Source organism: Triturus cristatus, chromosome 2_1, assembly GCF_964204655.1.
Source record: "Triturus cristatus chromosome 2_1, aTriCri1.1, whole genome shotgun sequence".
Classification (NCBI taxonomy): domain Eukaryota; kingdom Metazoa; phylum Chordata; class Amphibia; order Caudata; family Salamandridae; genus Triturus; species Triturus cristatus.
In genome coordinates, this window is record NC_140581.1 from 1150106489 (window position 1) to 1150178577 (window position 72089).

Consider the following 72089-nt stretch of genomic DNA (forward strand, 5'->3'; position numbering starts at 1 on the left):
TGATCCATTGTATACGTGACAGTGTTTTCGCTGCGCAACTAGCATGAATTCACTGGAAAATAGGGCATGCTCTCGTAAACGCCATGGCATCCATTTTAGTTACGGCATCCATCTTGTTTCTTGCCCTCACATAGTCAATGAACGGACGATGACCCCGGCAAGATCACCTTGTTAAGGACACGTAAGCTCGAGCCCGAGAAAGGCTGATGCTGCATGACTCGACAGAATCAAGCTGCCTCCCTTGCCTGAGGCCAGCCCTGCTATACTGGCTCTCATGTCCGTTGTCCTGACTGAAAGGCCGAAGACGACTGCCCTGCCCGTTTATGATCCATAAACACCTCTTATCCTACATTTCAATCCTTTGCACCTGGCACTGCTCCTTTCCTTCTGGGCTTTTACAATGGGGAGGTTACGATTTTTATGGTGGGGAGGATCGGGCGAAGAATGAAAAACTGTCGAGAGGACCTGATCGAATACCGAAAACCTACAACTAATCATTGTTTGATATTTATTTATTGTCTGTTTGGGATACCGGGTTGGGCATGAGAAATATTTGTGTAATGTTGCCCCGAGACATTTTTCTTGTATTTAAGAAGCGACCCACTTAATGCAATTTGAACAGTCTCGTAGATTCTGCCTCTGTGTGGTTCCTATGATTTCTGTATCCCTGCAGTAATAAACCTTGGTCTTTGACGCCGCCATCGAGAAGCCCGTGTCTCTGTTTATTTGTGCACCGAGACAGGAGGAACTCAGGGGTCTTCGGGTGTTGTTTCCCTGACACCTCTGGACTCTTAAAAGTCCAGAACCTCAAGTTCCCTCTCTTTTCTGTGTGTGTAAATTTATCTTCCATGTTCTCCAACAGGTACTTCAGATGTACATCTTGCAAGGAAGATTTCCTTATTGTTAAGAGTTTTAACTTTTAATCCTGTACACACCAACTCTTGAGGAACATATTTAATCGTAGCTAAGTCATGTGTAAGCTTCTCTTAGTATTGACCTCAGACAGCTCCTTCTCAAAAATCGATAAATAGAAATAGCATGTTGTTCAACAGTTTCCAGACACTATTCCCAAAATAGACGGGCAGCACAAGCTCAAGTGCTTCAAAAAGTACTGATTTTTATTAGACAGAAACCAGCCACACTCCAAAACGTATACTCACCCACTTTAATTCAACAATAAAAGATAATCTGATAACAAATGGAAACAAACAGAACACAATAGGAACAATTTTTATTTTGAATGAAATTGAAGGCAAGTGCTTTAAACTGAAGTAAACTGAGGTACACTTCAACTCTTTATTCTCTTCAAAATGTTCACTGGGACCTATGATGATGACATGCTTCAGTCTACGGTAAAGTCAAGAAATGGAGAGTAACTTTTATCTGCTAGGTCGTATAAAGCTTTGTGCACCGGTAGGTAATATTGGTGTAAAAGAAGGAAATAGAACTTGATCAACATTTTAGGATGTGAAATATGGAATACTGTTGTACAACAATGGTAAAAAAAACTAGGCACATTTATACCCCAAGCCACATTGTAGCGACAGTAGGAGTTTAGGAATTCTTCTGGGGTATCTTGATGGTCACAGTCTTCACTTCTGTGTAGGCTTTAAGCCCATCCTCTCCGAGCTCTCGCCCATTGCCAGATTCCTTGAACCCGCCGAAGGGAGTTTGGGCTGTGACAAGGTTATATGTGTTTACCCAGACTGTGCCAGCCTGCAAAGCTTGTATGAGAGTTAGAGCTTTGTCGATATCCTTTGTGAAGATACCGGCTGCCAAACCGTATCGGGTATTGTTGGCTCTTTCAATAACTTCCTCAATCTTCTTAAATGTGAATATTGGTTGCACTGGGCCAAACACCTCCTCCTTTGCAATCTTCATGTCGTCTTTTACATCGCCAAACACTGTTGGTTTAATGAAGAAACCCTTTTCTCCAAAACGCTCACCGCCATACATTAGTTTAGCACCTTCTTTTTGTCCACTTTTAATGTAACCAAGAATTTTCTCAAACTGTTCTTTGTCAACTTGAGGCCCTTGTTTAGTGTCCAATTCAAAGGGATTGCCCACTTTTCTCTCTTTAGCCTTCTCCACGGACCGCTCTAAGAATTCATTGTAGATGGACTCTTCTACAAAGGTTCGGGACCCAGCACAGCAACACTGTCCCATGTTAAAGAACAATGCTTCGTGACACTGCTCAACTGCATGCTCCATGTCCGCATCTGCAAGGACAATACTTGGGCTCTTGCCGCCAAGTTCTAAAGTAACCCTCTTCAGATTGGTCTCACCAGATGCCTGCTGAATTAAATGACCGATTTCGGTAGAACCAGTGAACGCAACCTTGTTGATATCCATGTGCCGTGCTATGGCAGCACCAGCTGTCGGCCCATATCCGGAGAGGATGTTCACCACCCCAGGTGGAAACCCAGCTTCCTTGATTAGGGAGGCAAAGTACAAACCTGTGAGAGGAGTTTGCTCTGCAACCTTCATCACTATAGTGTTACCAGTAGCCAGAGCAGGGGCAAGCTTCCATCCCTGCATTACCAAAGGAAAATTCCATGGAATAATTTGTCCACAGACGCCTACTGGCTCATGTCGAGTAAAACAGAAGTGGTCACCATCCATGGGGATGGTCTTCCCATGCCATTTGTCTGCATAACCTCCAAAATATCTGAATACCTTTATGACTTCATCAAGATCCAAGCCATAGGATTCCATGAATGGTTTCCCATTGTCTAGGGTCTCCAAAGAGGCCAAGTAGACCCGATCTCTTTCCACAAGGTCAGCCAGGCGATTTAGGAGACGGCCACGTTCAGAGGCATCCATGCGCCGCCAAGGCGATCCCAGCCTAAAAGCTTCTCTTGCTGCATTCACTGCTAAGTCGACATCAGCTTTGTCTCCTTCAGCTACATGGGCAATTACCTCTCCAGTTGCGGGGTTAATGGTCGGAAAGGTTTTCCCACTCATGGCATCCCTCCACTCATTATTTATGAAGAGTTTGTTGTAATGGACATCAGGCTTAGTCTGTGGATTCGGAATTGCGGCTGTGGAATATTGTGCTATTGTAGGGCGTAGGCTGGCAGCTCGTGGAAGCAGAAGACGAAGCATGTTCCTTAAAAGGAAAAAAAAGATTGCTTCAGAAACAAGCATAACTATCTTATTCATTCAGGTCTCCTTCAAAATGAGCACTATTTTGCATTACTAGGAATCAATTTCCCAACCCACAGTCTTAATTTGATATGGCACACAAAAATCACATTGGACTCAAATTAGGTATTGATGCGATACTGTGGTATCCTGACACAATCTCTGCTACTCTTGGTGCCTTAGATCATAAAAATAGCGGGAGAGAAACCCGTCCTTGGCACTCTTGGGGTATTTTAAGCGACTACCTAAGGCAGTCCGCACGCTGGTTGATATGGGTCTACTGGTGGCCAAGCGATGAGTGGCAATGAGTGGTTGAAGGGCCCCGTACCCACAATGCTGTATTGCAGCACTCAGATTGAGACCTTTAGTGAATTACTACCTCCCAGGAGCAGACCCAAGAACTTCTGGGGACTATATACTACGTACCTGCTTACTAAAGAGGTTACCCCAGATGAGACCGCCCCCACCACCCCGGACACGAACACTCATGACCCTGGAGTATGAGACTCTACATATGGGACATAACAAGTGACACCCCCCTGGACACATTACTGTTGGTACGGGTCCACATCTGCTGGTTGGATAGCATCTGCGGAGGGGGCGGACGGGTTAGGACTTACTAAACCGACACGGGGACTCACTTGCTGGAATCACTGTGGGGTGCTGGCCTTGGGGCGATATGGGTACTTACCTGCTTAAGGATGCCCAAAGTATATTAGATTGCTGTATTTGGATGGTGGGTTTGGTGCAACAAGTGTTTTTCTTCTAGCGACAGACATCCTGGTGCCTGCAACTGATGATCGCTGCCTGCCCCTTGGGTTGTTGGCTGAAAAGCTGTGTCCACTGCTGGGAATTATTGAGCCGCCATCCCACAGGGTTGTAGGAGAGAGGCTGTGTTAATTTGAGACTTTGTTTCAATAAAGGTTTTAAAAAACGTTTAAAAAAAATAGCGGTAGGGACAGAAAGTAAACAAGCACTGGCAAGGCAATTAGGTCTCCCTTTGGCACCCATTTGCCATTTATCGTAAGCCATGCTGCATAGCATCCCCAGTGCTAAAAAAAACAAAACACATGCCTTTGACATGCGTCATTTTGTATATGCATGCACCATGCATGCGTGGAACTACAAAATTATGCAGCTGTTTAGTTACCAATCCAAGCTGGGTCAGTAACTTAGAAAAAACACGTGAATTAATTATTATTAAAAAGCGGGTGTGGAGGAAGCAAGGGGATTGCAGAAACAGAGCGCGCGAGGGAGGGGGGGAAGGTGAAGCAGGGGTCTAAGAGCGATGTGTTACAGGCATGGGAGAGGCGGACAGGAGAGAATGCAAGGGGTGGTACAGGAGGGTGACCGCAACATGGAGCGGGGTGGGATGCAGCATAGCAGAGTGTAGTGGGAGAGGAATACACAAGGGAGGCAACTAGAAAAACATGCACTGATGAGAGCACTTAACTGAAAAGAAAAAAAAGTAGTCTTTAAAAGCAAGCAGTGTAAGCATAGAAGACACCAATCACAACAGATTGTATGGAGGCAATGCTCCAAGGGAGCAACAGACAAAACTAACAGGCTGAAACACTAATAAGCAGTCAAATTGGGGTGAAATGAAAGCCAGCCAATGGTAAGTAAAGGGTCAGCTCCAAGACCCTATATGTTCGTGATAAGCCCACAATATGTCTCACAACAGACAGTGCATGCGCCATCTAGTGGGCTCTACCGAAAAAGGCTTTCATAGTGTACTTAATTTCTGTTGTTAACACTTTTGCCCTTACCCCAGTCCCTCTTCTGCCTTCATGAGGGTGTTGAGGGGCATAGGGTAGGCTAAAAGGAGGGGTGGGGGCAACCCTGTCACGTCATTGGACGCAAAGTTTAATGTCACTTACAGTACCAGTCATGTCTGTAAAGCATCCCTATCAAAGCTCCTAAGCCACTGGAGACTCAATGACTTTGGTTCTCGATGGAACCTAACTTTCATGCAGAAGATCTGTCCATGCTCAGCGAAGGCAGATCAAACAAACATTCGCTTGAGGGCCTGCAGTGCCTATTAGAAATTTAACAATTAAGTTTTTGTTTTTTTTAGCAGAGGAGGCGGTGTTGAATCAAGGATAAGATTAACAGGAAGCCTCATGCTCAAAAGGAAACAAGCATTGGCATAGCCAATAGGTCTCGCCTTTGGGACCTTATAAGTGTTTAGCCATGCAACAGTTGCATAACTAAACACTTATAAGGTCCCAAAAGCGAGACCTATTGGCTATGCCAATGCTTGTTTTAAGTGCTGCAATCTATTGAAGCCTCACGGAGAACATCAAAGCGGCTGCACGGCCGCGAAAGTGAAAGTAATCGCGGTAAAGCGCGAAGCGCACATGCACTGTAGCTTTAGGCTGACCTGGTAGCACTTTTTGGAGCCCTCACAAAATGTCTCGCCAGACCAGCGCATGCGCTGGGTCAGGCGAGACCTAAAAAGGGAAAGGAGCCAAAATAAATACAGGATTATCGTGGAATGCAGTAAATATTCTTGCTTTAAAAGAGGATTTTTCAGGGTTGCACGCCCACAAGTAGCAGTGTGCCGCCTGACCTTACCTCTAGAGTAAGGGTGGCCCAGAAGACATGCTTCAGCAGATACTTTTGTAAGCGATTTCATGGTCTGCATGAGACAAGCTATTCTGCTGTATTAAGATGTGGTACATGATACCATTGCCAGTACATTTCCCCTCTTTGCTAGCACCCTCGCTCCCCAAATATCCTCTTACAGAAGCCAACTCGCCAAGGTCATGAACCAGCTCATAATGCACTTTCTACCTGAAATGAAGCACACAAATGGTGTCAAAAAGGCAACGTGAAGTGATCAGCCCAAGCAGCCAGGACTGCAACTATAAAACACAGAATTAGGAAAGAAACGTTCGCTCACTCATATTAGCAAAGTAAACTCGACTCATTGGCGTCCAAGTTAGTCCGGTGCAACCGAGGCCGATGAACGCTCCCCCACAGCTGTCCTGGTATCTACCTACGCCCCAGTTCTGCAGGGCTTTAAATCGGACAGTCAAACTAGTTAGTTACAACACTGTCACGAGGCCTCTGAGTGGGTGAAGCAGTAAGAGTGCCTAAGGTAAAGCAAGCCATCATCAAGGTCACAGATTTACCAACAAGTCAGAAGTAGCAGAAGGGACATCGCACATCTGTGACGACTAATACACAACAGGAAGAGACATGTAAACTTTGATTCTGCTGCCATCAAAGCAAGTGACACGCGACCCATGAAAAGGCATTTATAGGTGTTTCTTTACCAGGTGCCTTATTGTTTTTCTTTTGTATAGGCACAATTATTCAGGTATGACCACTGCCTTCCTCCACTTGAGACCCTGATCAATCTGGTCTTGTGCCTCAAGTCAGGCAGTACTTCAATATCGTGATGAATGCATTTTAAACAGGCCAGTTCAGTATTTGGTGCAGTAAGACATTTCTGAAGAGAATAGTTGCGCCTATTGAAGTCTTACCAGAATCTGATAGATGTGTGTAGTAGAAAAGGGAGTTTTATTAAGGACTGCATTGCCAATCATTACTAATAAAGCTTTAGACAGCTACTATCATTGATTGATTCCAGCCGAATGGCCATTATGTTCAGTTATGTTCGATTTATTTCCATTACATTCTCATAAGTTAAATGAGAATTTCTACAGTAATTTTCGTCTTTCTGGTCAAAAGCTTGAAAACAGCACTGCCACCCAAACAAAACTGAAAGCCCAACAAGCAGTGGCAGAGCTAGTAGGCCTTGCCATTTGGCTTTGCAAAAAAGTTACCAGCATGGGAGCACAGCCTTTACAACGCAGGCATTACCATGCAATGCCTTTACCACACATCCCTTACCTACACAATGCCTTTACCAGGCATGTTTTTGCCACCCATACCTTACAACGTAGTGGTAATGAGATACAAGGTAAGTGTGTATCACAAGGAGTGTGCAGTTCCTAGGGGAGGGGAAAAAAGGTCTTTTTAAGAAGTGCCCTCACACACCCGAAGGATGTCATGCTTCATCATTGGGCCTCCTCTTCGTCGGGCTGGCACTGCAATGCCCGACAGGCACCCGCACAGAGATCTTTTGATGAAGCCGTAGGGTGTGTGGACTGGGTAGTGCAGTGAAAGAGTGAATTAAAATAAGTCTAGGGCAGTACAACTAATGTGTTTATTCTTTGGGAGCGCTAGCCTAATTAAAAGTAATGGGCCCCAATTGGATATTGTTGGACTTGGCCCTTTTTGCAGGGTCATCCCTAAACCTTTTGCCTTCCTCCTGTATTTTTTCTGACCTGTTGTTGGCTGTTTTATTACTCTGGGCACCTTACCACTGCTGATCATTGCTAAGGTGCATATGCTCTCCCTATGGTAAAATGTTGATGTTCATTGGTTTCCATGTTTGGCTTATTTGGTTTACTATCAGCCCCTAGTAAACTGCACCAGGAGTGCCAGGGCTTGTAAATACAAATGCTGCTGGTGGGCTTGCAGCACTGGTTGTGCCACCCACAGAAGCGGCTTAGTAAAATGTGTCTAGGGTCTGCCATTGCAGAACCCGCGTGCAGTCTGGTACGGTCATGCTGACTGCGCAAGTGCACCTACTTGCCAGTCCCTAAACCTTCCCTTAACTGCATATTAGTCACCCCTATGGTAGGCCCCAGGGCAGGGAGCATTGTAGGCATAAGGTAGGACATGCCCTGATGTGTGTGGCATGTCCTAATAGTGAATTAGTCATTTTCGTTTTTCACTATTGAAGGCTACCTGCTCTCCGTAGGCCAGAATGGGCTGCTGGAATTATTACACTCTATAATCCCAGTGGACTCAGAGAGCATGGTAGAAAGTCAAGTTTAGTATGCCTGAACTCAGAATAATAAAATACTTATTTTAGTAAAGTTTATTTTAATATCCTGTGTTTGTAAATACTACTTTTAGAAAGTTAGTATTTACTTGCCTAGCCATTTCAGTCCGCCTCTGCTTTGTGTGTGTGTGTGCTGCCTAGTTTCAGTGAGGGGCAGGGCTGGGGAATTCCAGGAGACAGGCTGGCTGCCAGGTGGTGGGTAGAGAGATTACACCAGGATGGGTGGGAGGAGTACACCTTGACTCTGAATAGACCTGTGCTCTGCCACCACAATGCTGGCTCCGCCCCCTGTGGAGCAGCTGATGTCTCTGCCCTGTGCACTGAAAGGAAAGAGCAGAGTCACCACAACAAAGTGCTCCAAAACCGGACTGACCCAGGCACAGGCCCCCTGGCGACAAAGAACAAAAGAAACTGTGCATAAAAGAAGGAGCCCTGCTCCTAAGAAATCAGATCCTGTTTACGCCAAGAAGAAACTCTGCCTGAAGAGGAGGACCTGGGAAAGTTACATGGAGGACTACTGTCTCTAAGCCTGAGAGACTGGCCTGTGGTGGTTGCCTTGCTGCAAGAAGGAGAGGAAAAGCCTAAGAAAGACTTTTGAATCTACTTGTGCTTCTTGAACAATCCCCAAGGGCTTGCTTGTGAACTTGCCCCCTGAACTGCGCCCCAGGAACAGTGGGCACTACCCCTCCCTGGAAGAAAGGAAGCTGCTGCTGGTGATTTGCAAACGTTGACCCCAGAGAACTTGTGTGCCCCCATCTCGCCGAGCAACGTGACCTCTGCCCGACTGTGCTGCTGTGAGCACCGTGACGGCCTGCCCCGCCTGGCCTGAACAAAGTGAACTGCTGCCCCCTCGAGCCGGAGCTCGCAACGCAAAGAGAGACTGTTGAATTCCAAGCCCCGAGCCTCTGTGGCTCCGAGCCGTAGAGATCACCGTGAGGATCGACGTCACGCAAGTTCGCCACATCTGGACGATGCCGACAGCGCTGCGCCGCTGAAATCACCCCCGAGCCGCCCCTCCTTCCACCTCGAAGTGTGCCGTGACGTCCTGAGGCACCCCACGAAGCATCGCCGTCCTCTGACCAAGTGGGACTGCAACGCGACGCGGGACGCCCTTCTGAGGACTGCCGAGGCCGCCGCGAACTCTCCCCCAAGGAATAAGGTACTGTGCTCTCCAAGCGCCCCTGTACGACGCGTACTCTCCTTGGTACAGTCCGTACTGCGCTACTGTCCCGGTACGCTGCTCACGCGGAAGTGTGAGGCTTAGCGAGACTTGTCCCAAGCCTGTACGATGCGTACTCTCCTTGGTACGGTCCGTACTGCGCTACCGTCCCGGTACGCTGCACACGCGGGAAGCGTGAGGCTCAGCGAGACTCGTCCCAAGCCCGGACGGCGCGTACTTGCGACTGTACGGCCCGTACGGGTTGAATATCCATACGCTTGCCCACGTGGGAAGCGTGAGGCGAAGAAGGAATCGTACGGGTGGTGTACGACGCGTACCGACGCCGGTACGACGCGTACAAACAGCGCTACGGTGCGCACAGACCCCAAAGAAGAGAAATTACATCCCAAATTGCCTTTTGAGAACTGTGGCCTCATGGAACATTGAGTACAAGTAACTGGAACCCTCTTGAAAATTGAAACACTGTATTTTGAAGCCTGCTTGAAGAGTCTATCTATAAAGAGCTTTATTTTTTATAAAATACAGTCTTGAGTCTCTGTGTGGTGGGTTGGTGGTTATTGTGGGGCACCCTAAATGCTTAACCTCATGCCCTCTGGAATCTAGCCTGACTGCTCACGCCACGTTACCTAGAGGGTGAGCAGGGGTTATTTTTCACGAGTAATCCTTTGCCCTGACTTAGAGGAAAGGGTCCCTGCTTGTCGCAAGTGCATACCTGCGCCAACCAGAGACCCCGGATTCTAACAGATTTGATGGTCCTATAGGGCTAATGTGGTGCTATGGGTTGACATGTTTCCTGCCAATTGAGCCCCTAACGGGTCTGGTGGCACTTCATCATGACCAAAAGTGTACTAAAAGTCTGTTTTTTTTTAGCACTACCGCAGGCTTGGTTCAGTTATTCGTTACTGATAACCAGTAGCAGTAGGACACCACAGGTTGAGTCATACCAAGGTGAAAGACTCAAGGGCAGGGGACGGAAACAATAAAAGAAGGAGAAACCAAGGTCTGGTTAAAACCAATACATAATGGTGCGACCACTCATATGTCGTCAAGACTGGAGAATAGCAATAATGCTTGGTGTGACAATAGTGGCTGCGGGTAGAAGTGCAGCGGTGCTGCGTGCGATGCCCTCAGGTCGCAGTGCAGCAGCGGCTCAATGTCGGTGTCATATGGCGTCATCAGTAAAACCAGGGTTGCGGTGTGAAGTGATGCGGTGCTCGTCGCGGTGCTGGCAGGTCACGGTGCAAGCAGCGGCGTGGTCATTGCTGAAGCGCTGTAGTTGGTTGACGAACTGGAGTCCATGGCGCAGGTGTCGGTAGGCCAAGGCTGCGGTGCAGGATGAGGGCGGTGCGTCATGTAGCTTTACGAGCGGTGCCCTCGAACCACGGTGCAGGCAGCGGCGTCTATGTCGGCGTGAAGCGGTGTTGTCGGGGATTCCAGAGCAGAGTTATGAAGCGAAGTGGTGCACAGTGTGGTGCCCACAGGTCACAGTGCGAGCAGTGGCTCGGTGGTTATGTCGTCAGATGGCATCGTCGGTGAGACCAGGGTCGCAGTGTGGTGGTGCCCTCTGAGGTGCCTTCAGGACACTGAGTCAGCAGCGGCATCTGGTTGCTTTTTCTTCTGTTGCAGCACAAAACCCAGTCCCCAGTGCTGGGGGCAGCAGAACTTGAAGTCTTTGCTGTTCCTGAGACTTCTTGAACAGGGGGCAAGCTCTACCTCAATCCCTTGGAGATACTCAAAGATAGAAGTTGTAGAAAGTTCAGTCCAGTCCTTCCACTGCCCAAGACAGAAGCAGCCACTGCAGGCCAACACAGCAAAGCACTCAGCAAAGTGGTAGTTCCTCCTCACAACTTCTCCAGCTCTTCTTCTTGGTAGTCTTCTTGGTCCAAAAGACTTCTAAAGTTCAGGGGTTTGGGCCCCACTTTTTATAGCCCAAAATCCTTTGTCCTCTCAGGGAGGGAGTGTCTGTGCCCAGCCAGAACCAGTTCTGACCTCTCTGGTATGGCTTCCAGGCAGGAGGTGGAGACGGCATTGTCAGAGGCAGGCCAGGCCCATTCAGGTGAAAGGAAATCTCCTCCCCCTACTCCAAATGCAGCCCAGGTCTATTCAGCCATTTCCTGACCCACCTAGACTATGTGGAGCCACTGCTCCTTCTCAGCCCCTGTCATCCAAAACCCAGACAGTCAATCCAGAATCCCAACAGAGGCCTACTGGATGGCTGAGCAAGAAAATATCTACTTTCTAAGAGAGATATTTTCAAACAGAATGTAAAAATCACCTTCACTAAAAGATGCATCTTTAGATTCTGAGTCAGGCATACTAAACTTAATTTTTTACCTCATTCCTAGGGCCAGTTATGTTTATAAGATGTTATAAACAAACTCCCCATTCTGTCCTATGAGAACCGGTAGCCTTGCAATAGTGAAAAACGAAATTGGCAGTAATTCACTATCAGGACATGCCACACACACCAGGGCATATCCTACCTTTCACATACATTACACCCTGCCCACAGGGGTACCTTTAGGGGTGACTGACATGTAAGAAAATAGAAGGTTACGGCCTGGTGAGTGAGTACACCTGCCAAGTCGACATGGCAGTCCCAGACTGCACACAAGCTCTGCAATAGCGGCCAGAGTTACATTTACAGGCTGTTTGCGTGGGTGGCACAACAATCCAGTGCTGCAGCCTACTAACAGCATTTGATTTACAGGCCCTGGCACACTCAGTGCACTTTACTAGGGACTGACAAGTAAATCAAATATGCCAATCATGGAAACACCAATCCATAACAGTTTACAACAGGAACACTTGCACTTTAACACTGATCAGCAGTGAGAAAGCGCGCAGAAACACTAAACCAGCAAAAACAGAGTCAAACCCGGGAAGTCAGAAGGCAAAAACTCTGGGGAGACGCGCCAAAAGATGCCCAGTCTAACACAAGGTACGGACACTGGTGATAGCGTCTTTAGGGTCTGCTCCCCTTTTTAATAAAATTTGGCCCTGGGGAATAGGGTCCCCGGGGCTGACGAAGACTTGGGTTGGAGGAATCATGCCCCCTCCACTTTTTAATTGAATTTCACCCCAGGTTTGGGGTCCTTGGGGTTAATGAGGCTTGGGGAGGCGGCCCATGGGGCCATTTCCCTTTTTAATGGAATTTGGTCCCAGTGTTGGAATTCTTGGGGCCTATTAAATCTTGGGGAGAGGGCTCCATGTCTCCTCCCCTTAATAACTATGTTGTGGCCCCTGGGAAAGGGGTCCCGGGGGCCCAAACGTCAAACCCTATACTGTGCATGCCAATGGCTGTGCACAGTGATGAGTTGGCAGCCTGCAAGGGGGTTAGCCACAGGGCAGGCCCTGCGTCCAACCCATCATCATGCACAGCCAAAGGCCATGTGCAGTTGGCTGCCTCCGAGTGGGTTGGTCAAGGCTAGGCCCTGTGACCGCCCCTCTACTGCACAAGGCCGATGGCTGTGCCCAGTGTGGGGTTGGCTGCCTGTGTTAGAGGGGAGGGGTTGGCCACAGTCCTAGCCCCATGCTAAGCACTGTGGCCAACCTCGCAGCATGGAGTTGACTGCCTGTCAGGGGTTGGAAGCAGGGCATGGCCTCGTGCCCTTGCAATGCACTACCAATTACCCCACATATTACATCACACATGACATTTTTTATGACATTGATCATTTCATTGCAAATGTTTCAGTGATATTATTGAGGAGAACACTGTGCATGGTGGGGGCATGAGTTATAGTTACATTAGGGCACGAGTGACTTACTTTAGATAGCTATAACTGGTGAATTTCTGTAATTTGAGTTTAAAAAGTTAAGTTGCAACTGAACGTTTTATCTAACTAAAACATTATTGTAGCATTTGTTTTTTTTGTGTGTATATTATATTACCTACTGGCGGTCGGCAGTAGGTAGTTATAGTTAGGACCTGGTTTCTATTTAAAAAGCGTTTTTCTTTTTGCAAATATCTTTGGCGCCATTTGACGAATCTTCGCGAAATTTTCAAAACTAATTGCCCACTCACGTCAGCTGTTGTGTTGAATATTTCGGTATGATTCATCAAGTGAGGGCTGAGAAAAAGGGAGTGTCCCAATACGCATTTTCTCCATGTTAATTTCCATAGGAAACTTCAGGCACTGCTACAGTGCGAACTGCTGAACGGAATTACACCAAATTTGGCAAAAAAATTACTCTTTGTTAAATGGTGTAAATCAGTTCAGTAGTTCCCAAGAAATATAAACACTTCTCAGATATACAAATACGGCCGTGGAGGATCCACAGTCCCTCCCGATCTCGTGCCTGAGGCATTTAATAAATATTTACTGAATTGCACCGAGAACCTTGGGTCTGCTCTTCGTCTTTCTATAGAGGAGTTGGAGCAGCTGTTCCTGAGGCGAACCCTGCGATATTATATATACTTATATACTTTAAAAGTAGGGGTTTCATTTACCTTATATATACACTTTCCATTTTGTTATAAAGGCATGCTTGGTAAAAGTGTATTCGTGGTAAACGTGTCCATAGTAAAGGCATGGTGTGGAAACTAACAGAAAGAGCAATAAACACCCCAGCACAATGATGTACATGCCTGCATTTGTCATCATGTACTGCTAAGGCAGCTCCAGCAGGATGGTGAGTCATCACATGTACTGGCAATGGTCATTTGAGCTCCACCATGACTTGTGCATGTGTCACGACGCTTGCACATACGTCATAAAACTTGGACACTTTTTGTACATTTATTTTTCCAAGACAGTTTACGTCCTTCTTGGAAAGTAAATTAAAAAAAAATTAAGAAAAACACATTAGGCACACAAATGCACATTTAGGAAACTGAACAACTAGCTAGCAAATTGCAGCGGCTAGACCTTCTTTATAAGTTACATTTTGACTGAAAAAGTGGAAACGGGAAGGGAGTGGAATGCAACGTAGGAGCTCCTTTGGGACTAATAAGCAGTAAAAGGTTGGATAAAAACAATATGAGCTTGGGGTGGCGGCGGCTGCGGTCCGTGTAGGTAAGAGGGGTGGGGCCAGGTTAGGGGGGGGTTTCGAGGGACGATGCTGAGGGAAAATGAAATAAATATAATTTCCCTCTGCATCGTCCCTCGAAATCCCCCCTAACCCGGCCCCACCGCGGTTACCTGCACGGACCGCGGCTGGGTGGAGGAGTTAGTGATATAATGTGAAGAGGAAAGATGCACACAGAGGAAGGGGAAATAGCAGAAAACAAATGCACCCCCATAGACTGCTGAAACCAAAAAACAAGCATTTGCAATGCAACAGGTCTTTGCCAGAGTTATAGCTATTGGCTTTGTAAATGACAAAGCCTTTTATATATGTGTTTTGGTTTGGAGTGTAGTTAATGTATGAACAGAGACACAGCCGCAGCACTGCAAAGAGGACTTAGAATGAGGACTTACGATTAAACCAAAGATGCAGCTAGCAGCGATGTCTAGAGGAAGTAGAATGAGGAATTACCGATGAGACAGAAGCAGGTAGCAGCACTGTGAAGAGGACTTAGAATGAGGTATTACCACTGGGACAAGAGACACTGCTGCAGCACTGCCCAGACAACTTGCAATGATGAATTACTGATGGGACCAGAGTAGCAGCTAGCAGCACGGTCTAGAGGACTCAGAATAAAGGAAATACTAACAGGAAGAGCAAAGATGCTGCTGTAGCACTTCCTAGAGGACTTTGAATGAGGAATTACAAATGGAACCGGAGTGGCAGCACTGCCTAGAGGACTTAGAATGATAACTCACAGACGGGACCAGAGAAGCAGCTAGCAGCACTGGCTGGAGTACTGAGAATGAGGAATTATTGCTGGGAACAGAGATGCAACTGCAGCACTGTCTAGAGAACTAAGAATGAGGAATTTCCACTGGGAGCATAGACAGTTGCAGCTCTGTCTAGAGGACTAAGAATGAGGAATTGTCAACGGGATCAGAGAAGCAGTTAGCAGCACTGCCTAGAGGACTAAGAATGAGGAATTACCACTGGAAACAGACACAGCTGCCACATTTGGGGCCAAATAGTGAAGAAGATTTACAACCTGTATACAGAAATGGAGCAGCAGAGCTCCGAGTCAGTCAAACATAATGAATACTAAAAACAAAAGACTGGGTGAAAGGGAGCTAGCGAGTAAAGTCTAATTTCTAACATTCTAACTTTGTGACTGCTCAACTCCATCTTCAGTGACCCAGACTCTGCAGATCATAAGTGAAAGCTAAGGTGTGATGGGGAGAACACACTGAGAAATGGTGGGTTGGAGGGTAAAGCAGTAAGACTGGTCAGCAGCTATAGTTTGCAACATTTCCAGAACACAAGACAGGCAATCGGTAAAAAGTGTGCAAAACAAACTGAAATGGACAGAAGCGAAATGACCCCTGTAACAGGGCCAACTGCAATGGAAGGGAAAGACAGACCAAAAGGAGGGACAAATGAGCACGATTTAGCATTCAAAAGTAAGGAATTTAGAAAGGCACCCGAAATAACCAATGACAAGAGATGGGCCGGCTTGAAGCCCATGTTCTGACTACACCATGCCTCGCAGAGCAGCGCATGTGTGCTGCTAGGCTAGATCTAATGATGTTTGGCCCGAGCACTTCAGGGCAACTCAGTCCAGCCCTCTGAACAAGTTTAAGCATCTTTAAATAAGAATTACGAAAAGAGATTATATTGGAAGTGCAGAACACATCTACTTTACACACAGTCACCTCCTGCTCTTAGTACTTAATTTGAGTTGCAGGTGGTGGTCACCTGAACTCCTATTTGGCCTTGAATTTAGAGCATGGACCCAGATTAAAAGACACACAAAAAATGAAAGAAAGAAGCTAGAGAAATGCAGGGAATGCAGGGAAGAGAGAAAGCAGTGATGAGAAAAAACCCAGAAGGGTGAGAGAAAGAAACAAGACATTTAAGGTGTTAGAAGAAAGGTGAAGAAGGTAGAATCAAGAATGGGGACACCTGCCTGCTATTAGGAAACCCAGGCAATGGACTCCTAGAAATAAATGTTTGGCCCAAGCACTTCTATGTTATTCTTTATATAAAGAGCAGATGCACTGGCTGCAATTAGCTGGTAAAGTTTTCTTTCAAGCTTTTAATACAGTGACAGCAGCTCCAGTAGGGCGTTGGAGTGCCGCCCCACTGCTTTCTCGCAGTGCGAGAAGCAGAAAATAAAATGGTATTTTAAATACCATTTTATTTTCTGCTTCTCATGCGGCGAAAAAGCAGACGGCAGGTGTATGCCTGGTTGGGGGAAGGCGGGAGCGTATGCCTGGTTGGAGGCGGGTGGGTCAGGGAGGAGTGGCTTGCACCACTCTGAGTGCCCGGACTGCGTGGGGGCCCTGGGGCCAACCAAAGCAGTCATGCACACTCTACATTGTCTCTATGTAGGCTGCTTGCAGCCTACATAGAGAAAATGGCCTCCCTACTTGTGCCCGGCTGGGCTCCACCAGGGACTCCGCACCAATCACTACACTGCCATTGCAGTGTTGTGATTGGCTAACAGAAGGGGAGGGAGCTGCAGCATGCCTGTTCAGAACGCGGGACCCCGGCCCAGGACTAGAGGCGGTGCGAACCCGCCTGCGAGTATGGAGAGCCGCAACTGGAGTGAGAACTTGCCTGTTGAGTTGTGAGACTGTCATGCCGAGACTTTTCCATGGCATACCTTAAGTCTTTTCTTCTGGGACATTTGCATGATGACATGTTCTGAATATGTGTACAGTTTCATACTCCGTGTTTTGAGTGACTATGTTTACTTCTGCATTTGATATTTTTGTGTACTTTTGTTTTATGTGACTGATTGCTTCTGCATGGGATCCTGCACCAGTTCACTCACAGTCATGGAGCTGAAAATGTTAATGCAGTGCACTACTTATTATTATTCCTGTTTCGAACCTCTGTATTTGATGTACACAACTACAGAGTTATGCAGATACTTGGTAATTCATCTGAGTCAGGGGAGACACCGGTTTCAGGGTACAGACGTCATCATGGAGTTCAGGAGAGGTCAGGATCGCTGAGGAGACTTCACTGGACAGGCGAGCCACTCGGACTCTGGGCATGGGCATTGGGTGCAGAGTGGGCAGGAGTCACAGTTCCAGCTGGATTCAGAGCCCTTAGACTTGGATTCTTCTGGACAGGGCTGCTGCCCTTGGGAGATCTGGTCTTTGTTGAAGAGTGGGCAGTCTGCCTCCGGTTTCTGGAAGTCGCTAGCCACAGAACAGACATCAGCCTCTTCGCGGAGTCTTAAGCTGGTGACAGGCCGGTAGGACTGGGACCAAGTCAGTAGTTGTCTTCAGGCTTTTCTGCATGGTGTCTTCTTCATAGGTTGCAGGAATCTCCTTTCTTGGTCTGGTAGAGACATCTAAATACTACATTTAGGGGGTGTTTTAGGGGAGTAGTAGATAGGGCCAATGTGCATTTTACCGAGTGTGACTACACCCAATATTATGGCACCCTCCTGTGGGAGGGGGCATAGACCTAGCCATGATTGGAGGAGTCCCCTAATCTTCAAGTTAGAGGGGACTGAAAGGTGTGCTTAACTTCAACTTCTCCACCTAAGCTTTCCTCCCCAAAGTGGGGGTGTAAATCAGGGGCTGCCATCTGCAACTAGCAGCTGGTGGTCACATTACAAAGGCAGCAGACCTTTGAAGCTTCCCCTTCAAGCCCTGGCCCATCCTGGGGTGCATATGTGACACCTCTGCCCAGGATGTTTCAGGAATGCCTCAAAGACACATGATGGTCACATTTGGAACAAGAGTATGGTGGCTGTTATAAGGCAGCCACATGCGTTTTCTGACAACACAACCTTTACCTCACAATCGTGTGGGAGTAGGGTCATTGATTCAGGTGTACAAGGATCTTGTAGGAGTACTCCAACAGTTTACAGGGGGAGAGTTAGAGAGAGCAGGAAACATGCATATCTCAAGGATTTTGTTGTGTAAGATTATCTTTGGTCTCATAAATGTTGTTGTTAAGTCTTGAGAAAGGTCACACTTTTCTTAGTTTTTACCTTTACCCTTGTTCTACTGTGCTTCTATGCAAAACCTTGTATATTTCTTATGTGTCACTATTTTGGTGTTTGGCTTTGTCATTATGTTCGGGATTGGGTGTTTCCATTTTGTTTATTATGTATCAATGTGCATTTTATTGTATGAGAGGGAGAAGTGTGGCATGGAACTTCATGCCTGATGAGGTCAGTGTCAGAACTCTGGCAGAGTATTCTGCCAAGAGAGATTTTGAAGAATTGACAGTTACTGTGCCATCGCCGTTGGGTGAGGTGTTAACAATAAACCTTCTCTTACCTGAAGAAGCAACGTATTGTCTTTTGTCACTACACTACACAGCCTCCCTGGGATATGTCTTCACATGCAGGGCTGTGAGTGGGATGAAAACAGTGGGGTGGGGTGGCTCTCCAACAGGGGTGTGACCTTTGTAATTAAGGGTGTGCCTTGAACAGGCAAGCTAAACTTCTGTGAAACGCATAGTGCATCACCCAACCAGTATTTCGGTGCCTCTGAGCTTTCTGCTATTTTATCCAAATTCACAACTCACCAACTGATAAAAACACCTAAAACCAGCCAGGATTATTTGCTTTGTCAGTAGATGTTAGCTGTCTAAGATAAATAAATAACAATGATTGTTCTGTAAATATAGCCTTATAGCCTGCTGCTGTTAAAGACCAGTAAGCAGAGTTACAGGCCCAAACCACAGGCAAGGGAGAGGGCTTTTAACAACCAGCATAGTCTGAGGCAGAAGGGCTATAAGGCTATTAGAATATTGCTCCCACTAAGAGTAGAATGTCTTGAATTAAAGAAAGAGAGAGAGACGTGGAGACAAACCTTGGAATGTTGGAGCTCCAGGCTTATACCAGCCCCAAGCCCATCTAAAGCTTTCAGAGAAGTGCTCATCGACGTCATATCCTCGCTACTCATAAAACATGCTAATTTCAATATTGGTGACTTTAACCTTCACATTGACGCTACCCAAGATGGTGAAATTAGGAACTTCCTGGATGACCTTTCAGCTATGCAATTAATCTACTTAGTTTCAGGCACAACTCACTCTGCTGACCACCCCCTCGATCCTGTTTTTTCAAACTTATGCTATTTACAGGTCTTGACCCCTTAGGCTATGACCTGAACCAGCCACTTCATGATCCCGATGTCCAACTGCATATCACACCAGGATCCCGTCCTGGCCCTTGACACCATCCTGCAATGTCCCTGGCATGAACTAGACCTGCAGGGATTTGGCAATTTCATTCAGACTAGCCTTATCCAGCTGGCCCCCTAAGAGGAGGCTGCAGATTAAATGCTGAAATCATGGTTCACTTCTGCCCTTGATGCTTTCATCCCTGCCAGCCAGGTCTCAGTAAAAAAGAAGTATTCTGCCCCATGGTTCAATGAGACCCTCATTACTGCTAAATAAGTCACTGCAGAGCAGTCTCGGAGAAAAACTTACGATCCCTCCTCAAAAGCACTATATAGGTCATCTAGCAAAGCATATCACAAACTTGTTATGAAGACCAGGGCTGAGTTCTTTTCAACTAAAATCTAAATTAGCAACAATCCCACCAAAGACATTTTCAACCTAGTCAACAGCCTTATTAAGCCAGCGCTATTGGCTGAACCTATAGAAACCTCAAGCAAACACTGCAATAAGCTAGCAGCTTATTTTATTGGCAATATAGAGGATATTTACTCCCACTTACCCTCTAACGCCACTTCCGATCAGTTGGACTTTACTGTTTTACCAGAGACCATCAGCCCTACGGCCACATTGAGCACTTTGCTTCCCTCTGCCAGTGCTCTAGACAACTCCTATATGGCAAGTTGACTCCCTCGACAATCCCATCAGACCAGATCTCATCTTAAAACGCCAGAATGTTCTACTCCCATCCTTTTTAGAAATTATACATCTCTTTATCTGCCTCAGCGCCGGACCCATGGAAGCATTCCAAAGCCATTCACCTGCCTAAAAAACTGTTTGGATCCCACTAAGCCCGAACAGTATCACTCCATCTCCCTTTTATCTTTTCTGGCCAAGGTAATAGAGGCATGTTAACAGCATCTTGACAAAGCTATTTGAAGTACACCATATTCTGGATAGGTCTCAAAATGGCTTTAGGCCTGCTCAAAGCACTGAATCCGTCCTCTTAGCTGTAAGAGAAACTTTGCAGCTCACTGAATGAAGGCAGGTCATCGGCCCTGATCCAACTCGACTTGAGCACTGCACTCAATACTGTCTCACATAAAATACTACTAAATCGCTTACATGACATCAGGATACCTGGGCCGGCGCAGACCTGGTTTTCCTCTTTTTCGGTGAGTGTTTTTTTCAGTTGATCTCTCTTCCCTTGACATCCTACCAGCAATCCCTGCATTACAAATTCTACTGGGACCTTCTTTGAGCCCTACTCTGTTTAATATTTATATTCAACCACTTGCATAGGCTGTAATATCTTTCAGGATTGCGCTGGTGTCATCCACGAAAGATACCCAGCTCTTTTTTTCCACTCTGAGAATACAACTCAAGGCATGGCCAATTTCCAGAAAGGATTGCTTGCTGTTGCTAAGTGGATGAATAACAACTGCTTGAGATGAAATGCCAACAAGACTGAAATTCTTCTCCTGGGTAAACACTCTCATACCTGTGGAGACCACTGGTGACAGATTTCCCTCTGTCCACCTACCAAGTCCAAACCGGCTATTAAAAACCTAGGCTTCTCAAGGGACAACACTCTGGCCTTTGAGGCCTAAGCCAAATCACAAACAGGCACCCATTTCAGACTCCTGAGGAGCCTCAAATCCATCAATGGTTTTTCTGAACCCCGTACTAGGCAAACCATTATCCGAGCTTTAATTCCATCCCATCTTGATTACTGCAATGTCCTATATCTAGGAGTAAACAAATTGGTCACAAAAAGACTCAAAATTGCCTAAAATGCTGCAGCAAGGTTGCTCTGTTCCCTTCCAAAATCTTGTTTCCACCTCTGGGCTTCTCCAGAAGCTGTACTGGCTCCCTGTGGACAAGTGCATACACTTTAAGACCTTGTGCATTGCCCAGAAGAATCTTTACTCCCAGGGGGCACCTATTCTTGACAAACCTATATTTATTTATTTATTTATGTCATTTGTAGAGCGCATGAATCACCCCAGATGGGGTATCTCCGCGCTAAGGACGGATAGAAGTGATGGCTGGGTGTTTAGAAGAGTGATGTTTTAAGTTTTTTTCTAAAAGACAGGTAGTTATTGCAGAGACGAATATCCAGAGGTAGCTGGTTCCACAGTTGAGGGGCAAGATAGGAGAATGCTTTGCCTCCTAGTCTGCTTTGTTTTATCCTTGGAATGGTGAGGAGACCTTTCCCTTGGGAACGGAGGGTACGTGAGGGGGTATATCTGACTAGTTTATCTGCCAGATATGTCGGTCCCATTTGATTAAGGCCTTTGAACACCAAACAGCAGATTTTAAACTGAATCCTTTTACGTATTGGTAACCAGTGTAGCCTGCGGAGGAGGGGGAGAGAAGGGGTTCGGTAGGGTGCACTGGCTATCAGTCGAGCTGCTGTGTTCTGGACCACCTGTAAGCTGTTCAAGGAGGATTCCTTTGCGGCGATTAGCAGAGCATTGCTGAAGTCCAGCCGGCTGAGTACCAAAGCGTGTACCAGAGTTTTCCGAGTGGAAGGGGGGAGGAAGTGGAATACTCTACGGAGTAGGCCAAGGGCATGGAAGCATGCTCGTTTGGTGGAGGTTATGTGATCGTCCAGATTAAGTTTGCTGTCTATTAGGACCCCTAGGTTTTTGATCACTAATTTAGGGGAAGGGGGCACGCCTAGTTCTTCTGGCCACCAGCTCGGTGCCCAGCTAGTGACAGCATCCTTAAATAGCATTATTTCTGTTTTTCCTGCATTGAGCTGTAGGAAATTATTGCTCATCCATGCTGTTATTGTTTCCATGCCTTCCGAGAAGATGCTTTTAGTATTGGGGGAATCTTTATCAAAAGAGAGAAGCAATTGGGTCTCATCAGCATAGGAGATTGGTGTGAACCCAATGTTTCTCAGAAGAGTAGCAAGAGGGGCGACGTATACGTTGAATAGGGAGGGGCTGAGACATGAGCCTTGCGGTACTCCCTTTGTTACCGACGTGGTCTTGGAGTTAAACAGTCCTAGGTTTACTGTTTGGGTTCTTCCATTGAGGAAGTCTCGTAGCCAGTCTAGAGCAGCGTCCTGTATTCCTATGGTTTGCAATCTTCCTAGCAAAATCTGATGTGAGATGGTGTCGAATGCAGCGGACAGGTCGAGCAGTATTAGAATTACTGCTCGGCCCGCGTCCGTCTGCATTCGAATATTGTCTATGACATTGACTAGAGCGGATTCTGTACTATGTCAAGGACGGAATCCTGACTGTGAGTGGTCAAGGCAGCCGGATGATTCAATGAATGCAGAAAGGTGAGTATTGATATGTTTTTCCAACAATTTGCTATGTAGGGGGAGTAAAGAAATTGGTCGATAATTGGATATTACATCGGGGGTAGTTTGGTGTTTTTCCTTATGGGCATGATCTGTGCCGCTTTCCATTCGTCGGGAAGCTTGCCTTCCTTAATGGATTTGTTAAGAATGTGACAGAGGGGTGTTGCCAGTTCCGCTGCTAGGCTCTTTGATATTTTTGCTGGTATAAGGTCCTTGGGGGAACCTGACTTGGCGGATCTCAAGAGAGATTCTGTTTCTTGAATCGTGAGCAGAGGGAATTCTTGGAGGAAAAATGAGTTAGATGAAGGGGGGACTTTTATAGTATGCAGGTTGTGGTGCGCTGATGTGGTGGTTATTTTGTTATATATATCATTTATTTTTTGTGAAAAATGGTTGGCTATATTGTCACATAATGCCTGGGTGGGTTCATCTTCTGGGTTACAGGCTTTGGGATTAACAAGGGTGTTAAGTACTTGAAAAAGGACTTTGGGGGTGTTATTTTTTTGCCTCCGATTGGTTAGCTATGTCATTTTTCCGGGCAAATTTTATGTTTTTATGGTAAGAATCCAGGGCTAATTTATATTTTCCCTTGACCAGGGTGTCCTGAGTTCTACGCCATTGTCGTTCAAGTCTTTTGCAGAGGCTTTTTTCTGCGCGGAGGTCTCCGGAATACCAAGGGGCCTGTATACGTTTGGGGATGGCAGAAGAGTGTTTCAAAGGAATCAGGGCGTCTATGGTGGATTTGATTCAGTTCTGGAAGATAGTTATGCATGTGTCCATAGAGTCAGAGGCAGATAGTTGGGGAGGAATGAATGTGTCGCGAAATAGTGTAGGAGTTAATTTATGCCATTGTCTGTATTCTCGAGATAATGATTGTTTCCTGGTTGTATGATCGGAGGGTCCTGTTAGATTAAATTCTATAGTGGAGTGATCTGACCAGGTCAGCGGGTTAGTTGATTTATATTCTGTGTGCGGTGAGTTGGAGAAGACTAAGTCCAGGGTATGGCCTCCAATATGTGTGGGAGCATTGTTAATTTTTGTAAGTCCTAGCGTTGAGAGCTCGGTCAAAAGGGTAGCCGCCTCTGGGTCGTTAGGGATCTCACTATGGACGTTGAAATCACCTAGAAGAAGGAATGCGTTGGAGGACATCACGTGTGAGGCAATCATATTTAAGAGGTGGTAAATGGAGTCAGAAATAGGCCCAGGAGGACGATATACAAGTGCACCTTTCCAACTCAGCTGAGAATGAATGTCAATTCTGAAGATTAGGATTTCGATTTTATCACTGGTAGGTTGGTCAAGTATTGTTGCTTTTATTGGGTCTTTGTATATGATGGCTATACCACCACCTGCCTTTTGTGGTCTGTCAACTTTGAGCAGACGATATCCATCAGGTATTGCGATGGCAATGGCAGGGGTGGAGGAGGGTTTTAACCATGTTTCGGTAAGGAAGCCAATATCAGGAAGAGTGGAGGAGAGTAGGTCCCAGATGTTGATCGCGTGTTTGGGTAGTGAGCGTACGTTGGCTAGGAAACAGTTCCAACTAGTTCTTATTTCCCTTGTTTTATCTGGATTGTGTAATGTTGTAGGGTCAATAGTAAGGGAAGGGGGAGTACTTTGGAAGCCACAGAGTAAGCATGCTAAGGGGCCTTCAATAACTGCGGGGAATGTGTGGGTACACATGTAGGATCTTATGTGTTGAGCATGGAGGGGTATGTGGTCTCTTAAGTGTTTTAACTCGAGTATTTAATACGTGTGGTTGGATGAGCGTTCAGATGGATGGGACATTTAGCAGGGTGCATGGCTCCTGGCGACGGTCTGGCGCAGACGGGCTTGCCTTTGGCGTGCCTTCGGCGCGCCGCCACCGCCAACTGTGCGCGTCCGATGCGCATTCGTCCTGACATGAATTTTATCCCCGGTGCCCCGGAACTGAGGGGGAGAGGGGGGAGGAGTAAACGCCCAAGGTCCACCCTCCGTTCGATCGGCACTTGCTGCGACGGACCAGGGTGCAGGGCAGGGTCAAAGCACAACAAGAAGGTCTGTCAGTTTCCCACCACCTTCAACAATATTGCCACAGTTTCCCAGGTATGTTTAAAAGCGATTTAAAAGCAGATTCTTAAAAACATGTGCAAAATGTAAATACTTCAAGGTGCGAGCAGCGCAGCTAGCAGCACTCTACCGCGTCCGCTGCGCGTTCGTCCTGACATGAATTTTATCCCCGGTGCCCCGGAAGTGAGGGGGAGAGGGGGGAGGAGTAAACGCCCAAGGTCCTTATCTGCCCTCCTGAACACTTAGATAGGCCAACCTTAATCTGTCTATGGTTCCTCAAGTCAGGGTGGGAGGCAGCTTTTGCAGAGCTTTGGCCCAGACCTCAAGTAACAAATTCCCTCTTTCCCTCAGGAATACCCATATCCATCTGCACTTTAGGAAATCCCTCAAGACCTGGTTCTTCTCCAATGAGCTTCCTCTTCACTCTTTCCTCTCTGGTGTATGCAGTCTCAGTACCTATGTTTACAGGTTCAGTACTGGGAAGCCCAGGTGCTGGGCCAACTATGCGCTATACAAGCTTTTAACATAAGCCCAGAGCTACTCCTTTGTCTTCAATGGAGCTCTCAACAGTCTAATATTCTAATATAGAAAATGTTTCAATTCAGAGACTGTGAACTAAACATTACTGAGGTCCGTGGAGGGGTAGTGGTCTTCAGAGTGTTGGTTACGCCTGTTATTTTCACTCTGTTAGACATGCATACCCCTTTTCTCTCCAAATCACAAAGTACAAGGCATACATGTTCTATCCCTAGCTCTTCACACCACACTACATGCTCAAGAACAGTCTTACAATAGCAGCACCTCTCTGCTTACCATGTACTATACCAAACCACTTTCCATATGGCTAAGCTACAAACCACATATTTCCAAAGAAAGCACAATCCATAAAGAAGCACTGCAACTGTCTGCCAAAGCACTTTGGTACCTTAGAAATAAGAAACACCACATGACTACACCAGCATGCATGTGTACTAGTTCTGAAAACCACAATTGTCTTTTAAGAATACCTTCAATTTAAATATAGCGCCCTCTCCATCCAGCCGATCTCGTCCCATTACATGAAGCCTCCAGTGTGTGATCCTCTTAATAACTCCACCTACCACTTGGTATAGATACCTCTAATCAACTGCACAAACCCAACTCACCAGGTTTGCTTTCCAAGACGAAGTGGCCTTTTGCCAAAGTGCCCCAGATTCTTCCCACCAACAGGAAGATTGTGCAGAGTATTCCCCTCCTGCCCACCATGGTTGATCTGTTAAAGTGGAAGGGTCACGGGGCGTGGCTTGGCACCCGGCAGACATGGCGGCACTCCTGTGAGCTCCAGACCCGAGGCGAGGGAGACGCGCTCAAGGATCGTTCAGCGCGAACTCGCTAGGTGGAATACTCGTATGAGGGGCCTCTGAGATGGACATGAACATTTTCAGGAGCTCATTTAACTGAAAAACGCTACTTCGGCATGTAAAACGTCTAGAGGCGGGTGATGCCACATTGCTATCTTTCCTCATTGTACTCTCGTTTTTAACCTATTGTGGGCACAGATGCCATTTTGGATGCTTTTTTAATCTCTCACACGATTTGAGGAGAAGCAAGCAATTTGTCAATATGGTCATTTTGCCTCTTCTACATGTCACTTTCTGAGAAATTCTTTAACATTTTGGATATGCCTGCTTGTGCCTTACGACTGAAGTAACCTTTTTATCACATGTGAGAGGAAATTATATTTGGTCTACAGCACAGTACACATAATAGCGGTCACATTAATCTGGGGCATACGAAGTTGTCAGCTCTCTTGGATTGCAGCAGAGTCCGCAATACATTTTCGTCATATAGCCCCATTTATTTAGTGCTCTCCACCTGTTGCCTCCGCTTTCTCATTTGCTGGGCTGTATCATTCTATTGCTCTGAACTAATCCAAGTCATCCCTGGTTGACGACTTAATAATCGATGGGCAGAACGAAGGGCTCTTCTTTTACTACATCAATACCAAAACACATTTTTATTCAAAATTCAAAGCCTTTTTCAGAGCTCTCAAAACTGGAAGATCCTGTATTTCTTGAAACTGAGTGTGGTAACATCATAATGGATCAAGTGCGGACTGCATCAGGGAAGTCAAATGTAAAACGACTAAAGCATGACCCCCATCACCACCCAAACCGGCTTCTCCGTTTTCAATGGAACTATTGCTGCAGGAAATAAGAGCACTCAGACCCTTCATGGAGGAAACCAATTCCAAGTTGCAAATCCTCTCTGATAGCTGGTCACAGCTTGATGCTAGGCTTACAGCAGTGGAGCACAATGTTTTAGCCTTTGACGAAACTTCCAAATCTGTATCTCTCATGAAGTCGCAAGTTTCAACACTCCAAAAGCAAATTGAGGACTTAGAAAACCGTAACAGGAGAAATAATCTACACATTTACGGTTTGAATGAAGGAACAGACCCTATTGCTTTTTTCGAATCCTTTATACCCAAGATCTTACATTTACCAGAGGATACCATTCTGAACATTCAACGTGCTCATAGACTGGGTGGTGCATCTTCTAACTCCTAGTCATCGCAGAGACCTAGAGGAGTTATCCTATATTTCTTAGAATACACAGATTTACTGAAATTTCTGGCAGCCGCTAAGGCCATTCCGCGGATTTCCTGGTCTGGGTCTACACTATTTTTTGCGCAAGGTTACTCTAAAGCTCGACGCAAAGCCTTCCTTGATATGCGATCGGATCTTCGCGCCATGGGAGCTAGATACGGTCTCTTTCACCCATGTATTTTTAAAGTCACATTTAATAATAGAACGTCTTCATATGAAGATCCTGTCAGACTGCAAAGTTTCATTAATTCGAACAAGCTGGGCTAAATGGACTCCTCAAGACCTTCCTCTTCGCATGTTACTTGACTTTTTGTATTTCCATATACATGATCTCATTTCAATTTGTTTCCAGGTTCTTTCATGATTTGTGCTTATTATACATTTTTGGTTGTACATGGTCTTTGAAATTATAGTTAATTTTACTCCGTTCTTGGAATTTTCAGGTTCACTCTTCGCTTCATGTGTTAAAATGTAATGCTTTACTAAGTTTTTCTATTTCCATCTTCCTCCACCTACACAGAGATGCCCACAGTTTGGCGTGTCCCTTCCCTGGTATGGTCTGGTCTTCACACGATGTTACGCCCATTCCATGTGGTTCCACCCACCCTCGTTCATGTTCCCTTATTGTAGGTATGTCTTTTGTAATGTTTTATGTATTTTGTTCCATCTCATCATTTTTCCTTTATTTCTTTCAAGGTGGCTTTTGTATTCTTCTTCACTTTCATGTTCCCATTCTGTAGGTATGTTCTCCCTTTTGCCTTTTGTTACACTTTCTGCAATAATTTCTCCTATCTCTTTTCTGCATCACTTTTCTTCTATTTCTATCTTTTCCTATGTATTATTCTCTCATACCACTTTTGCTCATCTATTTTCTTTATCTCTCAAGGTTTTGTACTCATCTCTTTCCTTTCTTATTCTTTAACCTCTTAATGCTATACAGGGTTTATGCATTGAATTGGACTTTAGTACTGTGATCTTGGATTATTTTACTTTCAACTGTTCCACCCTACTGAATTGGATTGTTACTTTATATTGTTTATCTATTATTTCTTCTTTTTTTTACTCCATTTTAATATCTTATGTCGCTTAAACTAGTCTCATGGAATATTAGGGGACTAAACTCTCCTATCAAGAGACAGAGGGTTTTGTCTCACTTGGCCAAGCTAAATGCTGATATAGCTTTTTTACAGGAAGCGCACCTTACGGATACTGAATCTTTAAAGTTGAAAAGAGGTTGGGTAGGCGAGATTTATTTTTCTCCAGGAGATGACAAATGAAATGGAGTTGTGATATTATGCCGTAAATCTTTACCAGCTACGTTATTAATGCAAGAATCTGATTCTGGGGGGGGGGGGGGGTGGCTCATTGTTAAAATATCTTTGAAAGGTGTTCTAGTTATTCTTCTTAATGTTTATGCTCCCACGGGAGGGGTTGCCTCCTTTTGGCCTGCTTTGGCTAGGCATATATCTCATTGCATGGAAGATACATTTTATTATGGCCGGAGACTGTACCCACGTGTTTGACCCCTTCTTAGATAGGAACTCTAAAGTACCCTTTGTCCCCAATAAGTCACATAAACCCTTTACTCATGCTATAACTCAACAAACTGCTTGATGCTTGGCACCTCTGTAATCCAACCACTAGAGAATATTCCTTTTACTCTTCATCCCATCACACCCAATCAAGAATTGACTATATCTTTGTTTCCCATAACATTTCGCAGTCCCTCACACACACAGAAATTGGCCCCATTCTCCTATCGGATCACGCACCCGTTTCAATTGGCTTTGATACACTGCCTAGAAATAATGCTCCCAAAAGATGGCGTTTTAACAACGTGTTACTCTTAGATTCCAACTTCACTGCAGCTTTTACCTCCTTTTTCGCAGATTACTTCGAGAGGGACCATTCAGAATCTCTATCCCCCGCGACCATTTGGGATGCCTTTAAGGCATCAGCAAGAGATTTTATTTTTGGCTTTGTTGCAAAGAAGCGGAAACGTGCCCGCAAGATTACTACGGACCTCATACAAGACATCAAGGCTTTAGAACACTCATATTATACGTCCCATTCAGAGGAATGTTTAAAAGCCCTTATCAATGCTAAATTGAAATTCAATAAGCAGTCCACAGAAGAAGCCTCGCTTTATTTACTAAAATCTAGCGCCTAATTTTATGGAGGTAAAAATAAAGCAGGGAAAATTTTAGCCAACTATCTAAAAATCCACCAAAACAAATTAAATATTGATTCTGTTTTTGATGAGCACTCAGTCTTAAAATTTAAGGACGCCGAGATTTTAAATGAGTTCTCTCTCTTTTACAAATCTCTATATTCTTCAGAGAACCAACCTACAGATCACTCATTATCGCAATTCTTTTGTAATATTCACAAGCCCCAACAAGTTCCTTTGGACTTTTCCCCCTTGGAAGAGGACCTTTCCCAGCATGAATTGCTAAAAGCCCTCCAAAATCTCAAAAAAGATAAGGCTCCTGGTCCGGATGGTTTTACTGTTGAATTTTACACCCATTTTTCTAAGCTTTTAATACCCATATTACATTCACTCATTTTTTTTATGCCTCAAAAAGCTCTTCTGGCTCATTTTCTGATGCTCATATTTGTCTTATCCCTAAAGAAGGTAAAGATTCTAAGTATTGCAAAAATTACAGACCTATTTCACTGGTTAATATTTACAAAAAAAATTATAAAGCTTTAGCTATCCTTCTTGATTCTTACTTGCCAAATTTACTAGGGAAAGAACAATCTGGCTTTGTAAAGGGACGAGTCATTACAGACAATACACGGCTCTTTTTCGATGTCTTATCCAAATCTTCTCATCTTAATCATCCTTTGGCTGCAATTGCACTGGATGCCGAAAAGGCTTTTGATATGGTTGAGTGGAAATATTTATTTCACACCCTTAAGTGGTTTGGATTCGGCCCTAATTTTATAAATGTGTTATCTCTCCTTTACTCTAATCCCCGTGCAGCAGTTTGTGCCAATGGCTTAATTTCTCCATTGTTTAACTTGGGCAGAGGAGTGCGTCAAGGTGGCCCTCTCTCCCCTTTCCTTTTTAACTTAGCCCTCAAACCTTTTTTATCCAAACTACGTCAAAACCCAAGCATTTTTGGATTTCATGCATAAAATGTTCACATAAAACTTGTAGCCTATGCTGATGATATCTTGCTCTTTATGTCTAAACCAGAAGAGTCAACTCCCACTTTTATAGCGGCGTTGAATTCGTATTCCCTCATCTCCGGATATAAATTAAACAATGATAAATGCGAAATATTACCTCTCACTAAACATACTTTTAGTTCACAATTCCAAGCCTCTCAATTTAAATGGAGTAAAAAACCATATTAAATATCTTGGCCTATACTTTACACCCTCAATCTCAGAAATGGTAACATTATGCATGAATAAATGTCTTCAAAAGATTTCAGATATGACCTCTAAATAGCATCCTCTTTATTCGTCTTGGTGGAGCCGTTTAGACACCATACAGATAATGCTATCGCCCATAGTTTTATATACCATTTTGAACATCCCAGTCCCCATTTCTTCCAAATTATTTAAGAAAGTCAATTCCATTTTAACCTCTTTCTTGTGGAACAATAAGAAACCTCGGATGTCTCTACTAAAACTGATCCGTCCTAAAACAGAGGGGGGAGTCAACTTTCGAAATTTCCAGGATTATCAGAAAGCTTTCTTATTACGTCAAGCTTCTCTTTGCTTGCTTGACTCTGTAGATGATGGTCCTCTCTGGACATCAACAGAGCGCCTCTTTTTATCTCCTTACACATTTCACGAATATCTTTCTTTTTCACGCAAACCACAATCCATCTCTACTCCTATATTAAAACATACTTCCAAATTACCTGAATCACCTTCTTACTCTGCTCATGGTTCTAGGGACTCTTTTTTAAACTCAACAATTTGGCATAATAAAAATTTGCTGATCCGCAACAAACCTTTTTACTGGAGGACTTGGAGAGAACGGGGTTTAATATGGATTTATCAATTATTCTCAGAATCAGAATACATACCTTTTGCTACACTCACGCAGCTCTTCAACCTTCCGCCCTTCTTTGCTCACAAATACCATATACTCAAGAAAACTGTACTGGAAATGTATTCTCATTTCCAAGTTGAACTCGATACTTCCAATAACCCAGAAACCTCTTCACGACTTCCCGCCCTGGTAATGTCTACACCCAAAACCTCTATTATTTACAGCCATTTACAAGGCCTTGATACTGATAGGCAAAAAACAAAAACTGAAGAGGCATGGGAACGAGATTTTGCTGCATGCTGGCCACTCTCACTTTGGAAGGGTATTTGGTCCAAACTTCGTATAACCTCTAGGGCAGCAAATACCACACAAACATTATTTTTTGTTTATAACAGACTTTTATTCACGCCAGCCACTTTATGTAAACGTTTTTCAACCACTCCGGATACATGCTGGATCTGCTCCTCTCCCAACGCTGACCTATTTCATATGGTGTTTTCTTGTCCACAAGTACACAATTATTTGGAAGCAAGTATGGTCTCAAATTAACTTAATTTATGACACTACATTTCCGTTTTCTTTCACTTACATCTTTCTAGGCAGTCTTGCTTCTATATGGGACGACAGTCCACTTAAGGTTAAGATTATTGATTTATTGTTAGCAATTGCCTTTCAGCAAATTACTGTCAATTGGAAAGACTTTTCGAAAATTTCATATAAGGCTTGGTGGTACGCTGTCTGTCATAATCATGGGTTAGACACTGCCTTTGTGTACCCTCCTCACATGGCTATGAAACGTGTTGACTTGTGGTCGTCTGTCACGAGATATATTGATGCTAGCGCTAGACGATGGTCTTTGCCACGACCCTCTCAACAGGAGGTTTCTAAACCACCATGAGTCCCCTAATAGTTCCATAGGTTTCTTTTATGTACCCTAAATGCTTATACGTCTCATTTATTATGCATTTTTCTGTTCCTTTTTTTGTATTATTAGTTCAATTTGTTCTTTACTTTTTATGTAACATGCTCGGAACATGATGACGTAAGATTTACTGTGTATACTTTTTACAGTCACCTTGATTGCATTTCAATTAAATGTTTTTGAACTTTAAAGTGGAAAGGTCACCACCGCTTTGGCACGGAGTATGGCAGGGCTGTGGCCCAGTCATTGCTGCAATGGGGAGTTAGTTTGCTCTCATGATGCCATTCAGCCCTAAGCAGCCTATACTGAAAAGGCCCCCCTGGATCACTACTGCAGAGCTCCTGGGGACGTCTGCGCACCAGCTCCTTTGCAATGTGCTTGTTCTTGCTTCCAGACTCTAGTCCCATTGGCAGCCTGAAGGGGGCGAGCGTCCCACCACACCATCAATGCTCTTTATGAAAGAACATCCCTGAACAAATGTCTAGCTTGCAATATCACTGTGCAGGACACTGCACACACGCTATCCAAGTGCGGAGACGCTAAGTACAAAAGGAACCTTGGAGGTTTCTGAGGGGGGCTATGAGCCACGGTGTTCCCATTTGTAGTTTCAATCCACAACTCTCCTCTAAAAACAGGCCCAGCATCTTTAGAAGACATAGACCTGATGGGATTATGAGCCTATCAAGTATTTTCCAATCCCTCTACCTTCTTACTCAAGACAAACTTGAGTGTTAGCAAATAGCATCTTAGTATCGGTGACCCTAGCGATCCAGTATAGAATGTACCATGAAAGTAACAGCCTACTGCCTCATGACCCTCAGAAAAGGTATCTCCCATCTCCTCTCTATTTCCCAATTTGTCCTGCTCTGCAAACATTGGGATGAATTAGAAAAAGCTCAATTACAAGTAGAAGGCGCTGTGTAAAAAAAAAAAAAAAAAAGAAAAAACCTTGACAAGACCCCCCAATAAGGTACGAAGTTAGCTGGGGTGGGTAGAAACCACTACACCCACCACTAAATAGTCCACTGAGTATTAGTCATACTGCTAGAGGCTTGACCTCCAGGTCGAGCTCTACTAGACTATGTGGATAATAACCATTACTAATATCCTGGGCAGGATTTCCAGCATAATTACATTTCCTTGGGGGGTTGTCCCTGACACTCGGCATTTGAACCCGCTCCCTGCCCCAACTGTGATCCAGGGGGCAATCGTGAAATAGGAGAAATGTTTTTTGTTCCTGGCCTTTCAATGTTACCAAATTGTTTGACCTTGGGCAGTAACAGTTTGTAAGTATTTCACTGTTATTTTTTCCCAAGATTGGATGCACTTTAAATAGGCTTAAAGCTGCTACCAAGAATGGTTGGTAAGAAAACTGGAGTGGAACCGAACACACAACTTTCGACTTCTTGTAAGCACAATTACCTTAACTAATTTACTGTATGTGAAAAGAAAATTACAACGTTGTGACTTCAAGTACCTTAATGCAACCTTAAGATGTAAGACAAATAACTTGAGGCTAAATAGTACTTTATAATCAGGGATAGGAGCAAATCAGGTAGTAGTCATCATTTGTCACTAGAAGCAGGGCCACTGGCAATATGCGATTTTGCAGAAATTGCATTTTCTGAACTATGGATTTGCCACAATCCATCACCTGCTGTGTAACTTGCGGATTTAAAAAAATGTGCTTTTAACTCAAACGGATCAAAAGTTACTTAAAACACGATGAAGTGTTGCTGCGCAATGGAAGGCACTTAGCAAAGGAGGATGGACGCCATTTCTGTTGGTTGTTGTTGTATTTGGGTGTTAAACTGGTATTAATGAGGAAAAACCTTTGCCTAGACAGTGTTATGAAAAAAAAAAAAAATATGTAAAAATATTAAAGTAACACTATCACAAAATGTGCCAGATTACGCTACATAATTTGGCCGGCTGCATAATTCTAGTGGCTCCGAATAGAAGTATTTTGACATGAAAATTATCAAATCGTAGAAGGGAAAATCAATGTGAGGTCTACTTGAGGAACAGTTACTAAATGCTCATTTCCTTTATTAGACGACTTCCAAGTTGTAACATAAGGGCAGATATATTAACAGAGGCACAGTGAAAACAGGATTCACCCAAGATCAAACAGTTTGGCTAAATAAGATCCCAGAATTTAACGAAAAAAACTCCTCGATCTATCCAAGTCCTCAATATTCCCACTGTACCGCATTTTGGTGAGCATTCCATGAGACTGGACATTGTTTCACCTGAGAAAGACATTGGTTACTGATTGAGGGAGATGAAACCCTACTCTAGCAGGGACCACTATTCTTGTCAGGGTGAGACACAAGCAACCCCCAAATTAACCTGTGCTTAACCCTCTGGTAGCTTCAGGCTTAATTTGAATGCAATGTGTATAGTATGTATGGAGCACTTCAAACAGTAAAACAAAAGTGAACACACAACGCAAGAAAAATCCCATCTCTAACTTAGAAAAATAGAGTAAAATGTAATAAATTATTTGACACCAAAACAACAAACATCAAATCGGAGGATCCGGAGGTACTCAATTTTAAAGATTTCAGTCTAAATAGTGTTTAAAAAGCACAAGGGTCAATTGTGCTTATCTGGTCGCGCCGGGACAAAGTTGCAAGTTCTGGTCGACCGTGATGGAGTGCGATTTAACAGTGGTAAGGGGGCAGGTCGCCCAGGTGGTAATGAAGAAAAAGAATAAATAAAAACGTACCTGTCTGCCGCCGCCTCCTCCTCTCCCTCTTCGTCTGCTTCCAGGACAGGAAGCACCCAGCTCCCATCCTCCTGATAGCTAATGACAACGCTGCAATGCAGCGTTGTGATTGGTCTGAGCGCCGTGGATCGGCGCACAGCCAGAGAATGGGAGGCTGTAATGCAGCCTGCATAGAGAACATGTAAAGTGCGCATTACGGTTTGACCGGCCCGAGACGCCGGCCAAAGCGTCCTGGGCATTTGAGTGGGCAAGCCACTCCTCCCCTGCTCTGTGAGCAGAGCAGCCCCGCCTCTACCTAGCTGAGCAAGGGGAACAATAAAATTATAACAGTGAGTTATTATCATTTTATTTTTTCCTCTTTGACCTGCTCAATGAGGCGACACTCCTCCGCCTTAGCGTAGGAGCCGCCACTGTGCAGGGACCCAGGTAGGCACACTGAACAAAGTACCTTGATCCTGGTTCTGGAGTGTTTCACGGGGTCCTGTGTCCAGGATGCATTGCGCAGTTGCGGGTCTGAGGAGCAGCAGGGGTTGCAATGCGGGTCCTGTGTCGAGGATGCGTCGCACAACGAAAGTTCTGAGGAGGTGTGGGGCTGGGATACAAGATAAGGCATTGAGGATGCGTTGCGCAGCGGCAGTTCTGAGGAGCTACGAGGTCCTGCGTCTGGAATGCGCCATGCAGAAGTGATCCCAATGTAGAGCTAGGATGGGATGCGTCGTGCTGCATTGGTTCTGTAGGACTACAGCTGGGCTGGTAGAGCACCTTAAGGCCACTTCTAAAAGTCAAGAATAGGGGTGGCGCCACTTGAGGAGCATGACTCACAACAGGCACAGTCCAAGTACAGGATTCAAGGTGGTTTGAATCTTTTCTGTCCCCGAGGTTCTGATCAGGAGACTGGACAACTAGCCCTTGGAGTCACTGTGTTGGCCCTGGGTTCAAGATGCCAGTCCAGGCTTAAACGCAGGCAGCAGTCCTTCTTGCAGCAGACCAACACTTCTTCTGACTCTTCCGCAGCTGTAAATGTGGTTTGAACAGTTGGGCCTGAGGGTCCGCCACCACTATTTATACCTGGCGCCCACTTTGAAGTGGTAGAAACTTCAAGCATCCTTCCCGTAGACGTATCTGCAATTTCCTGCCTCCCTGCCCTAGTTACAGCTTTTCTGGAGACACAAAAGGCAAGTGTGAAACACTTTGTGAGTGTGCTGAGAGAGTCTTTGTGGTGTTTAAATGTGGTAGGTGACAGATTCACCACCTTATCAAGTCAGAGATGGCCCATTCTGCCAACATCTAGTCCCCCTTTGTAGCACTGTCTGGGACTAATACACAAAGACCAACTGCCAGCTACACAGTCATGTGACCCAGGATACAGGCACCAATTGGTTGGGACAAGAAAATGGCAACTTTGTAAAGTGACCTAAAATCCGACTTTACTATTAAAGAGGGGTTTAAATTACAATTCTTTACAGACAATGGTCTACATTCCTCCCTGATCCCATTTGAAAGTTATCACTTATTGTAATAAGGTATCCCAATAGTATCTTATGGGATAGGCAAATCTTGCAGTAGTGAAAAAAACAAATTTAGGAGTTTTTCCACTAACAGGACAAGCAAAAGTTGAAAGTACATGTCCACTTCAAATACACGGTACCCTGTCCTATAGGCTGTTTAGGGCTTACCCTAGGCATGACTTGCATTCATTAATAAAAGAAAGTTTTAGGCCTGGCAAAATGTTTATTTTGCCAGGTTGAAATTGCAGTTTAAAACTGTACACCAAGGCTGCAATGGCAGGCCTGAGACATGGTTGACAGGAATACTTAAGTGGGTGGCACAATAAGTGCTGCAGGCCCACTAGTAGCATTTAATTTAAAGGCCCTGGGTAAAGGTAGTACCACTTTACTTGGGACTTACAGGTAAATTAAATGTGCCAATTAGGTGTATGCCAATTTTACCATGTTTAAAGGAAAGCGTGCAAGCACTTTAGCACTTGTTAACAGTGGTAAAGGTGTGCAGATTCCCAAGGCCAGCAAAAAAACAGGAATAGTAAGGAAAAACGTTTGGGGGAAGGCCACCTTAAGGCTGACAGGTCAAACAGTAATGAACAACACGTGCTATGGAGTGGCTAGCCATTAGCCTAACTGGGGTTATGTTATGCTACTTTACAGGTAGAATTTGCATTTATTTAATGCACTATTAAAATTATACATCCAATACTTTCTCTAAAGTCAATCTAGATTTTGCTAATTGTACTAAAAAATCTGCACAACGGCCCTAAAAGACAGAAGTTTAAAAACAATGACAGTGACAGACTTCCATTTCACCTCTCACTTTTTAAAGTGTTTGCCAAAGCAAGGAAAAATGTCACCCCTTGAGAAAAGGTGATCATCCATACATGCTTAATAACGTAAATACTTTCTGGCCCTTCAGAAGGATAACGTCCTAAAATCCACTCAAGCAACATGTCATTAAAGGGTCCGAAGCACTCCCAAGCTGGCTCGTGGTTGCTCTACTGCAAGTTTCACAGCCCCACTCATCAGCAGTTCCAAAGATACAGTTGCCTATAAACAGGTAACCAGGGTTTTAAGTGGGATGAAAAACTGCGGAGGTGGGGGGAATGGGGGTCTCTCAAAGGGTGTGGTCAGTGTAATTAAGGGTGTGGCTTAAAAACACGCAAGCTAAAAATCTGTGCTTAGCATAGTGTGCCGCCCAACTTGTATTTTGCTGTTTCTGTCATTGCATCCAAGTATATAATAAAAGTAACATTACACATACAACAAGCCAGGACTATTGGCTTTGGCAATGGTTGTAGTTGCATAAGATAAATAAGCAGCAACTATGGCTTGTATATAATATTGAAAACGCTTTCACTTAAAGCCCTGGTGACAGCACGCCAATGTTGCTGTTCCTGATTTTCAAAAAGAGAAGGGAAATCGGGAGAGAAAATAACTCTTTAAACGATTTCTCTTCCCCTACAATGCTCACTGTTACTTCTCCACTAGTGAGAAGTGAGCAGTGTGAGCAAACTGTTATAAAGATGAATGATTACAACACAAACGTACATTGATGTGCCTGCTGTCCGGAAAAAAATGGACCGCCTGTGCCAGGGTAAAAAATAGAGCCCGATAGAGACCCGTTTCGAGCTTCACTTTAAAGCCTTGGGTAAGACAACCTTTACCGCCCATTTCCCTTGTATAACAAGCATTTGCGATGTAATCGGTCTCGCATGTCTGTACCACCTTCTCTAAGGGGCATATCAGCAAGGCGAGGCAATAGAATTATCGCCGCTTTTGCGGCCGTTTTCGGCCGAAAAGCGGCGATAATTTTATCGCCTAATTAGCAAGCTCACGCTAACGCGTGAAAACTTGCGTTAGCGTAGGAATTCCTAACGCCCAGCTTTGCATCTCTAATGAGATGCAAAGTGGGCGTTCCTGACCTGACATGACAGGAGAAATGTCGCTTAGCGACATTTCTCCTATCATCAAGTCCTACGCTTTGAAGCATAGCGGCAAGAAAAGTAGCGATAACCCCTGTTATCACTACTTTCCTTACGCCTGCTTCAGGACTGACTTAGCCATGATATCCTATGGAAGGTGGATATCATGGCTAAGTTTGTGAGTCCCTATCATCAAGCTAACGCCACATTGCGTGAGATTATCGCTGGGTTTCCAGCGATAATCTCACGTTAGGCAGTTAGCGTGAGGATTTTTATCGCTTTTGAGATAAGCGTTGCTAATAGCACGCTATCTCCGCGATAAAAATTCACGCTAGCCGGCGATAATTATCCTAGCGCTAAGTGCGCTTAGCGATAATTATCGCCGGTTGTTGCTGATATGCCCCTAGGTTTGCTAACCACTGAACAGGATGGGTTAGAGAGGAGAAACTAGTAACCAATGCTTTTGTGGCTGGAAGGCAGTTAGAGGAGACGTCTAACAAGCTCTAGGGTGCCTGGGTACACTGACTCAGACAGGAACCCATTGTGCCAACTCCCTTCCAAGAATCCAAAAGAGGTCCCCAGGAATAAAACAAAATGCCCTAAAATCGAATCAGATGTGCACTCTCCGTGTGCTTGTGCACTATATAGTTGTCTCATATCCCCTTACCAACAATTTACGATTTCTAAAAGACAGCGCCACAGAGGACAAGCATCCACGATGTGAAATGATCCATCATTTAAACATGTCTGCAGTGACGATTCATAAATGTCATGGAGTGTAGGAGACCCTAAGGGAAAACCTCAACATACTCCACTAAAAGCACCTCTACCCATCTATTCATCAGAAATACATTAGGGGTGTAACACCCCAAACAGCCCCCCCTGAAGCTGCGCCCCTGCAGACCGGAGTCTGATTCAGGTTGAGACTGTGCGCTGATGCAAATATTTTTGCATGCTTTTTCATCGTTTTTTGTTTGTCTATCTAAATTGCGTACATTTTCATATGATACGTAAAAATTACAATTTAATATAAGCAATTAAGACAAACAAGAGACTTTAATCTCCAACAAGAGAAACCGTTGGATCACACCCGCGGCCCGTTGAAAACTTTCAAATGTCGAACACGTCACCACCAGGTCCATATTCGGCTCGAGACGAAGGGCAAAGATAAGAACGGTCTGAATAACTTTACTGTCAGGGTTCAAAGCATGTGTTGCAACTCGCAGTATCTGGCCAGAGCTCTGGAAGAGGGTTGAGAGGCGGTGGGGCGCCAGTGGAGGGGTAACAGCCAAACAGATAACGAACAAACAACTGCAGCTGCCAATTCGAGAGTTCAAATAAGTTTAGTTTAATGCATTGTTCAGCGGGTGCATAATCTGTGTAAAATCATCTGCGGGAGGCGTTGCCTATTCCATCGCTAATGGCCAGTTCTGGATAATGTTCAAAACCTCATGGCATTCTGCTTCAGAAGTAGCCCATTTAAAGCGCTCCGAAAGTGTTTATGCTTCAAGTTTAGCGCATATCTGCCAAAGTCATGTGGGACCAGGCCACTCCTGGCTTTTAGGCAGCACCGCTCTGCATTCTGGGTCCTGCAGTATCACCTTTACATTAGAGGTAAAAGAAAATAGCTAAACGTTAACCCTGATTGAAGATGTCATACATTACATACATCAGGAAGCTCCGTTAAGAACACGATTTTCAGTGTTTATTTATGGAGGTAATTGAAAAGGGTCCCTTTTTTTTTTTTTGCAGATTTATATAGCGCGAACTTGACCCGAAGGTATTGGAGCGCCTTATAGGAGCACCGGTGATGTTACACAAGGACACATTCATTTTTTTGATTGATTGATTGTTTTGTCTTTTTTTTTTTGGTAGGTACGGGGAGATTAAGGGGCATATTATCAAGCCAGGCGATAAAATTATCCCCGCTTTAGCGGCAGAAAACTGCCGCTAAAACGGCGAAAATGGGCTTGATAATGTGCTCTATGGAATTCCAATTGAAGCCCATGTTAGATGTGAAGGACATCTAACATGGGTTTCAATTGGAATTCCATAGAGCATATTATCAAGCCCATTATCGCCGTTTTAGCGGCAGTTTTCTGCCGCTAAAGTGGCGATAATTTTATCGCCTGGCTTGATAATATGCCCCTAAGTGATTTGCCCAGAATCACAGGCTGTGAACACGACCCCAAAGCTCGAAGCCTGGTTTCCAGCACGAAAGTCGGCAGCTCTAGCCGTCAGATCCAATCCTCTCCTTTTGTGCGCGCGAACGGAAGACTGGCGGTGTTCCATGTCCCCCACTGCTAGATATTTATAGCGCCTGACAAAGTTCAGGAAAACAGAAATGGGAAATGTTTAAGCAACAGTGTTAATAACTGTATCTGCCCTCTGACCTCATATGACATCAGAGTCATTTTAAAAGGAATAAGGGGAAATATTTTTGCTGAAGGAGCGGGACTCCTGTCCAATAAACAGACATAAGACTTACGTCAAAAGGGATATGGCGAAACTCAAGACAGAACAATAAAAGGCCCGTTTTAATCCGTTCTTGAATCGAGGCAGAACGGTCTGTCATGCAGAATAACCGCTGCCAAGTACATCTCGGTTGTACAGTAATCATTGACAGCGCGCAGCTTCCTGCAGCGCGCACCTTCCTGCAGCGCTCTCGCCATCGCTGCAGCCCAGTCACACCTGTTGGGAGTAACGTTACCAAACCTTTGCTTTGCCTGCAATTCGACTCCTCCCGGTACATAACAATATCCTTTCCACAGCTCCGCATTTTTTCATTTCAGCAGCCGACGTAGTATTAAAGGAGCAGCATTCACCCACAGCTTACCAAACAGCACGAGGGACCCCGCAATGTGGCACTACCCCCGATGATACCCAAGACGCACGCAGCCTCCTCACCTTTGCAGGTTCAGCGCTACAAGTCACGGTGACGGCAGCTCTTCTTCACAAAGCGAACGCCCGGCCGCTGTCTGGCCTCTTATTCAACTGGAGGAGGCGGAGACAGAGCACGCCCCCTGGCGAGCGGCTCCGGTCACAACACATCGCGTTGTATTGAGAGCCTCTTTAATGACAGGCTCCATGGACAGACACTGTACTTGTAGGAATGAAGCCACTCAATAAATCAATGAAAATACCCCCCCCACACACACACACAGGCACACAGACACACACACCACTGTACAGATTCGAAAAGCGCAGCCGATGCCAGCTTTCTGTGATGAATCCCATAACATACTTTCGAATTCTTGCTGAAATTGATTTACGTTTTTCGATGTCTTGGGTCATTCACACCCTGAAAAGTAAACACAATTGATCAATTTTGATTAAAATGAGTTGTGAATCAATGAATCATTCATCAGCTTTATTCGGTTTAAATGCAAACCATAAACGCACAATAAAAGACATCTATATATACACCATTCACCAAATACCATTACTGCAGCTTTTGCATCAAATAATACTGCAGATTAGGAAAAAAAATAGATTCCAACTTTGAAGGCAGACTTCAACAAACTAAGCAGGCTCAATGCATTATTGTTTCAATAAGAAGTATCTCTTACATCTGCTCGCAATACCTTAGAATTGCAGGTGGCTAGAACCATTAGTGAAACACAGTCATTGTTAAACACTAACCTTCTACTGCATTTCGGAGAATTAGTGTATCAAATCTTTGATGCCTGGAGTACAGCTGGTCTTGCGCACTTCTTAAAAATCGTAGGCTCGGGCCTCGTTATTTCTTCTCAGACCATCTTTGGAGGAATCTCGGCTTTTATCCATTCTATTTTCTCTAGTGTGCTCAAAGGATTCCTGTTGCTGTTATTCCTCATTTAAGTCATTCTTATCCTGTTCCCGCTTCTCTGCAATGGATGCTCCTTTTGCAGGCGTTCTGAAACTGGCATCACTCCAACACTACAGTGAGCGTATAAACCATATCTTTGGAATGCTTCTACTACAAGAACTGGATCTTGATTGGTCTTTGACATTTCGGCCTGCCTGGTTTACCTGCTTGCAACCTATGTTTTACTGCATCTGGTGTCCATTCAAAAGGGCACTGGATAAATGCCTGGCTTCGCAAACCACCGCTGCCTTGGACTAGGGACTGCTAATGAGTCACTTAGCAACCCATTTTAAGAACTGTCCTGTGGGCTTGCGTCTTCTTCACAATGCGAAGTTTGAGCCTTTTGCCTACGAGGAACTGTGTGCATTGGATCACAAGATATAGGCTCTGTTAACACGGATGCAGGTTGCCCGGTAATTGTCTCAGCATTGGCTGAGACCAGAGAGCATGTTTGTTCTTTGGAGCTCATGACTTGAGCTGTGGACAGATCTTCATGTACGAAGTTGGATGTCTTTATGTAGTCCATGGCCTATGAAATGGCTAGTAACATAATGGAAGCACCTTAATTCGATGATTTTTCTAAATTGACTTTTTCTCCTGATTTTAGTTTTTAGTTATTCCCATTTCTGAAGCCAAGCTTTGAGCATGTTTACTTTCTAATTACATTTGTCATATCTAGTATTCTTCTAAGTGCTATTATCCTGGCCAAAGGGAGGATGTTGTGTGTTTCCTGCGAGGCCCATTGTAGTTTTCCCAATGATAGCCTAACTATGCACATTGTAGGCCTCATTTTTCCTTTGCACACATTACTAGATAAACACGTTTGCTTTTGTGCCACATTGTACTTTCACATTGAACCTGCATATGTTTCTTCACGTTCTGTTCTTTTCCTGGGATTTAGTCTGAACACCATAGACATGGCCAAACTACATTGTCCCTTGTTATTCATTCTTGTCAGGCACTAGCACCTATACATAGCACATGAATGCAGCTGTTGTTTGTGTGCATACATGTCCTATCATATAGACGAGCACATGAGCCAAAAACACACACATGGAATGAGAGTTCTGAGACAAGAGCACTGCGTCTGCTGAGATGTAGTGTGTTAGTATGCTAAGGTACGTGGTCAGCCAGTAATCCTAGCGATCTTTAATATATAATTATCCATCTTTAGTAGCAGGGGAGGGGGATTTAGGTTACTCTGTCTTATAAAATGATATGCCTTTTCATGATATATGGATTATTAACCATGCTAACAGTATTATTAGGTATTCAAACAGAATATTGAGTTAGAAATGTCGACTTACACCAATATCGAGTTGGAAATATCATGACACAGAAATATCAACAGCAAGAATATCGTAGTCAAGAATATTGAATTTAAGGTAAGAAATATAATTTTCAAAAATATAGAAGTCATTAATATCGTTTGCAAAATATAGTTGTTTAAAATATCGATTTTTTAATTAGTGTTATATATTTTAGTTTATATTTTAAATGTATGTGATATATGTTTTTTTGTATAAGTATTGTTTATGTTTTTAATATATGTGTTACATTTTTAGTATTTATCAATTTTATTTTGATGCCATTTTGCGATTCTTAGCTCCGTAGCGGGTTGTAGGTTTATAGAGGCATAGGGTGGGAAGTAATTTAATTATAATAAATGTATGAATTCTTTTATTATTTATTAATATTTATTTAGTTGGGATTTCATAGGGTTAATTGTGCAAATTAATTTATTTGTCATTAGTGTTTAATTGGTTGTTAATTCATATTAATTAATTGGTAATTATTTATGGTAATTGTGTATTTATTTTTAGGTGTGGGTTGTGGGGTTTATAGGGGAAAGGGTGGGAATTCATTTATTTTTAATTAATAATACATTAATTAATATTAATTAATTAATTGAATATTAAATATGGAAACTGTGTAATTCATTTTAGGCACGGGTTGTGGGTTTTATAGGGGTAAAGGGTGAGAAGTAATTTATGTTTAATTAATTAAAAATTCGTTGTTAATTAATATTTATTAATTGAAAATTAAATATGAAAATTGTGTAATTAATTTTAGGTGTGGATTGTGGTGTTTATAGGGGTAAAGGGTGGGAAAAAATCTATGTTTAATAAATTAATAATTAGTTGGTAATTAATATTAATGAATTGATATTTCATTAGGGTAATTGTTTATTTTTTGTGAGTGGGTTTTACTTTTATAGGGGTAAAGGGTGGGCAGTAAATTGATCTTACTTTATAATTATTTGTTAAATACTATTCGTTTTTTAATTGAAAATATGTTTTAATTTTGTAATTAACTTTTTTACAGTTTAATTTTAGCTGTCAGTTTTGGGGATTATAGGGTTACAGTTTGGGAAGTTGATGATTTTTCATGAGTTTTAATTTGTTTTTAAATTAATAATATTTCCTTAATTGGTAATTATTTATGTTAATGATGGAAGTACATTTATTTTAAATTTAGATGTGGGTTTTGAATTGTGCGGTGTTATAGGGTAGGAAATAAAAAAGTAAATTTATATAATAATTAATGCTTTTGTTTCTAAATAATTTCTAATTCAAAATATTTATTTGTTTGAAAAGAATTTTTTATTTTATGAAATATAATATTTGTTGGTATTTTTCATATGTATTTACCATTATGGGGCCGATTCCGATTCCGGCCGCAAAACAAACCGACCGACACGGACCCGGTCGAATACCGACCGACACGGACCAGCGCCGTACGACCCGTGCAGTACGATGCAACGCAAGTAAATTACAACCGACACCTACGGAATACAAGCCGTACGACCGAGCCAGAGGGAAAATAGTGATCTGGCCGAAAAACCGACGCGATATTCACCGACCGACACGAACCCGGAATCAACCCGACCGACCCGTACCCGCGATGTACGATTAGCGCAGTACGATGCAATGCGTGTAAAACCAGACCCGACTCGCACGGAGACCAAGCCGCACAACCGACACGCACAGACAACCCGGCACACAAGCAATAGAGACCGCCGCGAACGCCGCCTACCAAACACAGAAGACAGGCAGCGTGAACGAGTCGGAGAAGCCCGCACGAGACAACAGCAGCGTCCGTTTCCGTCACATGAACGTCTCCTACATGCCGACAAAACACAAAGGGAAAAAACACAAAAAAGGACCAAACAAGCAATGACTAAGCCAATAAATACCCAACACAAATTAATTGGACAAAGACACACCCACAACTACAACTATATAAAGGACTACAATCACTACCATCATCCCTTGCGAACAGGAGACACAGCCAACAGCAAACACCAGTACACAGCAACCACAGACACACTCACAACTCACCCATCAAACAACTCACACACCATCAGCACCTCATACAAAAGCACACACACATACACCCAGCAAAACCAACACCAAACCAACATCACTTGCACCCTCACACACACACATATTTCACCACCACCACCCATCACCATGCCCCCAAAGAAGAATCCAAAGTTCACAGACAGTGAGTTAGAAGTGCTGGTAGACGAGATCATCAGAGCAGAGCCACATTTGTTTGGTACATTGGTTCAAAGGACCCCCATCTCACAGAAAACAAAGATGTGGGTGAGGATTGTGGACAAGGTGAATGCACAAGCACCAACGTTGCGCACAACGGATGATATCCAGAACAGGTGGTATGACTTGCGCAGGATGGTCAAGAAACTCATCGAGAAAGATCACGCCTTGAGTCAGCGCACCGGCGGTGGCCCTCCTGCCAAACCAGTCTACTTCAGGACCTGGGAGGAGAAGGTGCTGGACATCCTACCACCAGAGAGCGTCCATGGCCTAACAGACATCCCAGAGACTGGTGAGTACTAAAAAAAACAAACCCAAGATTGTTTGGCAAGGGGACAGTGAAACCACGCACCCCAAGCAAACCTACACTAACCAATAGATAATCAACCCAAGATGTGTATGCCAGTCACACAAACACTATACCTGCCATCTCATAGTGACTGGGGACTGTGTCATGACATGCAGCAACCTACAAACAAATAGAGCAAGCCACTGGCACTAAGCCAAATAAATCCAGCAAGACATTTTGCCACCACAAACACACCACCTCACAGTGCAGCTGACTGTCAGGAAGGAATAGTGGAGATGCAGGTGAAGTGAGTGTAGCCAAAAGCATGATGGGGCCCGTAGTCACAGATAATGCTCCCCCTTCTCATTGGCCCATCAAGACCTCTCTGAAACATGCCCACATCACAGGGAGTGGAAAATGACTGACAAGATGGCTGACACTGGCTCCTGCTAAGGGTTGTGTGCAAATCAGAAGCAGGACACCACTGACTGACATCCTAAAAGACAACTTGCACGCCCTACAATGGAAGCAAATGTCATGATAGGAAGGAGGACTGACAGCCCTGACCATACTAATCAGCATGGGGGAGACCCCCCCCAACACAAACTCCACACAACTCACCGGGTACAATGCTTTGACACACACCTCATTGAAATATCAGCAAAAGATCCCCCATACTGGCTGCTGCTGTGTGAAGCACAGGGGCTCACTTGGGACTTGTAGCCAAACAAATACCAGGATTTCACTGTCAGCCATCTTGCCATTGCTGTCACACCCCCTCACAGGGAAGCAGAGTCAAGAGGGAGGAAGCATGGGCATGCTGGGAAGGGGGGTGTAGCCAAGAGTATGATGGGACTCGCAGTCACACCCAACCTACACCCACCCACATGGCCCAGCAAGATCAACCTGAACCATACTCGCCTCACAGGGAGTGGGAAGGGACCGACAAGATGTCTGACACTGGGCTCTGTTGTGGGGAGCACAAGGCCATGCTGCGACTGCTAGCCAAACAAACACCAGGATTCCACAGTCGGCCATCTTGCCATTGTTGTCACACCTCCTCACAGGGAAGCAGAGTCAAGAGGTAGGAAGCATGGGCATGCTGGGAAGGCGGGTGTAGCCAAGAGTATGATGGGACTCGCAGTCACACACAACCTACACCCACCCACATGGCCCAGCAAGATCAACCTGAACCATACTCGCCTCACAGGGAGTGGGAAGGGACCGACAAGATGTCTGACAATGGGCTCTGTTGTGGGGAGCACAAGGCCATGCAGGCAAATGGCCAACAACAAGATCAAACTCTGTCCGTGACAAGCTGGGAAAAAGCAGTGTACAGGCAGGCATCTGTTATAAAAGTAGAAAATGTCATGTTTGTGAACCAACGATGCATGTAGAAACATAAATCACATTGTGTGTCTCTTCCAAACACAGGTCGTGCTGGGCACCCACTGACAAATGACGAGGATACCCAGTCCCAGACTCTGTTGGACACTGAGCTCTCTGGTCTGACTCTCTCACTGTCCTCTTCGGATGACGACGACCAACCTGGCCCCTCTGGTGTGAGCCATCATGCAGCACCAGCAGCAGCAACATCTGCCCCCCCTGTACCCACGCCTCCACCATCTGGACACCGACAGGGCACCCCCGCCAACACGGACAGACCAAGGACAATCAACACCCACAGCACAGGGACAGAGGATCCCCGGAAGCTACAGCCAACACCACCAGCAACACCATCCAAGGGGTCCCAGGGTCTCCTGTGCGTACCGCCGCTGGTCCTGCCCGTGTGGAGAGGGGTGTTGGGAGGGGTGGGAGGCACAGGGCACGTCTTGCAGAGGGGTCTGGACTGCATGATGACCCCCAACTGGCACGTATCATAGATGCGTACCAGGATAGTACCGGAGGATTTGGCCAGGTAGTGGGGATCCTCAAAGACATGCAACAGGAGCAGGTCGCCCACCATGCCTGCATGGAGGCAAAGTGGGACGCCCTTACTGCGGTGCATCAGGACATACTACAATGCCTCCGCCAGAACAATCCCAACCTGTCCCCACCCCCCTGTGTGCCCACAACATCTGTCGCAACACCATCTGCCAGCGCCACAGGGAGGAAGGAGGACTCTGGCGGAGAGTCCACTGCACCGCAGATGCCTGCACATGAGGATTCCCCCCCCAGAAGAAGAGGGGTCGTCCGAAGAAGGACATGTGAGAGGCAGATGTCCCAGTACATCCCCCAGGGCCTCTAAACCTGTTCTGGACAATGTTCTTTGTGCGCAACCCGTTCACCTTGTCCAATCGCACACAACTCGCCCACATGACATGGAGGGTTCATGTTGAGCCAATGTATCAGATGACTGTGGACTTTACTCTGGACATTTCATCTACCAGCGTGTCCAACTCAAATGTGAACTTTGGATTCCCAAACCACTGTACAGCACCCAACATCCTGTGCACCTCACTCACACATGTTTGTAAATAAACTCACCAGTACACCATACTTGCCTCTGTTGTGATTCAAACTTGTCATGTTCAGGGCGAAGTCGATCTACTACACAACACAGTGCATGCCAAATACTGCAACAATGTGACCAACTTAAGGTCAGTCATGGGGATGTGACACATGTGAGGGAGACACACCACTATGGCAACACAAAACATACTCACCATGGCCATGTGACTCATCACACACAATGATGTTGATCTGAAACACATTGGCATGCACAGACACAACACCAAGCACAGTCAGTGGTAACAAGCCCACAGGTGACGTAAGCAGATGTCACTCAGATGTGGGAAGACAGACAACGCACATAACAAAGTGTAGCACAGGTTCATTACACACCAGCAACACGTTTATTCCACAATAGTTGCACGGTAATTCTACGTAACAGTGGACACACGCTCACAATGTTTTGGAGAATGGAAGTCCAGGGATGTGTGGTACATCAGTTGATGGGAATTCTCAACTTCCACACTGGTGTTGTCTTCTGGGTGTTGGACCACACAACAGGCATAGGACCCTGGGAAGGACAGACAAGATACATTCAAAAGCACAGACGAACAGGAGAGAAATGCAATACACATGCACAAAACATGTTGCAAAACACCTGCACAAACACTAGTTAGCAGTACAACCCAATTGTGGAGTACACACCACCTGAATGGACACATCACAGCACGCATCCAGTCAAGTGGCACACAGACACACTCAGACAGCAGCAGAGCTGGCTCAACACATTCCTGGAAACTCACTTTCAGGTGAAGAAGTTGTTGATGAGCTGGGAGCGGACGTCACCATCATCTTCATCATCACTGGCATCCTGGCCCAGGCCGGGATCCTCCGCAGGTGCCGGACGTTGGTCGTCGTCATCCTCATCCAGGATGAGAGTCACCTCCTTCCGCACCGCCATGTTGTGTAGCATGCAGCAGACCAGTATTATTTTGCACACCTTTGCAGGTTCATATGGGAGGGCCCCTCCGGTCTTGTCCAGGCAGCGAAAGCGGCTTTTCAGGAGGCCGAATGTTCGCTCAATCACCCTCCTGCTCCGACCATGTGCCTCATTGTAGTGCAGCTCGGCTGGTGTCACAGGGTTCCTGAGGGGTGTCAGCAACCACTGCATGTTGGGGTATCCGGAGTCACCTACACACACAAAAATGAACAAGTAGATGAGGTTGGTAGGAGTGTGGAATACAACAATGACAAACATACACAATGAGAAACAGTCAGTACACACGGACAAGCCAGGCACGCTGAGCTGGCATCTGTGACATCAGCGTTGCAATGTGACTACTCCTCATTATGTAGGCATCATGCGCTGAACCAGGGAACCGTGCACACACATGTGTGATCAACATGTCAGCAAGACAGACCACCAGAGCATTGATCGAATGGTAGTGCTTCCTGTTACGGTATGCCTGCTTATGTGCCTGTGGTGGTATCAGGGCAACATGTGTCCCGTCAATGGATCCAATGACGTTTGGCATCCTCCCCAGTGTATAAAAGGCATCCTTAATTTCAGGGAGTTCATCTTGGCTCCGGAACTTGATATACAGGTCGAGGAATTGCAACATCCCCTCCAAGACATCGCGTAGCACCCGACTAAACATCTTTTGCGACATACCACCAGCAGTAGCCACAGTGTACTTGAAGGTACCAGTAGCAAAGAAGTGCAGGGCTGCCATCACCTTCACCTCTGGGGTCAGTGCTGTAGGGTATGTCCGGCCAGGTAGCAGATGTGGTGCCAACTGCTCCACCAACTCCTCAATCAGTGGCCTGGTGAAGCGGTACCGTCTGATGCTGTCACGTTCCTGCATGGTTGCAAGGTCTGGGAACGGATGATGCACAGCTGGTGCTCTGCAGTACAGAGATGCACAAAGGAAGATTGTCAGTACATCCCCCCATGTGGCCATGACCACGATCACTCTCACATGCTAGTTCATGACATTACACAATGTACTGAGGTGTGTGCTGTTGGTCATGGACACATATGTCACCTACAAGACCACCACCTCACATCTCAATTCCACCTGTCCACATGAGTCCCATGTAGTGCAATGGGCTAATCATCTGGCTGTGTCACCCAACCTATGTGCTGCTGCAACGTTAAAAAAACTCACCCCAGTGACTAATGAGGACTCATGTCTCCCAGGCATCACAGATCTTTGCCATGCAGAAACCAAGGCTCCCTGTATTGCCACATCAATACAGCTATGGACATGGCGTAGCACATACACACCACAAGGCAAGCGTAAGTCCCACAGGTAGTGGCCACTGCTGGCCCTACATGTACGTCTCTTAGACACACACCCCATCAAGGTTGATGCATATACCACATGGATGTGGAGACTGTCACCCATTGGTAACATGTGATCAGACACATCTGAGACACAACATGCACACAGACTGTGGGTGCACATCAGTATTGGGGCTACAGGTCTCACTGTGACGTACATGCCATCACCCCCAGGACTCAGGGTGTATGTGACATGCCCCAAACATATCCAACCTGACACTGTGGCCTTCACTCATGCCAATTACTGTCCAATTGCACATCACAGTGCTAATGTGCACAACACACAAAGGACTCTCCCCCCATGTACAAGATAACAGCCTGGGAGTGGCTGCACAAAGTGCCAGACAAAAAACTGCCGTGGCCCCCTCAAACACCCAGGGAATGCAGCCTCACATGCCATGGGACACTGTGTGGCCAATGCTATAGTGTGGCAGTTGTGTGCAGATGTCCATGGCCAGTATATGTGTGTTGCATCCGTATAATAGTCACACTAATGCGGTCCGACGCGGGTAACAATGCGTACGCATTGCACGGGTCATGTCCGAGCCGTGTGTAGGCCTTGTCATTGAATGCAATGAGGTCCGACGCGGGTGACAATGCGTACGCATTGCACGGGTCATGTCCGAGCCATGCGTAGGCCTTGTCATTGAATGCAATGAGGTCCGACGCGGGTGACAATGCGTACCCATTGCACGGGTCATGTCCGAGCCGTGCGTAGGCCTTGTCATTGAATGCAATGCGGTCCGACGCAGGTGACAATGCGTACCCATTGCACGGGTCATGTCCGAGCCGTGCGTAGGCTTTGTCATTGAATGCAATGAGGTCCGACACGGGTGACAATGCGTACGTATTGCACGGGTCATGGCTGAGCCGTGCGTACGCCTTGGCCATTGAATCGTATGGAGACGGGTGCATGTGTACATTCAAAATACGCATTGTACAATCAGTTGAACGAACCGGGCGCACCCATTGGCTCAGGTCTGTCATGGAGACGGATGCGGATTCAAAACTTGTACGAGTTGTGCACTGGAAATTCAGTTGGATGCCTACAACAATGTTGCAATTTCAAGTGTTCCATGAAGGTGAATATTTGAACGATGCGGAAGGCGTGTACGAGTCGTACTTTTAAATGGATTGGCCAGATTCATAGAATGCAACCATGTTGGACCTATCACTTTGGACACATGGCACAGAGTCTGCCTCTGCAGCACAGATATAAGGCTGGCTGGACCCCAGGGAGCTCACTTGCCTGCACTACATGCTACTAGACCACATCCCTGCTACCACTTCTGCTGTCTCTGCATCCTCTGGCTCCTGCTATGGCACGTACACTGGAGAGGGCCCCAGCCTTCACTGAGGAGGAGAACCAGGCCCTGCTGGACGGGCTCCTTCCAGAGTACAGAAAGCTCTATGGGACACCAGGGTAGCAGGTGAGTGTGCTGTCCACTGCCTTCCTAATTAAGCATGTTGTCGGACTAGCAGTACTAGCAGTGTGTACAGCAGTGGCAAGCATTATCACTGACTACTTTCATCCCCCAAAGTGTGTAAGGACATGTACTGAATATTTTTCCTGCTGCTAAAGTGCATTTTTGCTAGCTTAGACTATCCATGCATTGTTAACATGTCAGACATGCATGTGAGTTTTCATTCCCCATGGTTGAACTACCTGAGTAATTATTTTCCCTTTGTGATGATGACATGTATATCGAATTGTGTGCTGCACAAATCTGGGGCATGTGTGTTAATGTACTTTTCACTTTGTCCTCCTCACAGGTTGATGCCCACCAGAAGCAGGAGATCTGGCTGACCATCGCCCGGGCTGTTCGTTCTGTGGGGGTCTACAAGCGCCGCATCCACAACTGCCAGTAGAGGTGGCAGGACCTTCGTAGCTGGACCCGGAGGATAGCTAGAGTCCAGCTGAAGCTGTCACCTCCACGCAGGAGGGGCGGACACCGGACCCTGACTCCCCACATGCTCCGGATACTGGCGGTGGTCTTCCCGGACCTGGATAGGCAGCTGAAGGCCAGACAGCAGCAGGAAGGGGGTAAGTCCATGCCTGATCTGTGTACTATGTCTGACATGCAAATAGCAGTCTTTTGTCCGGGTCACACTTCCACATTACGTAGGTCTTGTAGTCCCCAAATCATGTCCCTCATCTGTGTGATGCACCCTCCTCATCTGTTCCACAGGTGTGGCCCATACAGTCTTTGGATTGTGTCACTAGGGCACTGTGTCCCTGCAGTCAGCTATGTATCAGGTACCAGTCAGCATCAGTTCCCGTGACTCTGTTGTGTGTGTCATGGGTGGGTCAATTGTTTACACAATGCCTGAGATCTGACATGTGAACTGTGTGTGCCCTTGAGATGTGTACCAATTGCTGGTCTGACTCGCAACATGTTTCTGGGGGATTCAATACAAAACCATGCAGCAGGGTACTCCAATTTTTGGGCATCAGGAGTAGGTATGGCAAGTATGCCACAATTGCTTAGCCACCTGACTACTGTCCGGGGCAAAACACTGTTTCACTTAGTCCTGCCCAGTCCTGCCCCCTCAAGGGCATTCAGAAACACTCTGTAATCCCACTCATGTGTGTGAAATTGCAGGTTGTGCTTCGTGACATGTGCCCTCAGGTGTGTGCCTCTGTGTCATTAGGGTGTGGCTTGTTGCTAGGTACAACTGGGGTGTCCATGATTCCGAGGGTCAGCATGACATCTGCAATGTGACTGTGGGAGACAAGACCTGTGTGACATATAGCTGTGTGAGCATCTGACAGCGCACAATGGTGTATGCAACTCTGTCCCTCATGCAGCTGGGTTAGATGCATGGCAGACTGTGATGTGTTAATGTACATGGAGTCATGTTTGCTGAGACTCATATGTCTGATTTTCATGATGTGGGGTCTTCTGGGTCCTGGATATGTTGTTTGCATGGGATGGGCAAGTGCGCCGGTCATCTGAAGTGTCAGATTTGCCCCTGAGCTAGGATTGTGAGTCAGTGCATATTGTTGTTGTCTGGATGCCCTGCCCCTGTGACAGGAGACAGTGTTGACTGACTTACAGGCCATCCCAGTGCCATGGCATTGAACTTGCTATGAGTGAGCCTGCGTTGTGTTCAAGTGTGCACCATGCACCCCATTGTGGCCTTGCCCATAAGGACATCATAGTGTGTGTTGCTGGCATGCATCCAAAGCATGTGAAATGAGTCTCTGCCCATCCCTTCATCTGGACACCTGTGCTGAGTCAGTCGCAAGAGATGTGCAGTGGGTCTAGTGACATACTCCTACATGTTCACTTGCAAGTACAACTAATGTGTGGGTGGTGCATGTTGGCACATTGGGGTATTAGCATCCAACATGCAACAGACATATGTGTGCAAATCAAGGAGGGATATGTGTGCCATGGTTGATGTTGGAAATGACAATTGTCTTATTCTAAACAGTGTTGGCACTTTGAGCTGTGTTCAGCTGATGATGCCAGGGCTTGTACTCACTGTGGTGTGTGCAGTCGGTGCAGGTGACTGATGTTGTTCTGTTACTTCCTATTCCTATCCAGATACATCCACGGCCACAGGAGGGGACAGCTCCACAGAACAGGAGGAGCCACAGAGCCTTACAGGGACAGAAGGAGAGGAGTCAGGTGGACCCAGTGGCACGGAGGGCGATTTCAGCCATACAGAGGAGTCGTCAGCACCATCCCCCCAGTTGAAGGCCACATCAGCTCTGAGGATGACTCCCCTGTGGAGGCGGGTGTCAGGAGCCACCAAACCCCAGCTAGTGAGGCAGTCTCCGCCACCGCCACCACCACCACCACCACCACCACCCCCCTCCCAGAGGTCCCTGTCGGCTCCCGTGTTCGTGAGAATGTCTCCTTTGTGCCAGGCACCGCACCCCCTGCCCCTGTGTCCCCTGCTGCCCTGAGTGAGGAGTCTGTGGACTTACTTAGACAGATGCATGTGGGGCAGACGTCGATGCTGATGGTCCTCCATTCACACTCAGGTCTGTTGACACAACTGGTATCATTCATGGAGGGCATTTCCTCTGGTATGTCTGCCCTACAGAGGACCAACCAGTCCGTGGCCTCCTCCCTGACGGCAGCAGTGTCCCTCCTCCAACAGTCCCACACCCCTCCTACCCCTGCAGCACCCACAATTCCTAGCACACTACCTGTCAAAAGCCCCGAAACCCCTAAACCAAGGTCTAGACATGCACACAAGCAAGCGCAGGGGACTGATTCCACACTCACAGGGGCTGGTTTGCTGACACACACACAGTCATCCACAACCACTCCACAGTCCTCTGAGACCTCTCCCTCCATGCCCCCTTCCCTTGCCTCACCTGCAACCCCATCCCCCCAGAAGCTCTTCCTCTGTGACCTTGGCCTCTTCCCCACCGACCCAGCTGATCCTGAGTACAAGGGGAAGAGGAAGTCCCCACACACAGAAGGGAGTGCCCCTCACACCCGGACCCCCTCCCCCAGGTGCACTCAGACTGTGACGCCCACCCGCAAGTCCCCCAGGCGCAAGAAGAGCAAGACCCCCCGCCAGCACGCAGCTCCAAGGCAAAGTCTCCGTCCTCCATCCCCCTGGCAACCACTCCAGAGGTTCCCCCGCCACTCCCTGCCCCGGGTTCCCCCACACACAGATACACCATCCCCAAAATGCTAAGGCCATCCCCCCCTAGCACTTGCTCCTCCACACCTGGCCAGACAGTTGCTGCCACTGATGTAGGGACCGTGTCACCACCCCCTGCCCTGCAGACCTCACCTGTCCCCCATTGCGCTCCCATGGATGTAGGCACTGCTTTGGAGTCCACGTCCACCCCGTCTGACTTGGGCACTGCAGTAATGAGCCAATCCACTCCATCTGACCTGCCCAATGGAGTTGTGCCGGCACCCACCCCATCTGACTTGTGCCCCACAGTTGTGACAGCACCCACCACTTCAGTCATCTCCACTGCAGTGGAAAGTGTCTCACCTGCATCCCCCACCTCTTCACTGCCTCCTTCTGCTGCGCCCTGATCCTTTCCCTGCGGTGCCTGGCCTGGCCTGCCCCCATGTATGCCCCTCCGAGGGGATGACCCCGGTCCGTAGCAGTGCAGGCAAGCAAGGTGTGACAGTTGTCACTCTAGTTCACTCCTTGGCAATCTGACATGGACTGGCCATTGGCCTTTTGGTTGCACTGACGTTTCTAATTTCATATACTGAATTTGTGACTCTAGTTCACTCCTTGCCCTTTGGACATGGACTGGCCATTGGCCTTTTGTTGGAACAGACGTTTCACTTTTCATATGCTGAATAAAGCTTTTTACTTTGTCCCTGTGAACTTGATTTAGCTGCACATCATGTTGAGGTTGTTTTAGATGCCCTTGCACCTGTAATGCTTGGTTTACAATGTTGCATACTGATGTGTTGATGTGAGGTACTCCCTGTGGTCCATGAGATATGTATCCTATTCTGGTGGGTATCCATGTCATCCTTTGCAGCTACCTGGGTGTGTCTGGATCAACCATTTGTGTACATCTCTCTGTGAGCATTTAATTGCCATGGTCACATCTGTGGCTTGCACCCCTGCACGTATGATGTGCTTCCCATTGTCAAAATTGTCACTTCCACATACTTCGTGCTCATCACTACTGGCCCTACAGGTGTGGGCATCATTGTTATAGGAGCAACTGGGTCCTCTGTGCAACTTGCTGTACATATGTATTGAGTATGTGCAAATGACTTAAGGGAGACTCACGTACCCAGGCTGTTGTGACCAGAGCCTTCATTGTGCGGTAACTGATGGCTGACTGACCAAGTGTTCTGCAGACATGAGTGGGACTTGCGGTGAATATGTTTGGCACAGCTGGGCTCCCACAGGAGTTGTGTTCCCTCAAGTTAGTGTGTTGTCCAGTGACATGGCCTGGGCCCATGTGTGTATTGTATGTGCATGTGTGTGTGTCCAGATCCCTGTTCATACACAGACAGTGTTCCCTTGATATGTTCGTGTTGTTGATGCTTGCTGAGTGGTACTGGGTTAATCCCACTACTTTTCCAATGGCTACCAGATGTGTGTGGGCATGACTCACTCCTGTTAATCGGTGTATCATCATTGTGATTTGTCAGTTCTGAGTGTTGATGATGTTGTCAGACACAGATGGGACACAGTGAGGGTTCCTCAAGGCACGTTTTTGTTCGCAATATCATGTAGTTGTCCCTAGGTGGTAGTTTTCAGTGATTGAGACATTTGTATGTGTGTGTGACTGCTCCCACTTGTCGGGTTTATGGCAGCGATGCTGGCAGGTGTCAGCATGGGTGCCTTGTGTTCCTCCTTGGCATCTGCATAGTCCCGGGACAGTGGCAGGGATTGTGAAGGTCACATGAGCTTTGAGGTCATGGCCATTAACCGCATACTGTGCAGTGTGTCTGTCATTCCCCAGGGTTGTAAATAGTCCTTGTGTGATGTGTGTGTGCACCTTAGTTCCTGCCAACATTCCTGTGTTTGTCATGTGGGCATGTGCAATGTCACCTGTCCATGTGGGCTTCACAGATACACATTGTTGCAGTTCAGGTGTGTGGTGTTGATGGTGGACTGATGTGAATGTTTGCATGGATGGCCCCTTAGCTCCCGTTTGCCCATGGATGAGGGGCCATTCTGAGTGATTTGTGTTTGTGTATGTGTGATGTACGTTTGTGGCACAGGACACATGTCTGGGTTTCCCGGTTTGTACGACATCTGCCTTTGTCATCACAGTGGAGGTGTCATGCGTGCTTGTGTCACACCAATGTCTTGTCCCTGGGGATTGTGCTGTTGTGTGTCAGTCTCTTGCTGTGTTAGTTGGTGTTCATTCCAGCTAGTGTCACATGTGTCTGTTGTGCTCCCTCTCATCTCCCAACGCCTCATTGCCCACTGAGGGTGTCCCAATGATGGTTTACTTTTGTATGGCACTGTGTCCACATCTGTGTCACTGTGGTTCAGCCCCTCTCATGTGTTGTGTAGTTGCCTGTGGATACTGTGACACACACACATGTTGTGTCCAATGTGCAGTGTGAGTTTGCCTGTTTGTGTTTGTGCATCTGCACCAGTGCATTGGTATTGCTGTTGTGGGCCTTTGTCTGGATGCTGTTTCTGTGATTTTGCATGCTGTCCCTGTGAGTCATTTCACATAATTGTGCACATTCATCCTGGCTGTTGGGTGCCATTGCTGGCATGGAATGTGAGTTAGTGAGCGGACACCTACAGTCTACACATGTTGTTTTGGTTGGTGTGTCTATTTTCGAGATGTGTGCATGCTTGGTGATGGTCACTTCTGCTGTTGTGTCATTGTCCGCTGTGTGCATTGTCAGCCCCCATGTGTGGTGTTTGTCTGCCTGTATGGGACACAACCACGCTTTTCCCCCAGAAGTGTTTGATGTGTTGGGAGCAGGGATCATACATGCTGTTAGTTATTTGCAGCTTTGACCATGATGACACTTACCTTTTGGTCACTGTGTTGAGGGGGGCTTGGTCCCCGTCACCACAATGCTCCACATCTGCTGCATTTTGTGAGACCCCACTTGACTTCTGTTCTACACAGTGAGGGGGTATTATTTTTACATTGCCACAGTGCTATGGTGATGCTTGCCTTGTGTATGTCACACTCATGTGTTGGTCACACATGTGCTGTTTCTCACATTGTATGCTCGTAGCCATATTCACTGTTGTGGGCATTTGTCACAGACTACACACTGTTGTCATGATGTCGTGGGGGATGTATTTTGCGGACATAACTGATGTTTGCGTATGCTGGATGTGTTGCGCATCACCCATCCTATGGCTGGGGGTGGCAGGGGGTGATGGGCTGCAGGTCCCCTATGGCTGGGGGTGGCAGGGGTGATGGGCAACAGGTCCCCTATGAGTGGGGGTGGCAGGGGTGATGGCCAACATCAGCCCTGTGATTGGGGGTGGCAGGGGTGATGGGCAACATAAGCCCTGTGAGTGGGGGTGGCAGGGGTGATGGGAAACATAAGCAGGCCCCCTATGGGTGGGGGTGTTAGTGGTGCTGGCCATGCAACCCCTATGGTGGGCTGTTGTTAGTGGCCAGGATATGTATCCTCTGTGTGTGTGTGCCATTTTGCGGGTACATGTTGTTTGTTTATGTGGTAGGTGTCTGACTTACCGTCTCGTAGCCGTGTATTGAGTTGTGGCGCGAATCGTAGCTGATATGCTTGTTTTCCGGATGCTGTGACGTGCCGTACGTGACGACCCGTCCAGCTCGTAGGAAGTACGCATCGTACTTGTCATGCCGGACACTGCTATGGATACTGCTTCCGGGCGACACGGTTCCTCTGTGGGAGTTACGGCTTGGACGGAGAATGGGTCTTGATTCACAGTCTACGTGTTGGTCGTGTGTTTAGCAGTTATGTGCATCGTACTTCCTATACAGGACGGACCGGCTCCGCGTACGTGTCGGTCGCAGGGTAAGGCTACGGACAGCTGTCCGACCGGCCATCGGAATCGGCCCCTATATGTTTTAAAAAAAATCTTTTTAATATTAAATATATTTGTATTTAAATTTTTAACATATTGATATATTTTTTAATTTATTTTGTCTTTTAAATATTTTTGTTGTTAAAATTTTGTTTGTTTTGAATTTTGATGTGACTAGAGTGAGAATATTAATTGTTACCCCTCTGCAATCCAACTCTTTCAATACTGTTGCGCTCACTGGAGGGGGAATAGTAATTTTTACCCCCCCACTATCCAACACTTTTCCTATTGTTGCACTCGTTGGAGTGGTAATAGTAATTTTTACCCCTCTGCTATCCAACACTTTTCCTACTGTTGTACTCATTGCAGTAGGAATAGTAATTTTTACCCCTCCGCTATCTAATACTTTACCTTGTTGCACTCACTGGAGTGGGAATAGTAATTTTTACCCCTCCACTATCCAACACTTTACCTATTGTTGCACTCACTGGAGTGGGAATAGTAATTTTAACCCCTCCGCTATCTAACACTTTCCCTACCGTTGCACTGACTGGAGGGGGAGTAGTACATTTTACCTCTCCTTAATCCAACACTTTCCGTACTGTTGCACTGACTGGAGTGGGAATAGTAATTTTTACCTGTCCGCTATCCAACACTTACCCTATTGTTGCACTCACTGGAGTGCGAATAGTAATTTTTACCCCTCCGCTATCCAACACTTTCCCTACTGTTGCACTGACTGGAGTGGGAAATTTAAATTGAAAGATTTTTAAATAGTTTAACATTTTAATTTATAATAGAATGTTTTTTTAACCCCTTCGACGCTCATGACGGAACGGTTCCGTCATGAGCGTCGGTTGAGCTGTGCTCATGACGGAACCGTTCCGTCATGACCACGCCCGCGCAAGCAGCAGTCAGCACCGCGGGGGAATCAGCCCCGCATGGAAGGGGTTAAATTAGATTTCATGTTATTGGTATAATACAGATCTCTTGTTGATGCCTGGAGATAATGTAACCCCACTCTTCAAGAATATACTTTTTTCTCTCCTGTTCATTCTTCTCAATCTCAAATTGATTGCTTGTTTATTTCTAAAGCTCTTACACAACATGTATCTCACTCTGATATAGGTTCCATATTATCTTCAGACCATGCTCCTGTCTCATTGGACTTAGATTTACTTCTGCCTGTTGTAGAAATTAGGAGATGGCTACGGACAGCTGTCCGACCGGCCATCGGAATCGGCCCCTATATGTTTAAAAAAAAATCTTTGTAATATTAAATATATTTGTATATTTTTTAATTTATTTTGTCTTTTAAATATTTTTGTTGTTAAAATTTTATTTGTTTTGAATTTTGATGTGACTGGAGTAAGAATATTAATTGTTACCCCTCCGCAATCCAACTCTTTCAATACTGTTGTGCTCACTGGAGGGGGAATAGTAATTTTTACCCCCCCACTATCCAACACTTTTCCTATTGTTGCACTCGTTGGAGTGGTAATAGTAATTTTTACCCCTCTGCTATCCAACACTTTCCCTACTGTTGTACTCATTGCAGTAGGAATAGTAATTTTTACCCCTCCGCTATCTAATACTTTACCTTGTTGCACTCACTGGAGTGGGAATAGTAATTTTTACCCCTCCACTATCCAACACTTTACCTATTGTTGCACTCGCTGGAGTGGGAATAGTAATTTTAACCCCTCCGCTATCTAACACTTTCCCTACCGTTGCACTGACTGGAGTGGGAATAGTAATTTTTACCTGTCCGCTATCCAACACTTTCCCTATTGTTGCACTCACTGGAGTGGGAATAGAAATTTTTACCCCTCCGCTATCCAACACTTTCCCTACTGTTGCACTGACTGGAGTGGGAAATTTAAATTGAAAGATCTTTAAATAGTTTAACATTTTAATTTATAATAGAATGTTTTTTTAAATAAGATTTCATGTTATTGGTATAATACAGATCTCTTGTTGATGCCTGGAGATAATGTAACCCCACTCTTCAAGAATATACTTTTTTCTCTCCTGTTCATTCTTCTCAATCTCAAATTGATTGCTTGTTTATTTTTTAAAGCTCTTACACAACATGTATCTGACTCTGATATAGGTTCCATATTATCTTCAGACCATGCTCCTGTCTCATTGGACTTAGATTTACTTCTGCCTGTTGGAGAAATTAGGAGATGGAGATTCACCAACTCCCTTCTTATAGATCCTAATTTCACCCATGGTTGTCACAAATTTGGAGGCACATTTTTTCTAGAAAATAAATCCCCAGATAATTCTCCTCAAACCTTTAAAGCTGCCTCTAGAGATATCATTATTTCTTTTGTAGCCCAGAAAAGGAAATCCTCGTCCAAAACTATACAGTTACCTAACTCACATATCAAATAATTAGAGCACTCTTTTTATTCTACAAAATCTAAATCTGGCCTTGAAGAACTTAATAAAAGCCAATTTAGCTTTTAATAAAATATCCACTGGCCAAGCAGCGGACCGCGATGGCCGCTTAACTCGTCTACTCGTCTACTCGTGCCTCTCCTACGACTATCCGCATACATAATCCGACGTCCACGGGAAGTAATCTGTGGCGAACGGTGTGCGGTGCCGCGATCGGGGTCTCCCGTGCTCCGACCTCCATGTTGGCCGCAGTTTTGAGACCCGATCGGATTGGGCCTGTAAGAACCCTGTGGCCGGGGCCTGGAGTGCCGTGAGTGGCCGGCGGGGGAGCTGGGGAAGGCGGATCGGTGCAGCGGCGAGACCCGGAGGCATATTTGCGGCCAGTTGAAAACGTATGAGCGGGGGAGACGCCCGGCGGCCCTCCCCTACAACACAGCAACAGTTGGTGGGGCCCAATACTTGCCGCATTGTGCCACAGAACAGACGAGCCAGTGCAATACTGAGGCGGCACGGACATTGCCGTGGCGCACCTCGAGGGACGTGAGGAGGAAGAGGTGCTACGGTGGTGAACACTATCATGATTCTCGTCACTCCCGCTTCTGGCCCAGGCTGCCGCTCCAGTGATCGGGGAGTGAGGGGGATAAACTGAGGGGGCCATACCCCTCCTGCCTCGAACATATACTGCAGTTGGAGTGTCACGCATTAGCCAGCTGAGGCGGGGCTGGCTCTAGAGAATCCCCAGAGTCACTTACACTGCTCTACACGATCTCTCGCAATTGCATTGGGTGAGCGGCTGCTCGTGTGCGGAGGAGGGCAGAGCGCCTATCCATCTTGAGACCCACTCGCTGTACGGACCCGCCGACCTTCGGTCTCCGGGGCCTGCGCCGCCGCTGCTGTCTCCCGACCCGAAGAGGTGGACGACATCTGAATTTGGCACGGAAGAGCACTTTCATGGACAGGACCAAGCCCACTGGGTCAAAGGGCTCCAGAGGCGTCCAGACTAATAAACTTGACCGGTACACCTTCTCCAGGGAGTCACTGCAAGACCCCCACACTAGAAGTAAATATATGGCCAACCCCACAGGTGAGAGTCCAGACTTGACCCTCAAATATGTTATGGAAGCTATCACGGGCATAAAGACCTCCCTTGAGCACAAGATGGACACGCTTTCCATTGTGCAGATCTTACTAAAGTGAACGAAAAGGTCAAATAAGTGGAAATCACAGCATCAAGCCTGGTTGGAGATGTCTCGCAGATCCACAGCGACATTCAAGACCTTCAGTCGTTCCGTAAGTTCGCGGAACTTAAACTGGATGACTACGAATGGCGGCTTCGGCGGAATAAGCTGCGAATTTTAGGAGTGCCGGAGAAGGGAGAGGGACAGTCACCGGACTTATTCGTAGAGGACCTCATCCTTAAACGCCTACAACCTAAAGGCCTCAGCAAATGTTTTGTTGTTGAGAGGGCGCATAGGGTTCCGGGGGGATGCCCTGGGCCAGGGGCCCCCCCACGTCCAATGTTGGCAAGAGTTCTAAACTTCAGAGACAGGGATGTGACCCTTCAAGCTGCCAGAACAGCGCCACCGCTCTACATCGACAACGCCCCTGTCACTTTCTTCCCAGACTTTACACAAATGGTGCAGAAACAGAGACAATCCTTTCTGGGGGTGAAGAAGAAACTCAGGGAGAAGGGGTATAAATAAGTGATGCTTTTAACGGTGAACCTTCGTGTAGAATCTGCGGGGCGAGCCTGGTTCTTCGAGCGTCCTGAGGTTGCACCTGACTGGCTGGAGAGCCAGATGATCCAACCCACTGACAACAACGGCGATGGTGACGACCCGGCCTCCCAACCGCGTGGCTGAAGAGACACGGCATGCGGACCAACATTCAAGAGAACCTATGACACTGAGGGTCAGAGGATCAGGTATTATAATAATAATAATAAATTCATATTTGTAAAGCGCGAGCTACTCACCCTTACGGGTCTCAAGGCGCTGGGGGCCGTCATGGAAATTAAGTGAGCTTTTGCCCAGAGTCACATGGTGCTGAGCTGAGCTGGAGATTGAACCGTGAACCCTGTGCTCCGAAGTCAGCTGCCATGGCCACTGCACCACACCTCACCACTCTCTCAGGTATTGGGGACTAATGATTGTTATGGATCGTTTGGGGGCCTCTCTTTGAGCCAACCACCTGATACCTTTTTGAAATTGACTCCTTTCATTCCTGTGGGGACTATACAATGACAATTTGAAGGGGAGGCATAGGGGGACGGGACAATACGCTCCACCTTTAACTACCTTTAGTTATTTACTAGGGCGATAGGCACTCTGCAAGTTGTCAATGGGCAGTTTCACGCCCAAGGCGGGGGGTTGTCAGGTGGGGGATTGTTGTTTGTTCATTGTTTTGATTTGTACGTCGACAACACAGGTAGACCTCACTGTAGGGGGCTTGGACATTTATCTCAAACATCATGTGTGCGCAGTGGGAAAAGAATGTTAAAATCTTAAGTTGGAATGTTAACGGACTTGGGGACAAGATCAAACGTAGTGTTGTTCTCCAGCAGGTCAGGAGATATGCTTCAGACATTGTTATGCTCCAAGAAACACACCTGGTTGGGAACTCATGTAAGGCAATGCATAGATGGGGCTACACAATGATTGCACATGCGGGCTTCACATCTGGTTCACGAGGTGTGGGCATCATGATGAAAAAATCTTTCCCTCTCACGGTGAATTCCACTTGATCTGATGATCGGGGTAGATATATTGGGGTCACAGGCACATGGGAGGGACAAAGTGGTACACTAATGTCAATCTATGTACCGCCGGGCCTGCAAACCACCACATTTAAAGACCTTAGTGCTATTCTACTAGAACTACCGGATGGGTTGCTGGTGCTTGGCGGTGATTTTAATTCTGTGGTCTCAGGCACTTTAGATCGACACCCCCGGGATTTGGGACAGTTGTCACATTGGCTGTCGGAGTTTTTGGAGGCCATGGGGCTGGTTAATGGCTGGAGAGCGTACAACCCAGATAAAACACAACATACCTTTCACTCCAGGGCGCACAATAGTCTCTCCCGACTGGACTACATTATAGTCCCTGCACCACAGATCACTAACAGCCATGAAATCAGACACTTAGCTAGGGGTATCGCGGACCACTCCCCGCTGTGGGTGCATCTAGTCTTCAACGGAACAAAGGTGGGAAGAATCGCCCCCGTCAACCCATGGTATCTCTAAGACCCCGAAATTCAGTAAGAACTGATCAAAGTCATTGAGGATTACTTCCGGGAGAATGTGGGGACGGTGAAATCTCCTCAAATTTTGTGGGAAGCTTTCAAACAGTGATCCGGGACAAGCCCTATCATTAATATCAGGAATGAAAAAGGACAGCCAAAAAAGCATCTTAGACACGGAGGTGGAGATTTACCGTATAGAACGAGAATTAGAAGTGGACGTCACGCCTGAGGCGCTCCAATCACACCGTCTTATACAAGATACCTATAAGGAACTAGTGACCGATAAAGCCAAAACACTGGGCAGTGACAAGATGGGCAGAATCTATAAGCTGGGTGACAAGGCAGGGAAACTGATAGCCTGGTTGGATAAAAAAGAGTGGGCCAGCAGACTGGTCCCAAGCTCAGAAACGCAGAAATGAGTCCCATAACGGACCCACAGGCCATTGTCAACCAGTTTGCCGACCATTTTCACACCATCTATACGTCCATAGCACCAACTAATGAATATGATTCGGCCGAACTCCTGAGGGACATCTCTCTCCCCACACTTTTGGTCGCTGGCGCAAATTTTTGGATAGCGCCCTGACTGTAGATGAAATAGTACTTGCGATACGGTCGCTAAACTCAGGTAAGGCACTGGGTCCCAATAGCATTCCAATTGAGCTTTACAAACTTAGACCTGATAACCTAGCCCCATATTTAAAGACCATGTACGAGGAGAGCCGGGAGCAGGGATCGTTGCCGTTAGACCAGAGGATAGCTCTAAAACCGACTGTGCGTCTTATCGTCCTATCACGCTCTTTAATGCGGAACCTAAAATCCTGGCCAAGCTACTAGCTAACCGACTAGTAAAAGTAATAGGGGACCTAGTGTACCCAGATCAATCGGGCTTTATGCCGCATAGAAATACGGCTCTGAACCTACGCAGCGTCCATGGTGTTCTGGGCAGGGCAGTTACCTTTCAAGAACAGGCTGTAATTGTCTCTGTCACAGTGGAGTGTAGGCACTAACCTTAAGCCGGGTGCAGCAGGAGCGATGCTGGATGTATTTAGCCCTTTCCCCTATTTGTGTGTTCCCACCAGAGAGTAACGAGATTCACCTCTCCAGTGAAGACCACAGAGAGGGGGGAAAGGGCAAAAAGGGACAAATGAAACAATAATGAGGAGGCAGCAGGGATCTTGGGAAGACGTCAGGTAGTTGAATCATTCACTCTGTCTCAACCGTCCTTCGTTCCTGCAGAAAAGACACACAACAGACTATGAGTGATGCCCCTTTCCCTCCCACAACTAGTCAATACAACATATCCTGTAGGAACTTGCGTACCTTATCTCTCTGCCCCAAGCCTTCAGGAGTTAAGTAAACATTGCAACAAATATGAATGAAGCAGTCAATATAGCCCTTGAATGAAGGGCTTCTCACCCTTGCAGGAGTGTCAAGGACCATGAAATGGCACCCTCTAGTGGAGTCAGTTCCCCACTGGGCGTTCGCCAGAGTACTTGTATCCGAGCCTTTCAGCGGCTCCTAAGGAATTACGGAATAACTGAAGTAGCGCTCCTGTGCGCTCGTGTGTTGCCAACCGCCACGTAACGGTATTTGTGCGAGACGGAGCTTCTCACCAGCTCTCCTCTGTCTTTAGTCAAGTAAACAAATAATAAGCGCTCCTGCGCGTGTATGTGACCTCCCAGTTATGGCAGCGGTTCGTAAACAATGCGAGAGCCTCTTACAGCTCTCCTGGTTAAATGTACTCGCGCTCCTATGCGCTTGTATGTGACCTCCCAGTTATGGCAGCGGTTCGTAAACAATGCGAGAGCCTCTTACAGCTCTCCTGGTTAAATGTACTCAAGCTCCTATGCGCTTGTGCGAGGAGGGTAGGTGACCTGAAGGCCTTTGCGTGAGTGTATAGCCCGGCTCAGCGTATGCGAGGCTATTCAGGGGAATGTCTGCGCTGCTTCAGGGGGAAGAGGAACGGGCGGCTGCCCGGGGTTAACTTCAAGGAGCACGCACGGCTTCAACTTACAAGCGGCGTCTTGCGGGATACGGAATCCCGATCCCGCAGGTGGAGCCTTCAGTGGGTTGTTCTATGGATTCATGTCGCTGTTGTGACCAGGCAAGACACCGCTTACCGTTCGGAGTTTCTGTGTTGCGCCGAGGTTTAGAATCGCGGGAGACGCTTCACGGGCTTGTCGAATTCCTTCAACGGTCGTTGTCATCAGGTGACGAGCCCCGTGTTCCGGGAGGGAGGTGGTTAGATAGGGAGTCCTGGAAAGAGAGGTAGGACACCCACCCTACTCTCTGGCAGGCATTCTGGGAGATGTAGTGCAGCAGTCATTCCCCAGACATTCATCATTACCTACGCGCTGTGACAGAACCCCCTCGTAATGACCGCTGCCTCGGCGGTCCACCAGGCTTCGTAGGGAAACGCCTGTGAAACCTCCTAAGGAGGTGTGGACAATGTAAGTGTGTCACTGGTTCCGAGGACCTTTCTTCCGGACCATATCCCTTCCAGTTTATGAGATATTGTATTCTCCCTCTAACCCGTCTGGAATCAAGGATGTCATGAACCTCATACTCTTCTTCCCCGTCTATCTCCACAGGTGTGGGCTTCGCCAGCTGACTCATGCCGATGCGATAGGGTCGTAAGAGAGAGACGTGAAAGACCGGATGGACGTGCCATCTAACGGGGAGCTGTAGTCTCATAGCTACTGGATTGATTATGCCAACTATGGAAAAGGGCCCCACAAACTTAGGTTGTAACCTGGTATTCCCCTTGAGCCGTAGATATTTTGGGCTAAGCCATACTTTATCCCCAAGTTGATATGAGGGGGCTGGAATTCTCGTTCTATCTGCATTACTCTTGTCTCTAGCTTACGCAAGCTCTAGATGCAGCTTGGCCTCAGCTAATACGGCCTTTAGGTGGGCATGATGTTCTTGTATGGTAGGAAGTGCAGATGTCCCTGGCTGTTCGAAAGGTAACATATTAGGGTGGAAACCATGTGGGCAGAAGAAAGGGGATGTACCTAATGAAGAGTGTTCAGCATTATTATACGTAAACTCTGCAGTCCATGTCAGTGTTCTCCATTCTTCGTTATGTTGCAGGGTGAAGCATCTGAGGTACTGTTCTAGGGTTTGATTCAACCTCTCGGTTTTGCCATCTGTTTGTGGGTGATAGCTTGTAGACAATCTGGCCTCGATCTTTAGAATGTCACATAATGCCTTCCAAAACCTAGAGGTGAATTGTGTCCCTCTGTCTGTGATGATGACGGCTGGGATTCCATGTAAGCGGACTATGTGCTGAAGAAAGATGACAGCTAATGCTCCCGCCGTGGGTAATTTGGTGAGGGCTATAAAGTGACCCATCTTGGTCTAGTGGTCTATGACCACTAGGATGGTGTTATGGCCTAGACTGGGCGGCATGTCAACGATAAAATCCATAGACACCGTATGCCAAGGTACAGGAGGTACAGGTATGGGCCGTAGTAGTCCCTGGGGCCTTTGATGTACAGCTTTGGCTTGTGTGCAAATGGCACATTCCGATACATATTGTTGTGAGTCTTTATACAGTGTTTCCCACCAGAAGTATCGTGACATGTTTTGAATCGTTTTATCCTTCCCCAAATGTCCTCCTAAGGGGGTGTCATGTACCCACTGTAAGGCCTGAAATTGGAGAGACTGTTCCGGCACGTACAGTCTGTTATCAAAAAACAGCAATTGATCTTTTATAGAGCGGTGCTCGGGGTCTTGGGCGATCCAAGCTTTTTTGTCCACCATCTCTATCTGTTGTCGTACATCGTTTAAGAAGGCTGCTGGAGAAGAGGTTGCCATGACCTCTGTCTGAAATGTGGCCTTATGTAGAATACACGGCGGCTCTTCATGGTGCTGTTCTTCGGTCTTAGGTGAAATCCGTGATAATGCATCTGCTTTTCCATTCAGTGGCCCAGGTCTAAACTTAATCACGAAGTCAAAATCTGCAAAGAATAGAGACCAGCAGAGTTGGCGGGGGGACAAGGCTCTGGCACTTTTCAGGAAAAGCAGGTTGCGATGGTCGGTGTAGATTTCTACCTTATGTCGGGCCCCCATTAAATGGTGTCGCCATTCTTCACATGCTCTTTTGATGGGCAGTAATTCTTTGTCGGTTATACTGTAGTTAACTTCAATGGGCAACAGTTTCTTCGAAAAGAAAGCCACTGGATGAAGCTGTCCTGTTTCGGGATGGCGCTGGGACAGGATACCTCCCACTGCATGGTACGAGGCATCTGTTTCAACCACGAACGGTTGACTCACATCCGGATGGTGTAGAACAGGGGCTGTCGTGAAGCATGATTTCAAGGTTTGGAATGCCAGTTCGGCCGCATCAGTCCAATGAAAGACAACTCCCTTCCGCAAGAGGAGGGTTAATGGTTGAATGATTCTGGAGAACTCGCGTATGAACCGCCTATAAAAATTGGCGAAACCTAGGAAGCTTTGTAGTGATTTAACGCTGGAAGGAGATGTCCACTGCAGAATAGCTTGAATCTTCTTTTGATCCATGCACAGCCCCACAGGACCAATGACATATCCCAGGAATTCTACAGTGGATGTATGAAACAAACATTTTTCAAGTTTGGGGTATAACGCGTTTCGCTGGAGTCGCTCTAGTACTTCTGCCACGTGGTGTTTATGTTCCTCCATTGACTTTGAGTACACCAGGATATCGTCAATGTATACTATGCACGACACATCCAAGAGACCTCGTAAGACTTCATCCATGAAGTATTGGAATGCGGTGGGGGTGTTACAAAGGCCGAAGGGCATTACCATGTATTCGTAGAGCCCGAATTTTGTCCGAAAGGCTGTCTTCCATTCGTCTCTGCTTCGTACTCGCACCAGGTGATAGGCGCCGAGGAGATCTAATTTAGAGAACACTTTAGCTCCTTTTAGCTGATCCAGTAGCACGGGTATCAATGGCAGAGGGTATCGATTTTTCTTCGTTACTCTATTCAGGGCCCTGTAATCGATACAGACCCTCAATCCCCCCTCGCGTTTTGGGATAAAAAACAGGGGAGAAGAGGCTAGAGAAGTAGAAGGACGTATAAACCCCAACACTAGTAATTTCTCCAGGTATTGCTGTAGATAAGTGGTTTCGGCCTCTGTAAGTGCATATATGCGGCTGCAAGGTATGCTAGCTCCGGGTTCCAAGTCGATGACACAGTCATACTCTCTGTGTGGGGGTAGCCTGCTGGCCTCTTTCTCACTAAATACATCTTGGTATCTGTGATACTCTACTGGGAACTCTGAGGTCGGACTCGCTTCTTGTGTGCTACATCCATGCGCCAGTAGCGCAGCAGGATCTTCCTGGACAGTAGTAGAATGGATCCGGTCGTAGGTGCAGTGTTCCGTGCAAAAGTAGGAGTTCAAGGATACCGTTCTGGCAGCCCATCCCACATAGGGATCGTGTAGTGTAAGCCATGGCACTCCCAGGATCAATTTAAAATGAGGGGCATCTATCAGATCAAACCGTATGATCTCACAATGCACTGCTCCGATTTACATAACCAGTTGCTGTGTATGCAAACTCACAGGACCGGATGACAGATCAGTTCCGTCCACCGCCTTCACTGGTTCAGGGATCTTCTTCTTTATGCAGGGGACTCTTATGTCTTTTGCATACCTTCGGTCTATAAAATTGCCCATAGCTCCAGAATCCACTAATGCATAGCCCACCACAGGATCCGTTCCAGGCCAATTCAGAGTTACACAGACGAGCAGGTGGGGAGCAATGGGTTGGATTATGTTGCTCTGAGCTGCAAAGACCTCTTCTGTTTCTCTACTCAAACAAGGGGTCTTCAGCTTGTTTGAGCATAGTAGTTTCCCAAGGGTTCTGGCAATCGATCTACTACAGGCACGTTCTTGACTTCTTTCTGTTCTCTGCTTGTGGATGAGATCTTAGTTCTACAGTCTTTAATGAAGTGCCCGGTCTTCCCACAATACATGCAGAGTTTCTGGATTCGTCTACGGTTTCTCTCTTCTGTGCTCAGGGGTCCTCTCACTCCGCTGATCTGCATGGGTTCTGTTCCGTCACTGGACACTGCAGGTCCGTCCGAAGAGAGTTTTGGCCTGGCCGGCATGTATCTAACTTCTGGACGTTGCCTATCATGTTTCCGTTCTTGGAGATGGTGATCCAACTGGACTGTAAGGTCAATTAATTCATCACATGTAGAGGGCATGTGCACCACTTGGGCTAAGAGGTCCTTTAAGTCTCCCCGCAGCCCTTGGTAGTATAAAGAGGTTCGTTTTTCAACAGGCCAGTCGGTTTCTACTACTAGGCTGTTAAAGTTGGTGATATACGTCAAGAGATCCTGTGAGCCCTGTCGCAGGGTTATGAGTTCTCTGTCTAAAGAAAGCTGATGTGCCTTTCTATTGAATAATTTGCGCATTTCTTCACAAAAAGCTGAAAAGTCTTGTAGGACAGGGTCATTCCTCTCTATCAAGGGAAAGGACCAACTAGCCGTGTTCCCCCCTAAATATGACATCATGAACGCTGTCTTAGCCTGATCATCTGGAAAGACAGCGGGTTTGCACATGAAGTGCAACTTACATTGCCCTAAGATCACACTAAACTTCTTTGGGTCCCCAAAAAACCTCTCAGGTGGAGCTAACGGCAAGTGTAAGGGTTGTATGACCTGGATGGTGGAGGTTCCCCCACTCCCCCCTTGATCTGGTGTTGGGTTGGAGGAAGTGGGAGGAGGTAAGGTCCAATTTCTAATGAATGAGGGTCCCCTAGTGCTGGCGGGGGTTACGCGAGACAGGCCAGCCACTTCCATTCTCATAGTCCCCATTTCATTTCTTAATTCCTGGTTTTCGCCCCTAAATGCGTCCACCTCCATTCTTAAGGCGGTCAGTGTTTCCAGCACAGATGTGAGCACTGTGGTGGCATCCATCGCTCAGGCTGCAAGTAACCGTGGGCTCGTCACTCTGTCACAGTAGAGTGTAGGCACTAACCTTAAGCCGGGTGCAGCAGGAGCGATGCTGGATGTATTTAGCCCTTTCCCCTATTTGTGTGTTCCCACCAGAGAGTAACGAGATTCACCTCTCCAGTGAAGACCAGAGAGAGGGGGGAAAGGGCAAAAA

General features: G+C 46.3%; 1 protein-coding gene across 2 annotated transcripts; it reads right to left on the reverse strand.

The window, feature by feature from the left end:
• Positions 1–1214: 1214 nt before the first annotated feature.
• Positions 1215–41474, reverse strand: ALDH1B1 (aldehyde dehydrogenase 1 family member B1). Of its 2 annotated transcripts, none has more exons than XM_085636589.1 (2): positions 41305–41474; positions 1215–3109 (listed from the first exon to the last, which is right to left on the reverse strand). In XM_085636589.1, the coding sequence occupies exon 2, from the start codon at positions 3103–3105 to the stop codon at positions 1555–1557; it is 1551 nt and encodes a 516-aa protein (XP_085492715.1). In that variant the 5' UTR covers positions 3106–3109; positions 41305–41474; the 3' UTR covers positions 1215–1554. The 2 variants fall into 2 exon arrangements, with proteins under 2 accessions (XP_085492715.1, XP_085492716.1); XM_085636590.1 differs by having other exon boundaries at positions 41234–41359.
• Positions 41475–72089: the final 30615 nt, after the last annotated feature.

Excerpts from the sequence above, each read along its gene's own strand:
- ALDH1B1 (XM_085636589.1), bottom strand. The coding sequence starts at position 3,105 with ATGCTTCGTCTTCTGCTTCCACGAGCTGCCAGCCTACGCCCTACAATA.